This window comes from Panthera uncia (assembly GCF_023721935.1).
Source record: "Panthera uncia isolate 11264 chromosome B2 unlocalized genomic scaffold, Puncia_PCG_1.0 HiC_scaffold_24, whole genome shotgun sequence".
NCBI classification, from domain to species: Eukaryota; Metazoa; Chordata; class Mammalia; order Carnivora; family Felidae; genus Panthera; species Panthera uncia.
Window position 1 is genome coordinate 8,878,937 of NW_026057580.1, and position 70,906 is coordinate 8,949,842.

Sequence of the window (70,906 nt, forward strand, 5' to 3'; positions counted from 1 at the left end):
ACCTGACGCATCGAATTGGCGGGGTCTCCAGCCCCCCTTTCCTAGAGCCAGCACTCTCGTCACGTGGCGTGCGGGGCTGGCCAGCGATTGGCCTCTTCGCGTCGCTCATTGAGATACAGCCGCCTGAGGGAGACAGGCCCCCTCACGTGACAGTGGAACGACGCTGCGGCTCCCCTCAGCCTGCAATTGGCTGTTTTCCGGTTGACACGGAAACGAGAGTGCCATTTCCGCGCACGTCTGCAGATCCGGCTGTCGATTGGCCCAATTCCCTTTCGCTCCTCCTCCTTCAGGAGGAGGGGCAAACTGGGCCACGTGAGGGCCAGGATTGGCTGGCTCTGGATGTTCGGTCCGGCTTCCGCTGTGGTCGCGTGGTGTGCTTTTTCTTATCACGTGACTGCTGCCCAGGTAAGAAGAGGCCGCTCTTCCTGGGTTTGGGGTCGTTTCTGGGAGTTACGTGTGATTTTTGACATTCAACCCTCCTCTACCAGCAATAGGCTGCATGAGTTGGGGGCGGGCTTCCGCAATCCTGTTCGGCGCAGGGGTGAGTGACCGGCCCCGCCCCTTCCGGTCCTCGCAGCCTCGACCACCACCCGCTCCCCAAATCCTAGAGGTTGGCTTCTGAGGAGGGAGTGGAAACCGAGTGTGCCTTAATTGCTCAAGTTTCTCTCCCAGCTTCAGGGACCTTTTCCTTCGGGGTGCAGAAGAGGGGAAGGGCAGAGCTTGTCTATCCAAGCGAAGGGTTCCCGAGATGCAGTTTCCTCGGGTAGTTGTGGAGTGACACCGAATTCATTTCGTGCTCTCAGGCCACTCTGCTCCTGTCGCTTCTTTGGATGCCGGCGCTGCTGCCTGTGGCCTCTCGCCTTCTCTTGCTACCCCGAGCTCTGCTGACCATGGCTTCCGGAAGCCCCCCGTCCCAGCCCTCGCCGGCCTCGAGCTCAGGCTATGTTCCCGGCACAGTCTCTGCAGCCTTTGTCACCTGCCCCAACGAGAGGGTCGCCAAGGAGATCGCCAGGTGGGAACCTTAGCGTGGAGCCAGGAAGGAGGATCGTGAGGAGAGAGAGTTGGAGGTGGCAGAGAAGTGCACTCCTGCAGCTTCCTGCCTGATCTCCCGCTTTGGAACCTTGTCCTTTGGCTGCCAGTGCAAAAATCCGGGTCATGGGGCATTCTGAATGGGGCTTTCTCTTCACCTTCAGGGCTGTGGTGGAGAAGCGCTTGGCAGCCTGCGTTAACCTCATCCCTCAGATTACATCCATGTGAGTCATAGGCTTTAGTGGGGGGGGGGGGGGGTTAACCTGACTCTAGGGGCTGACTGGGCCTTTCCTTGAGGGCAGTCTTTGCTCCCTTAACACTCTCTCCCTGACCTTTTCAGCTATGAATGGAAAGGAGAGCTTGAAGAGGACAATGAAGTGCTGATGGTGAGAAACGTTTCCCCATCCAGCGAAACCCTTTTGAAACCCTTTTGACTCCTATCCGTCATGAGATCCTGAAATCAACCCCACCCCTGATTCAATCATGCTTGTCTTTGCTTCTTAGATGATTAAAACCCGAAGTTCCTTGGTTCCAGCTTTGACAGATTATGTTCGGTGAGAACTCTGACGTGGGTAGGGGTGAGGGCGTGGGGTGGGACTTGCTGGGCAGTCCGAGGGAGTGGGCTCCTTTAGGTAAATCTTTGAGTGATTCCTCCCCCCCCGCCCCCACCATTTTTTCAGTTCTGTGCACCCTTACGAAGTGGCCGAGGTGATCGCATTGCCTGTAGAGCAGGGGAACTCCCCGTATTTGCATTGGGTGCGCCAGGTTACAGAGTCAGTTGCGGACTCCAGCACAGTCCTACCATGATGAGCCCGGTTCCTGCCATGTTCCCCTTGTATATTTCAATGCCCTTTGACTTGCAGTGATAACTGGGCCCCTAATAAATCCTGTCTGTGGTTCTTTCTGCCTTTTGCCTCTTTTCTTGTCACATATGTGAATTTGGGAAGATTAGAAGTGCTTCTGTTTCCTGTGTTCTCATCTTCCAGAATGACCCAGGGCTGCTAGATTTGTTTATTTACCTTTATTTCAATCATACAGAGTCTGGGATCCTTTATCATCCCCCACCCCCCTGCCCTCAGTCTCAGTCCCCAGGGGTTAAATAATTTTAAAAAATATTTAAAAAGCTGTAACAAAATAACATCAAAGGAAATGGGAAGAGGGATGGGGGAAGGGTCAGGAATCACGAAGGGAGCAGAGAAGAGACAGCCTCTCCCCCAATCCCCCCACCTGGATTCCAGCCTGGGCAGTAGAGAGAACTACCCCCTACCTCCCCAGGTACATCCCAGCTGTAGGTGAGGTCAGAGGTCAGGGTATGAAAGTGCCGGTGTGTGTGAATGGGGAGGTGGGCAGAGGCAGGCTGTTCAGAAGATGCCCCCACCTCCCCACTCAACCAGGTACTGCACAGAACCATCAGGCCGTACTCTCCGAGCAAGGACCCGGACAGGGTCCCCTCGGGACAGGTAGCCAACCCCACCTCGGACTCCTCCCCCAGTCCCAGGAGACAAACTACGGCACAGGGGAGAAGCGGGTGCTGAGCGTCTAGGAAGACCTGGGGAGGGGGCTGGGACTGAGGAAGATGAGGCAGTCATCGAGTGGGGGGGCACTTTTAGGGATGTCTGTGGGGAAACCAATGTGAAGTTCCAGGGGTGACCTAGGGAGAGAAGGCAATTGTGAGTCCAGATGCAGATAAGGACTGAGTGAAAATGGAGCTCACATGTGGATCAGAGGAACGAAGCAATCAAGTTAGAGACTGAGGAACTTAGGAACATAGAGGTGAAGAGGGGTGGCACAGGCAAAGGGGTAGAATCTCACCTGTCTGGGGGTTCACCATCCCCAGAGGTCCCTGCGGTGCTGGCAGAGGGGTGGAAGGAAGCGAACATCCGGATGGGACTGCTGGGGTTGGGGAGGGGGAAAGTCAGGACCTGAAGCAGGGGAATAGGACCCTCTCCCACTGAGAAGGGCAGAGCGCAAACATTAGCCCCAAGGAATCCCCATCCCCAGAATACTAGGGATCAGACATTGGTTCTAGGAGTCTCTCTAAGACAAGAAGGGGGGAGCCAAGGGGGAGAAATAATTCTGGGTAAGAAAGTTCAGAGGATGTAGATAACTGGAGAAGAGACTCCAAGAGTGCATATCTGGTTGGAGGGTGAAGGAGCACTGACCTGGGCAGGCAGCGGGCGTCTGTGGGCCGGAAGTTGTAGCCGCTGCTGCCCTGGTAACTCTGGTTAGGGCTGGGGGTTGGTGGAGACACTGAGGCCTAGAAGAAGGAGCAAAGGACTGAGAGATAATCCTTGATTCCTTCCCACACCACCGTTTGCTCCGTGGGGTTCCCCCTGCCCCTGTACCTGCAGTGCCCTCTGCAGACGAGCCCGCTCCCTTTGCTCCTGGGGCTCGGGCTGATTGCGCACTGCTGAGGGTGGCCCCAGCTCCTCCATTTTCCCCTTCTGCCTCCTCCTCAGGGGCTCTGGCTCCGGCCTCCGGCGCTTCCCCAGGGGACGTGAGACCCCTCCCCCAGGGCCCTGCCCTGAAGGGAAGCTGTAAGAGGCCTCCTTATCCCCCCAGCCCCCTCCCGGACACCCCAAAGACCTCCCCATCTCCATACATATACCACCCCCTACAGATACCCTGAGAATTTCCCCATCCTCCCTGGACCAGTGACCTGGTGGGGGCTCCATCTCCAGTAAGGGGCTCTACAGGGGGAGGGATCCGAGCATGAAGACCAAACAAACATTTCCTCTTCTTAATCTCCCTCCCTGAAATGAAACTGGGGTGAGGAGACAAATGATATAGGGTCAGTGCAGTAAAAAAAGAGCCCTTCTTATGCTGTCACTTTTCAGAGATGATCTTCCAGGGGGGTGGCAACCCCTTCCCTCCCAGGATTACCATATCCATATCTGCATCTCATTCTGAGCCTGTCTCCATCCAACTCACCGGTCCTTGTGGCTGTTGAGAGCAGAGAGGAGTTTGGAAGAACGTTCTCCCTTGGGGGTATCTGAGAGCTGGGGGAGGGGAGGGAAAATGGGGTCAGGGGAGCAGTGGTGCTTCCCTTCCCCCTTTCTTTATACTTCCTTGTTCCACCCTCACCGCCGAAGCCTCACTACCCCTTACCTCCCCGAGGAGCAAACTGTCCCAATTCTCAGAGGTGAACGGGAGGATCTCACGGTCAAAATCAAAGTATTTTTTCTTACAGCAAACACTGAGGTGATAGAGGACAAGATGGGCCACATCCACCCTGAAGAAATATTGGGTTGTCAAGGTTGTGGAAGCATTAAAAGAGCCTAGAGAATCCCGAGCTGGGAGGTTGGGGTGTGCAGGATGAAATCCTGGGGGTGCTGAGAGAAGTTACACTGGTCCCCAAACCAGCTCACCAGCGAAGCTGTAGCCTCCTGACCTTCTCAGGGCCTCCCCGACACACACAGCATTCAAACTCATAGAACCTGGAAGTGGGCGAGAAGGAGAGAACACACCTTATACAAGAAAACAATACCTACCACGCTATAGAGGACTCACGAGCAAGGATGGGGCACGCAGGGAAGGGAAGCTTCAGAGCTTGGGAAGAGGACAGATCTGAGACAGCATGGCAGGGCGCCAAGAGGGTGGAGCAGAGTGAGAGGGCTCCCCGTGGCTCCCGGATGCCCCAGTCTCACCTGTCCCCATAGAGGAGGGGCTTGCTCAGACACTGGGTGCAGGCTTCATGGAACCACTGCAGGCAGCTCCGGCACTGCAGCATTTTCAGGTTCCACCTGCGGGGGAGCACAGGCCTAGTGACCTCCAGACACTACCCCCACCTCCACTGCCCCGGACCCTACTCACCACCTCCCCCTGCCCTCTTCGGCACTCGCGTCACTCTGTTCTTTCTCCTTCATTCCCTGAAGTCTGCCTCCCCACTACTCTATCACTCATTCCTTACCTCCCCCCCCCCATTACTCACTCCCCCGGACCCCCCCCGTAACCATTAGCCTGCTGCCGGTTGCTCAGGTGTCCAGCGTCCCAGTCGAGCCCCTTCAGTCCATATGGCAGTGACAGCTTCATGCCCAGCATGGCCCGGGCATAAGGGCCCTTCTTCAGTGCACCCCCCCTCTGCAGAGAGGGAGTGGACAGGCCACCTCAGAGGGGTGGTGGGGAGAAGCTGTGGGTAGGGGGTTCCCACAGGAAAGCGCCTTTACCTTGGTGGCAATGGCGAAGACACACTGGCGGCAGACCCAGGATGGGCCCTCTCCCTCTCCAGGAGCTGGAGCTCTGGGAACGTGGCAGTCCTGGTGATAAGCTGAATAATGATAATATTGAGGGTAGACCAAACACTTATGGCATTGCATACCTGGGTGGGCTAGATACTGGGATACAAAGAGTCTCAGCCACCTCATTTCATTTTTTGCCACGATCCTGCTGCGGTGAGTGAATTACTCTTATTTTACAGATGAGGGAACCAGGCTCCTAGAGGTTTGGGGATTTGCCCCAAATCTTATGATTAGACAAGGGTGTATTTGAAGCACCCACTGTCTACAAAGCTCACGCCTCCCCCCTCCATGGCTGTTTCTCCCTGTGCTGGAAGGGAATGAGGTTACAGGGTTGAGGACACTGCCCAGAGCAGTGGCTTGGGGACTCAGCCAGGACAATGGCATAAGGACCATGGTGGAGGGAAGGTTCAGAGGCAAGCTAGACCATTCAGGTGTCCCGCCCTCTCACCGTGGCGACACTTCTCACAGCTGACCAGCCGGTTCCCAGGGACCACAGTCTCAGAGCGACAGACACAGCAGAGGAGTTCCTCCCCAGGGAGGGCAGCTGTGAGGAAACACAGTGTTGCAGGGCCTGTCCTCAAGCCCCTTTCCATCCCCCAAGCCAAGTTTCTATTTTCCATGGCATGCACACACTTAGGTCCCCAGGGTCTCACCGGGGCTAATGTCTTTCCATAGAACCAGAAACTGGGAATCGTCCTCAAACTGGACCAGACACACCTCCCGAGCACTGTCCACCTGGAATGGATGAGCACAGGAGATGAAACAGGAATCAGAACTACATAAGGGGAATGGGGGAAAGGTGCTAGGTCAGAAATCAAAGGTCTTACCTTCTTGATGGTCCCCAAGTATAGCAGCCCATCCGTCCATCTGGCCAGAACATCTTGACCCTCCCAAAGTCGAGGCCTGGGGCCTGAAGTGGGCGCAGGGGAGGCTGGGTCCCAAAGTGGGGGGGCACCAGAGCGGCTCAGCCGGGGGGGCTGTGCCATTGCATCCTGGGGGGGGCCTAGCCAGAAGTGGGATAGGAGAAGGTTATGAATGTTGAGAAACTGTCCCCAGTTTTCTTTGCCTCAAGGACTCAAGCTGCTGTGCCCCCAGACTCCAAATCTGAAGCACCTGGATAGGAAACCACACAGCCCCCCTCCCAAGCTTCTTGACTCCAGCTCCTCCAACTCTGGTGCCTGGCTCTCCTCTCCCTAACTACCCCCACCTCCCAACCTAGTTCTCTAGCTTCCCAGCTTCCAGAGCTCCCCTGGGATACTATATCCTGGCCTTGAGATTTTAGGAGACACGATGATTGAAGAAGCAAAGGTTACCATTCAGTTTCTACTATCACCTTCTCCTGTTAGAGGTATCATAATTGGGGTGCTCTGCTACCCAGAGATGTGTTTTGGGACCTTTTCTGGAGATGTTTTCCAGAATAGGAACGGCTGCCTCCCTGGGCCCGCGTGTCTCATTCAGAACAATCAACCTGATGCCAGGTTATGTCAGGTCACCCTCAAATACGGGGCTCCTTGCCCCCGGGTTAGATAACTTCCCTGAGTGCCCCGGGAGGGGGGCGTGTCCCAGTCCCGGTCTCTACTCCCCATGACGGCGAGTCCGAGAGGGGACTTGAGTCGGCCCAGCCCGAACCGATGCCTAGGCGGCGAGGCTCTCCCGCCCGCGCCCTGCGCGCCGACCCCCGGCTCCCTGCCCCCCCCACGGGCGCCTCCCGCCGCCTCCTTACCAGTGACAGCTGGGGCCGCCGGGAGCCGGGCAGAGGCAGACGTGGGAGACCGAGGCGAACCCCCCCGCGCGGGGAGGACACGTCTGGGCGTCGGAGGGCGGGCAGGCAAGGGCCGGGGGGGTCCCCAGGCCCAGCCCCTCCGTCCCGGCAGCTCTGGGGCGTATGACGCAGCAGCCAAAGCAGCGGCAGCGGCAGGAGGAGGCGGCGGGGGAAAGGAGGGGAGGGGAGGGGAGGGACAAACCGGCTCGGGGGGAGGGTGGTGGGAGGGGAGGACTGGGGGGAAGGAGGAGCCGGTGGGGGGGGGCGGGCACCACCTCACCCCACCTCCCTCACCTCCAACGGGCCTGGAGGCCGCCAAGCGAGCTGTGCCCTCTCCACAGCTGGGGCGGGTGGAAAGTCAAGACCAGGAGGGAGAGGGAATCCCCACAGCCCCTTCCTCGGAGGGAGACCCGCCTTCGGGGCAGGAGGGAATCCCCCCCTCCCGGCAGCCGGCCTCCAGACTGGCCCCCGCCCCAGCCACATCCGTTAACCGCCCCCCCAACCTCCATGGTCACTCCAAGTCCCGCCTCCCGGCCCCAGTTCACGACCCCGCCCTCCATTCACCCTTCCCGTCGCCCCCGCCACGCCCTCCTCCCTCGAGTGCCCCGCCCTCCTCCCGCCTTTGCCCCCGGCCCCGCCCTCCCCGTGGCAAATTCCCCCCCCCCAACGCCGCCGCGCTTCTGCGCACGCGTGACCCCTCCCGCGCGCGGCACCTGGGAGGATTGGACCCCTCCTCTATGGGGCGGCGGCCGTTACCGGTTGGCGCGAGCTAGTCAGCGGGCGTGCGTCCCGCCCAGCGCTTCTAGGGCGGGTGCTCAGACCAGGAGAGCTAGTAGCGAGGCAGTGACGCCGCCAAGAGCCAGCCAATGGGCAGCGGGCGGGCCGGCCCTGGCGGTTCGAACGCTAAGGCAGGGAAAGGGCGGGAGGGGAGAGCCAGCAGTTTGTGGGAGGGCGCGCCTCTGGGCTCGGGTTCCCACCTTCCCTTATCCACCAGAGACTTCCCGCGTGGGGCTGGGGTGGCCGGCGGCAAACTAATGAAGGTGGTTGGCTAGTGGGCACATCTCCTAGATGCGGACAACCCGGGAGGGTATGGGAGCCTCAGGCCACCTAGACTGCAGGGGATGGCCTAACGGGGAGAAAAGCTGAAGCCCTTGCCCTGCAGAGCACAAATACTTGGCAGAGTGGACAGTTCCCATTTCTACAGATTTGGGCAATCGCTAATAAAACCTTTATTAAAAGACAAAAAAAAACAAAACAAAAAAAACTGTTCTTTATTTGATAGACCCAGGTCATACGGCACCCCTTCCCCCCACCCCCCAATAAAGCATCCCTCAGCTGCCCCATCCCCATCCCTAAACACACACACAGGATCTCGATCAGTCTTCATTTCCTGTTAGCCTGGGCCGTACCAATAACACACTGGTTCACCTGCGGACAGGGGGTTTAGACAAGATTAAAACGTTTTCAGAGTAGCCAAAAGTACAATTTTTCTCCAAGATCACCTCCCACTCCCAATATTAGGGCTGCCCTCAGAAAACACTGAAACCAAGGGCTCTGAAGGCAGGTACAGGCCTCAGTTATGGTTAGTTCTATGCCCATTGACCACACAAAATCAAAGAGTAGGTGAAAAGGCTTGAGAAGGATGGAAGCCACACACAGGAGCAGAGAGAGATGGAGTGTCCATTTCCAGCAATTTCGTGGCCCAGAGACCCCAAGCCCTAATAAGCTAGATAAAACATGAACAACACTCATTTAGGAATCAAGGCCCCTCAGAAAAATGATCCCAAGTCTAGGGCAGGATTTGTACAAAGTGAATCTAGAATAAAGACTACTTGGGTCCTGTCTAAAGGGCACAGGAGCCAACTTAAAGGAGCTCCCACTGGGCAAAGATGGAGCAATTTGAGCATCAGAAAGAATAATGACTACAAAGGATAGATATCAATACAAAAGCATCTGTAAAATGATACTCCCCCACCCCCCATAAAAACTCACTTGGTTACCTTTGGAAGTTGCCAAGATATCAACTTCTAATACTAGAAATTGATAAAGAATCTAGCATGTATCCTTCATTTCCTATATGTGCAGAATTTCAGAGTAACCAAATAATACATGGTAAAGGAAAGTACTTTCTAGAAGAAATGTGACTACTACGTGTAGAATGGGAAAATTAAACTCCCTAATGAAATAGAAGATCTAGGTATGAACATTGATAAAATCACTAGGTGAAATCACTAGGTCAACAGGGTATTTTCAAATGGATAGATCAAGTTGATAACACCCAAATCCAATGATTGGTTTTTAATTCGTTAAAAGTAGAACAATTAGATATTTAGGTGCCTCCTGCCTCAACAAAAAGTGTATTGCACCATTTAAGTTTTCTTGTCAGGAAATGTGAGACTGATTCAAATTTAATCAAAGCCCCTAAATCTACTAGATAACAAAAATTATGGAAGAAGGAAGCAACCAGCCAAAATCCAGATTTGGTATATTCTACCAGACAAATGACCCTATTTCTTCAACAAATAAGTATCACAAAAGGTCGTGAGATTCTTACAGATTAAAATAAATTTAAGAGACAATCCAACAAAAAGAAATGAGTGGTCCTTGCTTTGATCCCAATTAGAATAAACTTAATATATAAAAGACATTTGAGACAATCAGGTGAAATTTAACAATGTAAATTGGGTATTAGAGGATAGTAAAGAGTTTATGCTTTGGCTGTTAATGATGTTGACAGAACTTTAATCAAACTTGCAAGACAGCAAAGGAAATCCTGATCAAAGCAGAAGACCAGGGCAAGGTGCCAAAGGACCTGACTACTCCCATGGGAGCAACCAATGTCCACTGGGGTAAGCCCGAGTAGAGCAGAAGGGCACGCCTGACCAGAGATCCTGAATAAAGCCAGAACCCTCAGGAAGGGAATAGCCAGAGAAAAAACTACCCTCCAGAGACCAACAGTATGGAGACCTTCTGACTTAACTCTAGTGCAGGGAGCATAAATCTCCTAGAGAATTCATGGCACGGCCCTCCTTCCACCTAATGTTTAAGTGTGTTTTGGGGCCTGAATTCACACTATTTGGAATGGTCTGAAAAAAATGTCTATTTTGGTCCAGAAAATCCCATTTCCAGGAATCTCTCCCTAGATAGATATAACTGGGGTGCCTAGGTGGCTCAGTCAGTTAGGTGTCTGACTCTTGATTTCAGCTCAGGTCATGATCTCACAGTTCATTGGTTCAAGCCTGGGGTCGGGCTCTGCGTAATAGTGAGGAGCTTGCTTGGGATTCTTTCTCTCCCTCTCTCTTTGCCTCTCCCCTGTTCATGCTTTCTCTCTCAAAATAAATAAATAAACATTAAAAAAAAAAAAAAGATAGTCAGGAGCACCTGGTGGCTCAGTCAGTTAAGCGTTTGACTTCGGCTCTAGTCATGATCTCACTGTTTGTGGGTTTGAACCCCGCATCAGGCTCTGTGCTGACAGCGCAGAGCCTGGAGCCTGCTTCAGATTCTATGTCTCCCTCTCTCTCTGCCCCTCCCCTGCTCATGTTCTCTCTCTCTCTCTCTCTCTCAAAAATAAACATTAAAAAAAAAAAAAAAAAAAAAGATGGTCAGGTATAACTAAATAAATACAAGATGACATATGTACAAGGTTAGTCAACATGGCCTTGTTTGTAATAGAAATAAAGTGGAAACAATCCAAGTGTCCAGTAGAGGGAACTGGTGGATAAACTTTGGTGCAGCCACACAACGGAGTCCTAGGCAGACATAAAAATAATGGAATGATCTCTGTGTGCTAGTGGGGACTAATCTTGGGGCTGTCTTGATAAGCAAAACAAAGTACAGAACTATATACATATATATATACACACACACACACATATAGATACATATATATATACACACATATGTATATGAGAGAGATCTTTTATATAAAAAAGAATAAGCACATTCATATTGCCTATATTTGCAAAAAGAAACACTGAAAGGATAAGTAAAATGATAAATGAGAAAAATGATAGGGCAGGTAGGGAGAAAGGGGTGGTGGTAAAACTTCATTTGTTGTATATAGCTTTTATATAGTTTTGACCTTTTAACTACCTATTTTTAAAAATTAAACAACCCAAAAGCCAATAGTTAAAAATGAATCTAGAGAGGTAGTGCCCTGGATGCCTGACAAATGCAAATCCTTTCCAGATGAATGTGCCCTTGGCCTAAAGGACTGAAGGGTCAGAATGGAGAAGCCTACAACCACCCAGGGGTCCTGACAGGGCCTGGGCTTGGTGGTAACTGCACCTTGGAGGCAAAGCGTAGGGAGTTGAGGGACTCGGACACATTCTCTTCCAGGGGGGAAATGTTCACAAACATGAGCCTGTGGAGAGAAGAGAGGGGGCCAAACCCCAGCATCAGTGGCTGAGTACAGCCTGGACCAGGTTTCCATTTTCCTACCCCTGACCCCAGCATCACAGTCTCTACCCAATGCCCCCTCCTTTCTAAATCTTATTTATTTAGGTAATCTCTACACCCAACATGGGGCTCAAACTCACGACCCCAAGATCAAGAGTCACATGCTCCTCTGACTGATCCAGCCAGGCACCCCTCCACCCAACCTCTTCTATCCGTCTGTCCCTTTCACTCACATCTTAGCGCTGCCACCCAGAGAGTTCTGCAACAGGTAGGTGAGCTTGCTGTTCCGGTAAGGCACATGGGACTCCTTGAGGGTTGAGGGGGATAGGTGATTAGGATAGGACAGGGTTCAGCATGACCAGCCCCAAACCATCCCAGGTCCCATCTGCCAACATCCCCATGCCCACCTTGTTGCTCAAGGCCATGATGACCAGCCCCAGGGTAGACAAGCTGCTGTTAATGGCTTGGGTTTCCCGAAGGCGTTCCCGCTCCCCAGGGCCAAGGGTTAAGCCAGGGTCTAGCCGCTCACTCCCAGCCAGGTCCACAAGGCTGAGGGGGGCCCCACATTGCAGGCCTCGCCCAGCGTGCTCCCCAGAGATCTGCAGCTGGAACACACTGTGACTGCGTGATGATCGCTCATTCTGGGCTGTGCGGGCCACAGCCCGGTTCTGGTGGGCCAGATGGAGCAGGGCCTCCACCTGGGGATGGGGAACAGCAAGGGGCAAAAGCAGGCAGGGAGTCAACGCATAGCTATATCAGTAGCAATGAACAAGAGTCAGCACCTGCCCTCTTGAAGCTTCCTTTCCAGCCAGTGAAGAGACAAAATAAATAAAACGCACAGAATAGCTGAGATACTAAGGAGCAAAATAAAACAGAATAAGGAGTATGTGAAAGTAGGGTGAGAGTTGCAATTTTAGACACAACGGCCAGGAACAGCTTCAGTACTTTAAACTCCTAAGGCAGCGAGGAAGCAAACCACTCTGGGAGAGGAACATTCAGGCAAAGGCCCTGCTACAAGAACGTGACTAGCAGGCTAAAGAACAGCCAGGAGGCCAGCATGGCCAGAGTGAACTGGGCAAGAGGAGTAGTAGGAGCTGAGGCCTGAGATGCAGTGGGCCGGGGCCGGAGAACACCCTGGCACACGCGTCACTCCACTCCCTAGTTCTGTACGACGGACAGATCTACCTTCCAGCCCGCCAGCCAATGCTGATGTGGCGACCCACCCGCACAACGTACCCTCCCCTCAGCCTTCGACTTTCTCCTGCTCCCTTCTGCATCGACCTGCATCTGATGCCACCCGATCCATTCCTCCCCGTTTTCCAGTCCCAGGACCCATCAGTCCTTACCTCTTTCTCACAGGAGACAGGAACATATCGGGCATTGGTGACGGTAAGCTCCTCGCTTCCTGGCCCTGCCCGGCGAATCTCACACTCGCCGCCCTGGCCCTTCCGGGTCCCGGTGGCCAGCAGGTCTCGGACAGTCTCATTATAGATCTCTACATAGCTTGCCACAAAGCTGTAGGTCCAGCCCTGGCTGCCCAGCTCCTGGGCCACGGAGAAGAGATGCCGCAGGGCCCGAGGGATCAGCCCCTCCACCTGGGGGTCTCCCCCAGGCCCACCACCCTCCATCGTGAAGGTCTTGCCACTGCCTGTCTGGCCGTAGGCAAAGATGCATACTGGGTAGCCATCCAGGGCTGACTGGACAAGCATGGCAATCTCCTCAAACACTTCGTCCTGTCCACTCCCTGGTGGGAAGACCCGGTCAAAGGAGAAGTCATGGCGGGTGGGGGGGGCTGGCGCCCCACTCAGGGTCCCACGACGCTCGTCAGATCGGGAGAGGCTGAGGCGGGTTGGAGGATCAGAGGGCCCACCAGGGCCAGAGGGAAACAGGAGGAAACCAGGGGGTGGGGTGGGCTCCCCTGGAAGGACAGGGCGGACCCGGCAGAACACACGGATATTGCCTTTGAGTTCCTGTAGCTGGTTGTGTAATCGCCGGCGCTCCATCTCTAGCCCATGGAGACGTTCTCCTTGCTCCACTAGTAAGGCCGCCTGGGTTGTAGCCTCCTGGCGCAGAGACGCCACCTCTGCTTGGCTGCCTGACAGAGCTGCTTCTGACGCCTGTAGCCTCCTCTGTCCAGAACGGAACGGACACAGAGGGTGAGACACAACGAGGAATAAGGACAAGTCATGATGAGGTGGGGGATGGAGGTAGGGTGGTCCCTGTTCCCAAGGACTTCAGTCTGGTAAAGAAAGAGGGAAGAAAATAGGAATCATGGTAATAGAATAGGGAGTGCTGTGAGAAGAGCCAGAAGGGGCATAAGGACAATGACATCTAAGCTGACACCCAAAAATACAGGAGTAAACCCAGGAAAAGATGGAGAACAGAAAGAACATTCTGCAGCGAGGGAAGTATATATGCAAAATGGCCTGAAGAGAAGATTGAGGCATCGGAGAAACCGCAAGGAATTCAATCTAGTTGGTGCTCACCAAGGAGTCAAATGGACATGAGAAGAGGAAGAGAGAATGCCATGGAGATTTGGTTTTATTTTTTTATTAAAAAAATTTTTTTTTAATGTTTATTTATGTTTGAGAGAGAGAGACAGGCAGAGTGTGAGAGAGGGAGGGGCAGAGAGAGGGAGAAACAGAACTTGAAGCAGGCTCCAGGCTCTGAGCTGTCAGCACAGAACCCAATGCGGGGCTTGAACTCACGAACCGTGAGATTATGACCTGAGCCAAAGTCGGACGCTTAACTGACTGAGCCACCCAGGTGCCCTGGAGATTTGGTTTTAAATGTTTATTTATTTTGGGGACACCTGGCTGGCTCAGTCAGTTAAGCGTCCAACTTTGTCTCAAGTCGTGATCTCGCGGTCCGTGGGGTTGAGCCCCGTGTCAGGCTCTGTGCTGACCTCTCAGAGCCTGAAGCCTGCTTTGGGTTCTGTGTCTCCCTCTCTCTCTCTGCCCCTCCCCAACTCACACTGTGTGTGTGTGTGTGTGTGTGTGTGTGTGTGTGTGTGTGTGTCTCAAAAATAAACATAAAAAGAAACTTTTTTAAATGTTTATTTTTGAGAGAGAGGAAGAGAGAGAAGCAGAGAGAGAGGGACAAAGGATCTGAAGCAGGCTCTGCGCTGACAGCAGAAAGCCTGATGCAGGGCTCGAACTCACGAACTGTGAGATCATGTCCTGAGCTGAAGTTGGGCACTCAACTGACTGGGCTACCCAAGCACCCTGACTTTTTTAAAAAAAAATTTTTTTAAGTTTATTTATTTTTGAGAGAGACAGGGACAGCAGAGTTGGGGGAGGGGCAGAGAGAGAGGGAGAGAGGGAGAATCCCAAGCAGGCTTAGTGCTGTCGGGGCTTGAACTCCCAAAACTGTGAGATCATGACCTGAGCTGAAACCAAAAGTCGGACACTTAACCGACTCAGCCACCCAGGCACCCCACGATTATTATTATTATTTTAAGTAGGCTTCATGCCCAGCACAGCCCAACGCAGGGCTTGAACTCACGACCCAGAGATCAAGACCTGAGCCGAGATCAAGAGTCAGATGCCTAACCGACTGAGCCACCCAGGCACCCCTGACGTGGAGACTTTTGATCAGGAAAGAAAGAGAGAAAGACAGAGGGGGAGACAGAGGATGAAGGGAGACACAGATCCAGGTGGGAGCTATGAAAGCAAGAAGGACAGGGAGAAGCAGGGCAGAAATAAGACACAGTCAGGGGTGGGCTGGGGTGGAGGTTAGAGGACAGACGTGTACTGCCAAAGAAAGGCAGGCAGGGACCCTAAGCCCAAAGAGACTTCAGGGTAACCCAGAAAGAAGGGTTAGCATTTGGTGAGAAGGTGGTCCTTACCTCCTGCTCCTCCAGCCGGGCGGCCAGTCCCCTTCGCTCCTCCTGCAACCCCAACTGTTCTTTCTGGAGCTCTTGCACCAAGCCCTGCTGTGTGCCCAGCTGCTCTTCTAGCTCCAGGACACGGGCCCTTAGGTTCCCCAATTCCTGTTGGCCCTGCTCGGCCTGGGCCTGCACCCTGGCCAACTCCCCTTCCAGTGTCCTGCATTCTGCCCCCAGGGACTTGGCCTGTTGTTGGGCCTCCCGGAGCTGGTCCTGTAGCTGTTGGTTCTCCTGGTCCAATGTCTGAGTCCTCTCACGACAGCATTTCAGCTCTGCATTTAGGTCACATAACTGACCCTTTAAGTCCCAGGCCGGACGTTTGGTGGGTTTCCTCCCTCCCGGCACGGGAGCAGCCGCTAACATGGCACAGAAAGGGCAGGGTCAGGGAGGCCTTGGCTTTCTGCCTCTCCTCCCTCCTAGGCTTTAAGGCCTCCACACATCCTGCTATATCTCTTTTCCCTCCAGACAGGGAGGAGACCAGATGGATGTTTTGGGGTACTCATCATCTCCTCTCTTCCCTGTCCCAGCCCCTCACCTAGTGGTTATGTTTGTCACCTACCTCCAGGCTTCTGGGCAGGAGCAGCAGGGCCTGGTTTCTGATTCTTCAGCACTAGAGAATTGGGGAGTTAACATACAGAATCAGCACGGGGGTCCTTTACACACCCTCCCTTTACACACACCCCAAATCTCTTCTCAGCCCCAGCTCTGAAGCACTACTACCTGTGGCAACAGCTGTGGAACATCGGGGTCCCGTCTTCTTGGGAACTTTTGGAGCTGTCAGGAGATGGGGGAGAGGAAAAAGAACAACCAGTCTCAGGATGGTGTGAACTCTGGCTGGGCCAGGGGCAGAGGAGTTGCGTTTTCTGAGGATTAGAAATAAGACAGCTTCCCTCTTCTCTGAAGTGTGGCCAGCTTCTAAAGGTATCCTTCCCAGGACCAGGAATTACACAATACCCCAAGAAAAAGTTGGACCAAGATAAGCAAAAAAAGAACACGGGGCAGAACCACATGTCAAGTATGCTACCATTTATGTAAAAAATATTGGAGACATGTCCATGATAGAACACCCCTGGAAGGACATACAGTTGCTCCTGGGGAAGGGACCTGGTGGCTGGGGGACAGAGGTAGGAGGGAGACTTTTCACTGTATAATGACTTCTGTGCCTTTGGAATTTTGAAACAAGTGAAACATATTACCTATTCAAAATATGCTAAAATTGAAAGAAATCTGAAGAGCACTGGACTTCCATTCCCTTGGTTTCTGTTCACCCCTAGAGCCCACCTGTGGTCTGGCCTTGTGTCTGTGCCACTGTGGTGAGGGCTGGTGCTCTGGGGCGGGATGTGGCAATTTTGGTCACTGTGTCCAGGCCTCGTGTCCTTTTCTGGAGAAAGACAAGAATGGGGTCCATTTACTCTCCCTGATTGAGTTAGACACGCACACTCTCTGTCCCTCTCTCTCACACACACATACACGTACATGTACATGTAAAGCTTTCCAAACCCAGCTTACCTTCTCAGGCTCCAAGGCATCCTCCATCTGGTCAGGCCCCCTCTTAAACCTGGTTCCCGGAAGAGGCAGCCGAGAAGGAGCCTTGACCGGGGGTCTTTTTAGCTGTATGTTCCCCCTCACTTCCAACAAGGGGGACCTCTGTTGGGAAAAGAGAGAAGCTTTAGACAACTCCCTGGAGCCCAAATGTCCCAAGAACTCCCCTTCTTGGCCCCCCCACCCAAACTCTTAACCACCAACAAGCACTGAGTACCTCTTGGGCACAAACTGGGGCCCACAGATTATGTGCCAGCCAAAAGGCAAAGAGAGAAGTGGGACATAATGCAAAAGTGGGAGAAATCTCTAAGGGAAAAGCTGGACAGACGACGCTAAACTTCAGCTAACTTTAAGGGTAGTTACTTAAATAAGCAGAAAGAAATGGACATTGTTTTCAGAAGGCAAAACCTCAAACACGCACATGATACGGCTGGGAGACCACCGGGCTCTTTGAGCTAGAATGGAGAATCATAAGGGAGAGAGTGGAAGAAAGATAAGGCTGAAGACTAGATGGGAGGAGCAGGTAACATTTTAGAAATTGTTTTAAATACTTCATCTGTATCAGCTTCTTAATCCTTACAGCAGCCCACTGAGAAGTGCTATTATTAGCCTCATTTTGCAGATGAGAGAAGGAAGGCACTGAGAGGGAAAATAGCTTGTCTAAGGTCATCAGCCAGTGAAGGGCAGAGCCAGGGTTAGAATCTACACAGTCTGGTTCCGGAGGCCATGTTTTTAACTGCTAGGGCTGTGATGCCAGGCCTAGGGAAGAGTTTTGTCTTTAGCCTTGCATATGTGGAGAACCAGATACAGCTTCTGATTGGGCATGTGAAAAATATACAAAAGAGTCTATTTATAAAAAATAATGAGGTTGACTTGCATGGAGAAGACTCAGAAGTCGCATGACCCAGTTTGGAGACCACCAGAGTCAGGTAAAAGGTGGGGACGGTGGGAAAGAAAGAGAGTGCCTCTCCAAAGCATCTCAATTCAGTGTCTGGGGATTATGTCCACTCCATGGCTACTCCTGTCTAGGGTGACCAACCATTCTGGTTTGCCCAGGACTAAAGGGTTTCTGAGGACACAGAACATTTCTGTGCTAAACACAGGTCCTTCCTATGCAAACCCTACTCCTACCCCACGATCAGGAGAACGCCACGTATACAGAACAACTTCTGATCTTCATGAGAGTTAACTTTTATTTACTATTATTTTATTTTATTATTTCATTTCATTTCATCTCATCTCATTTCATTTCATTTTTGAGAGTAAGAGACTGAGCGTGAGTGGGGGAAGGAGCAGAGAGAGAGGGAGATACAGAATCTGAATCAGGCTCCAGGCTCTGAGCTGTCAGCACAGGGTCCACACGGGGCTTGAACCCACAAACCGTGAGATCATGACCTGAGCCAAAGTCGGACACCTAACCGACAGAGCCACCCAGCCACCCCAGAAGAGTTAACTTTTACTTCCAAGGCGTCTTCTCTGTCTTTCAGCTTACTTCATTCACTTGATATTTACCTAGTGCCTGTTATGTGCCAGGAAATGATCTGGGTTTGGGAGTAACCAAACCACCAGATGTGGTCCCTGCCCTCAAAATGCTCATAGAAAATGGTGAAGAGAAACATTTAAAGAGAGCATTAAAACTTTACTGAGTGCTATCATAAAAAGTGCCCAGGGGAGGGGATGGGCATATAGTTCAGATGGGGAGAGTGTCAGAGAACACTTCTAAAAACTCTTTTTAGGCAAAAACCTTGAGGATGAGTTGGCCTGATGGCTTGGGCCAAGGACGAGCATCCTAGGCAGAAAGCAAGGAAGGGGGTGCACACAAGGAATGTCAGGTTATTGTGTTCAGCTGACACATGGAGTGTGCACAGAAAGTGGGGAGGTGAAGGCAAGGATTATGGCAGTTGGCATGCCATGATAAGGACGACAAGTGTTTACTGAAGGCAAGAGGGACCCTGATGATTTTTAATCGGGAAACTAATATGACTAGATTTGTACCAGAAAAGCAAGTGAAGCAATGTGAAGAATGAATGGAAGCAGAAGATGAGGGCTATGACAGGCAGAGAGAATGCATCACTCCTTTCGTCCTTCATTCAACAAGGATTTGTGGCACTCAGATTTTTTGCAAGACTGCTCTGTACCAGACGTTGTTTTAGAAGCTGGGGTAAGAGTAATGGACAAAATCCCTGCCCTCCCAGAGCTTACTTTCTAGGGCAGCCTTTCCAAACTGGAGTACAAGATAATTAAGCTCTAAAAAAACAATCCACTTTCTTAACTCTCCCAAGGAAATACACATCTCTCAGTATTCCGGATGCAACAGAGAGAAGTTAATCATTAGATGTAAAGAATGCACTGGGGCAAGAGCTTAATTTTCATAGAAGTCAGTCGAGAAGCGCTGTTTTAGGAGATTAAGGGCTAAAAAGAAATGCATCTGAGAGAGGCCACCCTCTCTTGGGTTCCCCCTCTCTCATGGAAGGTTCTCCTCATTTCTCCAAACTTGAATGGTGGTCTTTCTGTTCTCAGTGGGAATGAAAAGGAGGGGCTGGCTTACTGGAAACCAAGTATTGACCTAACTAGGAGCTGGCTTGGCAGTGAGGGAGATGGGGGAAACCGGGACACCAAGATGCCTGTCATGGTTCCAACAACCAAGAGAACAAGAGGAAGGGCTGGTTTTCTTTTGTCTTTTAATTAAGCTTTTCATTTAAAAATCATTGCAGATTCAGGGGTGCATGGGTGGCTCAGGTGGTTGAACATCCAACTCTTGATTTCTACTCAGGTCCTGATCTCGGCGTTCATGAGACTGAGCCCCACATAGGGCTCTGCGCTGACAGCATGAAGCCTGCTTGGGATTCTCTCTCTCCCTCTCTCTCTGCCCTCCCCACTTGCACTCTGTCCCTCTCTCAAAACAAATAAACATTAAAAAAAAAATCACTGCAGATTCACATAAAGTTGTAAGAAACATCACGGAGAATGTGATATATTCAAGGATGTTCACAGAGCCAGCCAGGTGCACCTCAATACATTTTTAAAGGAATGAAATTTGATGTCTACCAGCAGGGGAATACTTAAATAAACTGATATATCCACACCATTGGCTTCTATACAAATAAAAAGCCCCCACCCCAAAAAAAGGAGGTGTCATTTTTTGTTCTGTTGCCTACAGAAATGTACGTATACAAAGAATGTTTTTTAATCAATTTAGATTAATCAAATATATTTTTTTTATCTTTTTTTTTAAGTTTATTTTTCTCAGAGAGTGTGCACAAGAACAGGGAGGGGCAGAGAGAGAGAGAGGGAGAGAGAGAATTCCAAGCAGGCTCTGCACAGTCAGCGCAGAGCCTGATGCAGGGCTCAATCCCACCCATTGTGAGATCATGACCTGAGCCAAAATCAAGAGTCGGATGCCCAACCAACGGAGCCACCCAGATGCCCCCAAATGTAGTGTTAAAACCAAAGTTTTCTTTAAGTATTCCAAGGCTACACACTGAATTTTGTTATAACCAATGCCCTTTGTTCTCTCTACACTGCCACAATGGATCTACTAAAGACCTAACTCCCCGGAATTTGTGTGGGCTCTGAAAAATGTATTCAAAGGTTTATTTATTAAGGAAAACTCTAAAGAGTTTAGTGTTTATTTTTCTTCCGTCTATAATATAAAGCCAGGCACAATGACTCCCAACTTTCCACAATGAGAAGCATAAGAGAAATGTTTCCCCTCAACGTGCACATCAGATCCTACTCTCCTCATCTACTAAGTAAGAGCCCTACCAATCCTTCCTTTTCTCCTCTACACCATCGGCTTTTCACTCCACTGGATCATTCCTACCTGCTACAACACATGCTATTGTTGTAAAGAGTTTCTTGACTCTACTTTCCCTGCTAGTATTTTCTTTGTTGCCCTTTGCAGCAAAACTCAAAAGTGCTATCTACGTAGCATTCACTATGTCCAGATTCTCTCCTAAACCCATCCCAATCAGGCCTTCACTCTCCCCATTTCACCAGAACCACTCTCCTCAAGGTCACAAGGTCACTCTCCTCATGTTGCTAAGTCAACTCTGCATCTTCCCTTTCCTTGACCCATCAGCAGCATTTGATACAACTACTCACTCCCTCTTCCTTAATACACTTCCTTCATTTAGCTTCCAGGAGACCATCCTCTCTTGGGTTCCCCATCTCTCATGGAAGGTTCTCCTCATCTCTACAAACTTTAATGGTGGTCTTTCTATTCTCTATCCACATTCCAGTCTACTCTCACGGCTTTAAATACCATCCATATACTGACCACTCCTAGATTTATATCTCCAGCCCAGACCTTGCTCCTGAACTTCTATGCAACTGTCTCCTCAATGTGTCCACTTGAAGTCTAATAAATATGCCAAACTTACATCCAAACTCACCCCCTAACATCCAAACCCCCTTCAAACTCACTCCTCTTACAGCTTTGTCCATCTTAGTCAATATAATTACATCTTCCAGTTGTTCAAGCCAAAAAACCCCAAGGCCTCCCATTTTATTACATTCCATATCTAATGCCAGCAAAGGATGACAGAATCTGACCATGTGTTACTCTTTCCACTGCTACTACCCTGATCCATGTCACCATTATCTCTCAGGTTATCACTTGCCACTGGTTATCAACTGGGGGTGATTTTACTCCCGACAGGACATTTGGCAACGTCTGGAGACAATTTGTCATTGATTAGGTGGGAGCTGCTACCAACATCTAGTAGGTAGAGGCCAGGAACACTGAGAACATCAGACGATGTACAGGACAGCCCCCTACAGTAAAAATGTCAGTAGTACAGAAGTTGAGAAAAGCTGCTGTATTCCTCACAGTTCTCCTTGTTTCTATCCTGACCCCCTACCTCTACGCTCAATGTGGCAGCCAGTGACCCGCTTAAAATGTAACACAGATCTTATCTCTGCTTAAAATCATCCAATGATTTCCCATCTCTCTCAGAGTAAAAGTCAAAGCCCTCACAATGATTCCTACAAGAAGCAGTGGGGTCAACAATCCCACTCTCCATTATCTGACTTCCCTTCCAACAACTTGCCCCCTCGCTCACTCCATTTTAGCTTTGTTTTACAATTCTTTAGGACTTGGCTCTAGTAGATTTCCTCGGCCTGGATTGCTCTTCCTTCAATATCCACTAGCCTTTGTCCCTCACTTCCTTCAAAGCCTTTATTCAAGGCTCACCTTCTTAATAATGGAGCTTACCAAGACCATTCTATTTAATACTCCATCCTGACAGTTGGCCTCCCCTCCTCCCTCTTAATCTGCTCAGATTTTTCCTTTTCTCCACTGAATTTAACACTTTTTAAAAAGTTTATCTTTGAGAGAGAGCGTGCACGTGCAAAAGTCGGGGAGAGGGGCAGAAAGAGAGAGAGAAAACCCCAAGCCCCACATGGGGCTTGATCCCACAAACCATGAGATCATGACCTGAGCCAAAATCAAGAGTCTGGATGCTTAACTGACTGAGTCATCCAGGTGCCCCCAGCACTTATCACTTTCTAAGAGAGTTATATAACTTATGACATATTTCCTGTCTCCCCATAAAATAACAGCTTTCCATAGAACAACATCTATAGAGATGACAGGGATTTGTCTTGTTTATTGCTGCATCCCAAGTATCTACAACTGGGCATGGTACATAATAGGTGCTCAGTAAATATTCTACGCATACATATGAGAAGGCTTCTATTTTTCGCTGTCACATCATACTGCTCTGCTCTTTAGTTGTCAGGACACAAAGAGTATCTCTTCAGGTTGAAACTTGACTCTGGAAAAATCTGAATGTGAAATACTAACAAACAGAGCATCCAGGGAGGAGCTTTTTTCTGGCACCAAAAATCAGTACACTCTGGCTGTCACACATCTTTCTCCACTGGACAGGGGAGGCTGCAGATGGTTGTGGGGTGCAGTGGCACTGATAAGAGAAGAAACTAAGTCAACCAGCCTCAGGGGGCAGAGATCGCTGTAAAATCTGGGGAAGGAAAGAGAATGAGTCCTTCAGTTCAGATTACCCCATTCCCTCTATCCCCTTTCTACACTCCGAAGCGAAGGCAACCAGGAGAGGACAGGAAAGAACACCAGCAGGGATTTGGCCTCAGGCACCATTCCCCCAGAGGTAAACGGAATCTCAGGACTCTGCCTTCTCAATCACGGACTGCAATCGTCGGTACGAATGGAGAAGTGGGTACCAGTCAGACAATCCTGAGAATTCGAAACGGGAAATCCTGGAGACACGAAAGCGAGGAAAGGTGTTTTGAGACTCCCTGAAATTGGAGGAGGGCAGGCAGACGTACACTCAGACTTTCTGGGTCTGCTCCCTGCCTTCTCCCTCCCTCACCCCTTTCCAATGCGTGGGGACGCGCGGACCTTCGCCTTCCAAGCCGGCAGGACCAAGGCCGGCCGGGAGCCAAGGGCTCGTCAGCATCGGGGGCAGGAGATCCAAGGCGGCTCTTACTCACCTGCGGCTCCATGTCCAGCACCGTGCCGCACGTGCCAGGGGACCACAATAGAAGAGGACAGGGCGCCGGGACTCCTGGGACCCACGTTCTCTCGCCAGCTCGCGACACAAGGGACGCGCGCTCCGGAATCCAGCGATTACCAGCCTAGCGCCACACCCGCCACTTTTGAATTCCAACCGCCGCTACCCTTCTCACCTCCCTCCGCACTCAGGGGCCAATCGTCGCCGTCGCCACAGCCGAGGGCCAATCGCAGCGCCCTCCGCCTCCCGAGGCCACACCCCGCCAAGCCGGCACCTTGTCCTTCCTGCTTCGCAGGCCTGGGGAGGCCGCCTGGTTAGTCACGCTTCCGGCTCCACTTCCACCTCTCTTACCCACCCCTCCTCTAGCAGTAGTTCCTCTGGGCTTCCGGTCGGCCCGTAGCCGCAGGGCTTTAAGTCGGAAAATGCCTGGAACGCGCCGCTCGAACGTAGCTGGTGTGGGGGCAAACCGCTGGAGGGAAGGAATCACGCGTGCGCAAACGAGGACCCGTTTAGGGCGAGGGACGAGACGAGCTCCCCCTAGCGACTGCAGCAGGGAGCGCACTAGTTAACCCCTACTGGATAGTTGTGATTGCGGTTGGTTGCGCGGCGTTTTCGAGTGGGAGCTGGATCCCTCCCGCGAATGTGAGGGTGGCTGCATCTGCCCCTTCCCCAGTCATTTTTGTCATTTTTCACCAAGCTTAGGGACCGTGGGTGCAACTTGGCGCTCCATGGGAGCCCGACGGTGGGGATTCGAGGTTCAGAGTAGTTTTCTCTGCAGTCCCCCTCTTCACCCTACCTCCTCGGTACCTGGGCGCTAATACTGGAGCTGGCTTAGGAGCCTCGAACCCACAGAGGGCATACTGCTTACATTATGGAGTATTTTATGCTTTTCAGGCTGTCTGCACGTGCATTGTCTCTTAATCGCTAAATTCATTGAGCTCTTACTATGTGTCAACCGTTTTTGCATCTCTTATCTGCAAGCTGGACGAAGGAGACGAGGCTTAGGAAGGTTAAGTAACAAGTTCAAGGTCATACTGCTGATTAGGAGTGGATCTGGATTCCTTTAGCTTCAAAGTCCAAGCTATCCGTTACCTCACACTACCTCTAACAACCTTTGTGTCGAGAACAACCAAACCTTACCTGTGAGTAATTTGCAGAGTGATTCTACAGCGTGTATTCATCTGAGTTCCCAACGAACCTGGAGATAGGCAGGACGGGAAATTTGATGAGACTGAAAGGCACAGGGAAATCTGTCTTGGTGCATTTTGGGGAATCAAGAGAACTGGAACATAAGCCACCTATCTTCTAAGGCACTGTTTTAACTTGAATTCAACCTGCTTGTGGAGAGAGCAGACTGTGAGGAGACAAAATGTCTGAAAACCCTGTTGTCATCCCCCAATCTTTAACAGCCTAGGAAACCTACAAAAAGCAGGAGCTTGAAAAGAGAGAGGAGTGATGGAGGAAACAAGGAGACCAAGACTTTTTATTTTTTTAATGTTTATTTTTGAGAGAGAGTGCACAAGTGGGGGAGGGCCAGAGAGAGAAGGGGACAGAGGATCATGACCTGAGCCAAAGTCAGCCACTCAACTGACTGAGCCACCCAGGGGCCCCAAGGACACCAACATGTAATGGATGGGTAAAGAGGGAGAATTGAGAAGAAACATACAGCAAAAGGCATTTCTCAAAAATTAATGTTAGACTAGGAGAAATATGGACGCATACTTTAAAGGGGAAGCAGTTTATTCGTGTCAATTGATGCATAAAAACTACTCAAATCATTCAGCATCTATTGATACAAAAGAACACCCCATAACCTGATGAAGGATATCTTCAAAAACCCTACAGCACACATCACAGTAATGATGCAATGTTGAAAGCATTTCTGCTAAGGTGAGAAACACCAGGGTGGCTCAGTTAGTTAAGCATCAGCCTCCTTTTTCATCCAGCTCAAGTCATGATCTCACTGTTCCTGAGATTGAGCCCACACGTCAAATCTCCGCCTAGGATTCTCTCTCTCCCTCTCTCTCTGCACCCCCTTCAAAATAAATGAATAAACTTAAAAAAAATTACATTCAAAACACTTTACTCAATGCCCATTTCTCTAGTGACTTTCAGAAATTACTTAGATATTGCACAGAAAAATATTTTTTCAATAAAAATATGCCATTTGGTTACATGAACACATACATATATAAGTCAAGCTGTACACTTTATTTATTCACTTTATGTTTGTTTCTTAAAAAAACTTTTTTTAACGTTTATTTTTGAGACAGAGAGAGACAGAGCATGAACAGGGGAGGGGCAGAGAGAGAGGGAGACACAGAATCTGAAACGGGCTCCAGGCTCTGAGCTGTCAACACAGAGCCCGACACGGGGCTTGAACTCACGGACCGTGAGACCTGAGCCAAAGTCGGACGCTTAACCAACCAAGCCACCCAGGCGCCCCTATTCACTTTATGTTTGGTTGCAATAAAAATTTTATTTTTTTGTCTCAAAAGTTTTTATGGGTAATTGTTGTTGTTGTTGTTTTTTAATTTACATGCAAGTTAGTTAGCATCTAGTGCAACAATGATTTCAGGAGTAGATTCCTTAATGTCCCTTACCCATTTAGCCCATCCCCCCTCCCACAACCCCTCCAGAAACCCTCTGTTTGTTCTCCATATTTAAGAGTCTCTTATATTTTGTCCCCCTCCCTGTTTTTACATTATTTTTGCTTCCCTTCCCTTGTGTTAATCTGTGTCTTAAAATCCTCATATGAGTGAAATCATATATTTGTCTTTCTCTGACTGACTACTTTCACTTAGCATAATACCTTCTAGTTCCATCCATATAGCTGCAAATGGCAAGATTCCATTCTTTTTGATTGCCAAGTAATACTCCATTGTATAGATATACCACATCTTCTTTATCCATTCATCCCTCGATGGACATTTGGGCTCTCTCCATACATGGGCTATTGTTGATAGTGCTGAGATAAACATTGGGAAGCGTGTGCCCCTTCGAAACAGCATACCTATATCCCTTGGAGAAATGCCTAGTAGTGCAATTGCTGGGTCATAGGGTAGTTCTATTTTTAGTTTTTTGAGGAACCTCCATACTGTTTTCCAGAGTAGCTGCACCAGTTTGCATTCCCACCAACAATGCAAAAGAGATCCTCTTTCTCTGCATCCTTGCCAACATCTGTTGTTGCCTGAGTTATTAATGTTCGCCATTCTGACAGGTGTGAGGTGGTATCTCATTGTGGTTTTGATTTGTATTTCCTTGATGATGAGCGATGTTGAGCATTTTTTCATGTGTCAGTTGGCCATCTGGATGTCTTCTTTGGAGAAGTGTCTATTCATGTCTTTTGCCCATTTCTTCACAGAATTATTTGTTTTTTGGGTGTTGATAAGTTCTTTATAGATTTGGGATACTAACCCTTTATCTGATATTTCTTTGCAAGTATCTTCTCCCATTCCGTCGGTTGCCTTTTAGTTTTGCTGATTGTTTCCTTCGCTGTGCAGAAGCTTTTTATGTTGATGAGGTCCCAATAGTTCATTTTTGCTATTGTTTCCCTTGCCTCTGGAGACATGTTGAGTAAGAAGTTGCTGTGGCCCAAGTCAAAGAGGTTTTTGCCTGCTTTCTCCTCAAGGATTTTGATGCCTTCCTATCTTACATTTAGGTCTTTCATCCATTTTGAGTTTATTTTTGTGTATGGTGTAAGAAAGTGGTCCAGGTTCGGGGCGCCTGGGTGGCTCAGTCTGTTGAGTGTCTGACTTCAGCTCAGGTCATGATCTCGCTATCTGTGAGTTCAAGCCCCCGTCAAGCTCTGTGCGGACAGCTCAGAGCCTGGAACCTACTTCAGATTCTGTGTCTCCCTCTCTCTCTGCCCCTCCTTGACTCATGCTCTGTTTGTCTCTCTCTGTCAAAAATAAATAAACATTGGGGCGCCTGGGTGGCTCAGTCAGTTGAGTGTCCGACTTCAGCTCAGGTCATGATCTCGCTGTCTGTGAGTTCAAGCCCCACATCGGGTTCTGTTCTGACAGCTGAGAGCCTGGAGCCTGCTTCCAATTCTGTGTCTCCCTCTCTCGCTGTCCCTCTCCCCCTCACGTTCTGTCTCTTTCTCTCAAAAATAAATAAACATTTAAAAAAATTAAAAAAAGAAAGTGGTCCAGGTTCATTTTTCTGCATGTCGCTGTCTAGTTTTCCCAGCACCACTTGCTGAAGAGACTGTCTTTATTCCATTGGATATTCTTTCCTGCTTTGTCAAAGATTAGTTGGCCATATATTTGCGGGTCCATTTTCTGGGTTCTCTATTCTGTTCCATTGATCTGAGTGTCTGTTCTTGTGTCAGTACCATACTGCCTTGATGATTACAGGTTTGTAATACAGCTTGAAGTCCGGGATTGTGATGCCTCCTGCTTTGGTCTTCTTTTTCAAGATTGCTTTGGCTATTCAGGGTCTTTCCTGATTCCATACAAATTTTAGTATTGTTTGTTCTAGCTCTGTGAAGAATGCTGGTGTTATTTTAGTAGGGATTGCATTGAACATGTAGATTGCTTTGGGGAGTATTGACATTTTAACAATATTTGTTCTATCCGAGGATCATGGAATCTTTTTCCATTTTTTTGTGTCTTCTTCAATTTTTTTCATAAGCTTTCTATAGTTTATAGATTCAGTGTATAGGTTGCAATAAAAATTTTAATAAAAATATATGATTTGCAATAGCAACCAAAATGTAAAGTACTTGAGAATAAATTTAACAATAGGTGTACAGGCCCTTTGTAGATAAAATGATAAGGCTTTACTGAAAGATATTAAAGAAAATCGAAATTAATGGAGAGAGATACTGTGCACTTAGAGAACGACCTGATATTGTAAAGATGTCCGTTCTCTCCATGACCTCAGTGTGGGGCCAAGGGGGATGATAAGAGTCCTCTATGCCCAGTCCTGGTACAGTCTCACCCATCTGCCCATCTCAGGAGCAGACTGAGTGGGACAGCCCTTGGTGGGCCTTTACTCCTCCCCAGAGATTTCCTCCTGCAAGCTGAGGAGTTTTTCTTACCTTGCAAATCACATTCCTGAATCCCTCATCCCTTTCTCCCCCTGCTTCCCTTTCTGGCTTGTCTCGCCCTTTGCAGATCTCTCCACAGATGGCAAGGTGGGCTGTAAAGTTAACCTTGGTTATGTCTAAAAGATGTCAACCCTTCACACACCCCCCATCCTACCCCAGCAAATTCTTGTGTTCGCCTTCCTGGAAGGTGTGTTACTTAGCCCCTCACCCTTGCACGTATTCTGCCTCTGTTACCCTCTCCCACAAAATTTGTTGTCACTGCTTTGGTCCTCAGCCCCCTTGGTCTCAGAGTAGGGTGACAATCCAGCAGTTCTGTGACTATACTAAAAACCACTGGTTTGTACGTTTTAATTTTGTTAATGTTTATTCATTTTTTTAGAGAGAGACAGACAGACAAACATAGTGCAAGTGGAGGAGGGGCAGAGAGAGAGGGAGACACAGAATCTGAAGCAGGTTCCAGGCTCCGAGCTGTCAGCACAGAGCCTGACGCGGGGCTGGAACTCACAAACTGTGAGATCATGAACTGAGCCTAAGTCGGACGCTTAATTGGCTGAGCCACCTAGGCACCCCTGATTTGTACATTTTAAAAGGTGAATTTTATTTCTCCGAACTATTATGAAAAGCTTTAATAGGCCATTCGGCTTTCAAGTACAATTCATTCAACATTTTTGAAGTGCCCACTCATACCATGTATACTCTGCTAGGCTTTGAAGAAGGAGACACACACAGTCTCTTTCCTATCAGAGCTACAAGTTGGGGAGTAAAGGGGAGACAGACAACAAAATATTAGCATATGGTAGAAGGAAGACAAGTGCTGTTGGATCACCTTTCTCAGAAGTGAGGAGTTGGAGAAAGATTTCCAGGGGAAGCTCTCATCTCAGCTGTGTGAGCAGCGAGATAAAGTAAGCACGCAGAAAAGGTAGCTTCCATCTCGAAGGAGTGGAGTTGTGGTTACAGGCCAGGAGCTGAGGTCCCAAAGGATGGGTCGAGCTTTGTGGGTCTGAGAGGACCCAGCCAGAGGTGATTGATTTCCCCTAAAGTTATTCTCCCTTTATCCCAGGGTTTTATTTGGTAACACAACCAAGGCATAGAAAGATACCGGTCCTGTGAGGTAGAGACCCACTCATCACCACAGAGTAAGTCATGGCAAGGAGTAGGCCTGTGGTCTATTCTGGAGAAGGAGGGCTCCAGTTTTTCCCACAGTGTCCCGGCACTGCGGTGACTCCCAGATCCTTGTCTACAGTCTCTAGGGGAAAGCGTGCAGAGAAGCTCTCCAGGGGCCTCCACAAGCTCACCTTCCGGGAACACAGCAGAAGAGGAGCCCTATTCCAGGCCACTTGCCCCAAATCCACAAGTGACAATCATGGGTGTTTCTTCAGGCACCAAGATTTGAGTAGCCCACGGGAGAAGAACATAACTACCATTAGGTCTGAGGTGCACTATCAGCCTTTTGTCTCCCAGGGAAAGAAGTATTTGGAGCAGGAGAAAAACCACTAATATTGTCGAGGCTGTGTAGGAAGTGAAGCCCAAGATGGCATGAAGACCGGGCAATTCAAGGTGTGCCAGGGCACGGGGCGTACTTTCACATTTTGTACCGCACAAATGCATTACACAATAAGATGAAAAGAAAATGAGAAAAACGAAATATGCCTCCCTGTCAGATTGGTACTCCCATACATTATTGGTACTTCTTTTCTAGAAGTTTAGGAAACTTGAAAGTGCCAACATCTCTTTTTGTTTTTCTTAATGTTCATTTATTTTTGAGGGGTGGGGGAGACACAGAATCCGAAGCAGGCTCCAGGCTCCGAGCTGTAAACACAGAGTCCGATGCGGGGCTCGAACCCACAAACCGTGAGATCATGACCTGAGCCGAAGTTGGACGCTTAACCGACCGAGCCACCAGGTGCCCCAGTACTGACATCTCTTAAAGTAATATTCCAATTTAAGAATTTGGTTTAAGGAAATAATAAAAAATGCGCACAAAAATTTACAAAAGTAAAGTTCTGTAAACAACCAAAGTTTTCACTAGTGGATAATTATTAAACAGAAGATGACAAAACTATGATGCAAATTTAATTTACAAATATTGATAATAACACATATATACATATATATATGTGTGTGTGTGTGTATGTATACACACACACACACACACACACACACACACACATATAGTATACTTATCAGGGACAGTGTGCCTTCTATGTGTGCTGCTGCTGGTGATTCAATCCTGAGCCCTAACTCACCTAGCCCTGCCCTCAGGGAACTTAGAGTCAATTGAAGAGACTCACCCTAAACACACAGCCATACCATTCAGTGTACAACTGTAAAATGAGATGAACTCTAAGGAAGAAAAGCATTTGAGAACATGTGGAACATCATGCAGCCACTGCGAGTAGTGATTCTGGAGACTCTACAGTAACAAGTGTGGCATAAAAATAAATGATACATTTGTGGGAATGCAAGCTGGTGCAGCCACTCTGGAAAACAGTATGGAGGTTCCTCAAAAAAACTAAAAATAGAACTACCCTACAACCCTGCAATTTTACTAGTAGGCATTTATCCACAGGATACAGGTGGGCTGTTTTGAAGGGACACATACACCCCCATGTTTATAGCAGCGCTTTCAACAATAGGCAAAGTATGGAAAGAGCCCAAATATCCATCGATGGATGAATGGATAAATAAAATGTGGTGTATACACACACACACACACACACACACACATACACACACACACACACACACACACACACAATGGAGTTTGACTCAGCAATGAAAAAGAATGAAATCTTGCCATTTGCAACTGCGTGAATGGAACTGGAGGGTATTATGCTAAGTGAAATTAGTCAAAGAAAGACAAAAATCATATGACTTCACTCATATGAGGACTTTAAGAGACAAAACAGATGAACATAAGGGAAGGGAAACAAAATAATATAAAAAACAGGGAGGGGGACAAAACAGAAGAGACTCATAAATATGGAGAACAAACTGAGGGTTACGGGAGGGGTTGTGGGAGGGGGGATGGGCTAAATGGGTCAGGGGCACTAAGGAATCTACTCCTGAAATCATTGTTGCACTATATGCTAACTAATTTGGACGTAAATTTTAGAAAATAAAAAATAAAATTAAAAAAATAAATGATACATTTTAAAAGACCATAATTCAGCCTTGGTTCAAATCACTTGTCACTGTTACAAGTGACAGTGATATCTTACGGGAAGTGTTGCAAGAAAAGAATTTCATTGACATGAAGTCTTTCAGTGCAGCTTAGGTACAGGTTATAGGTACAGGTACAGGTACAAGTATGGGTACAAGTACAGATATAGGTACAGACAGTATGTATCAAGTACAATGGGCCAACATTTGGCCAAGGGGAAGAAGCTTTTCCAAAATTATTTTTGGCATGCTCTGTTTCTAGTTAAAGAGTAACTACCATTTTATTTTATGTTTTTAATTTATTTTTTAAAGTTTATGTATTTTTGAGAGAGGGGAGGGGCAGAGAGAGAGAGAGAGAGAAAGAGAGAGAATCCCAAGCAGGCTCCGCACTGTCAGCCAGAGCCCGATGTGGGGCTTGATTCATGAACCGTGAGATCATGACCTGAGCCGAAATCAAGAGTCTGACACTCAACCAACTAAGCCACCCAGGCACCCCTCATTTTATTATTTATTTATTCACTTTTCCATTTCATTTTAAAAAGTGGGATAAAATCAGGCAGCCTCTGGGATAGGCTATTTCTAACTCCAGAAATTATAACCTACAATTGAAGGCTTTGATGATAGGCTTTTTATGAAAGGAAATTGCATTTGTCAAGACTATTTGTTATAGCAAATTGTGTTTGTTTACTTCATGTTGAAACTATATTTGTTATGTGAAATTACATTTGTACATTCACCTTATATTGATAGCCTCCTGTTTGAGAACTTGCTGATTTTGTTACAATTAATCAAATCTGCATATTATCTTGCCAAGTTAGATTCCAAATCTAGAGTATCCCTCCTTGTTAGTTATTCAAGTAAAAAAAAAAAAAAAGGTATTATAGCACATTTGCTTTCAGAAACACATCACTGCATCTGGATCCTCCACAAAGGAGAGCATTTATGATTTAAGGTGAGTGAAGAAGTCTGCCCCCCCCCCCCCCCCGGGGACTTGTATATACACTACATTCAAAATTGCATTTTGGAAAAAAGAGGATGCATAAGAAAAAGAGTGGGGAAAAATAATCAAAATGCAAAACTTTTCACTACATTTTCAAATGTCATGTAACATGGCTATAATACCTAGGTATGAAAAATTCTTTTAAAAAGATTTCCCTGAGACTGAGAATTAAATCTGCCCCCCAGGTCCCCCAAGGATCCACTGAAATGTTGAGATGTTTCTGTGGACACAAAGATTGGATGGGGAACATTGGAAAATTCCTGTTTGCATTTTTCTACCCAAAAACTAATAGAGATTTTTAGTCCCCGTGGTAATTATTTCTCCGGTGACTTTCCAGTTCTCAAAAAGATAAAAGAGCTCCTGACATTAACTACAAACAGATGGCTGGATTCTCTCTGGCCATCTCATCTTTCTCCCTACTCTCCCAGACTATCCAAACACAGCTAACAGCACAGATTTGGAAGAGGAGGGGAAATGAGATTGGGGATGAGAATGCCCACGGGACATTGGGCATGAGGGAATCTTCAGAGGCCAGGCATCATCCAGGTTTCACCTCACGCTGCTACGGGAATGTTCTTTTTAACCATGTGTCCGGATCACAGAATTCCACTACTATAAACCGTATTCAATGAACGTTCTAGAGAGTTTCTCATAAAGGAAATTTTCATATCCAGACTGGGAAATAACTGGTCACTTAAGTAGGCCAGAGGTTGGGTTAGATGAAAGAAATGTGGCTTTCTATATTTTACTGTCATTTCTTTGATGGGAAATGCAAGTTGGTCAATAAAAAGGGAGTGAATGCATACAATCCCTCCCTGGAGATACGAAGACCTCCCTCTCCAGTCTCCAGTCCCCATTGCCAAGGAGGCATCACTCACCCTCCATCTGCAGGGGTAAGCCTCCCAAGAGACAGCCACTCCCTGAGTAAGGTCCATTATCACACTGAAAAGCAATGTCAACGATCCAGGGAAGATACACCCTTTAGATCTAAGGAATCATCTTCTTTTCTTTGGTCAGTGCTCCTCAGAAAAAATTAGTCATAAAAGAAAAAAAAAAAAAAGGTGCTACTACCCTTAATAACATTTTGCTTCATTTTTTATCCAGAATACAAATTCAGTGTAAGAAGCGCTCCCATCGGTAACTGCTTCTTTGGAAAGGCAACAGTTAGTGGTCTCCCTCCCCCTGGATTTTGAAATGTGTTAACTGATTAGCTTGGGCCTGGGAGATGCCAAGAATCATCAACACCCAAGGGCCTGGAAGTTGTAAGACGCTGCAGCTGAGTGTATCTGGAAGCCTATGCCTGAGTCCTGACAGTAGGGAAGAAAGGCCCTGGAAGAGTTTTATGGAAGAAAATTGATTCTTGCTTATAGAGAAGAAGTGGAACAAGAAGCAGATAATATTTTGAAGGATGCTGAGATCAGCGATTCCCTGTGGTTGATGATCCACTTGGGGCTGCAACACACAGTGATCTCATTCTGAGAGCAACAAAACTGGGAATCTCTCATCGAGTTATTCAAAATGCTCTCGTAATAGATGCTTAGGCTGCTGTTTTGTAGTTAGGTTTACAGTTGTATAAATTGGGAGAGCCAGGTTCTATCGTTTCCCGGACAGGCACTTGGACACTGGAAAGCTTTTTTGACAAAGTGAAGAACAGACAAAATGGCACACATGCGTCGTGCTTACTAGATATTGAAATAAAGGAGTAGTCTTTGGAACATCTAATCGAAGGAAGACTTACAAACCTCCTTGGTGTATGAATGAAAATCAAGCAGCCCAGCAACTTCTGGAGATTGTTCAGAATCAAAGAATATGAGAAGAATCAGCAGCCACCAAGGAGACACTGTGTTAGCTTAGCCAGGGTTGGAGCTAAGGACCAGAAAATTGCAGCCAGCACTTGCAGCAAACATGCGCTATGAACTTGGAAGGACCATTTCACTCCTTACTTATCACAGGAGACAACACGCGTCTGTTGGAGATGGAGATGCTAAGCCTGTTTTCCATACGGGAAAACGGCCCAGAATCCCCAAGCATTGATGGGCTCCGAACATTGACATTTTCTATTGTTAGATGGTTGATTTCAGTCATACATGCCTGTACACGTGTTTGTATAACACACTGAACAGTTCTTTTGGTTTATTTAATAAGTTTAAAACAAATGACCAAGAAGAAAGATGCTGACTCAACAACTAAAACAAAACAAAACAAAAAGAGAATACTTTTTTAAAAAAATTTTTTAACGTTTATTTATTTGAGACAGAGAGAGACAGAGCATGAATGGGGGAGGGTCAGAGAGGGAGACACAGAATGTGAAACAGGCTCCAGGCTCTGAGCTGTCAGCACAGAGCCCGATGCGGGGCTCGAACTCACGGACTGTGAGATCATGACCTGAGCCGAAGTCTGCCGCTTAACCGACTGAGCCACCCAGGCGCCCCAAGAGAATACTTTTTTACAGCATGGAGCCAGGGGCCCTGTGTGGGACGCTGGGCACACAGCAGTGAACAGGACAGACATGGTCCCTGCCTTTTTTGAAGTACTCACCCCAGTGAGGAGTACAGATAGACCAGCAGATAGAGAGGCAATGACAAAAAATAAGAGATCACAGATGTGGTATACTCAGCACAGCATGTACAATGGTACGCATTTTCTTCCCTTTGGATGCCGGAATCTTGAGAGCAGTAAGTGCAATGTAAAATGCATTCACCTTGAGAATTGTATTTAGCTTTTTGATGTTTTCCAAATCTAGTGAGCCCTTGGCTAATTAAAAAGAGGCTTCCCTTCTTCAAAGAAAAATTCATATCTGATCTTATATTTGCTTTATAAAGAAGCCCTTCCCTATGTTTTTCTGCCACCACGGCTTAAATGGTCCAGTGTGCTGCCCATGCCCGCGTGGCCAGACGTCTCCAGGGCAAATCCGGCTACAAAGCGTTTTTTTTTTTTTTTTCAACGTTTTTTTTTATTTATTTTTGGGACAGAGAGAGACAGAGCATGAACGGGGGAGGGGCAGAGAGAGAGGGAGACACAGAATCGGAAACAGGCTCCAGGCTCCGAGCCATCAGCCCAGAGCCTGACGCGGGGCTCGAACTCACAGACCGCGAGATCGTGACCTGGCTGAAGTCGGACGCTTAACCGACTGCGCCACCCAGGCGCCCCTACAAAGCGTTTTTTAATTTCTCAGAAGTGCAATGTGCTCCCTCACATCCAGGCCTTCCCATTTAAAGCTTAAAATGATTTTTTCTCCCTTCCCTTCCTTTCTCTTTCAAAATGAGGAGCTCTCCGTCTGACAGCCGCCGCGCCGCCACCCCGGAGGCCAGCCCCGCTCAGCCTATCGAGCTGGCCAGGCTCGGCAACGTGCTGGGTGGCACCGGCTCCCGGGGACAGTGCACGCAGGTGCGCGTGGAGGTCACGGATCGCAGGAGCAGTTCCACCCTCCACAAGGTGAGAGGCCTTGGGCGCGAGGGCCAAGTGCTCACCCTGTCAGAGCGAGAGGCTGCGCTGAACTTGTGGCTGGGTCCTGGATGTCTGGGAGGACCACTTGGCCCGTAGGGGTGGTTTGCGATTAATAAAGCGTTTATAGTGTTTAAAAAGGCGGGGGGAGGGGACGCCTGGGTGGCTTAGTCGGTTGAGCGTCTGACTTTAGCTCAGGTCATGATCTCACAGTTTGTGAGTTCGAGCCCTGCGTCAGGCTTTGTGCTGATAGCTCAGAACCTGGAACCTGCTTCGGATTCCGTGTGTCCCTCTCTCTCTGCCCCTCCCCTGCTCACACTCTGTCTCTCTTTCTCTCTCTCTCTCTCTCAAAAAATAAATGAACATTGAAAAAAAATTAAAAAAAAAAAACAAGAAATAAGTAGAAAACCACATAGCACAGCCATAGTGAACCTGACGGAATCACCACCCTCTTATTCAACACTAACTATTTGTCCTGTTTTTTTTTTTTTTAAATAAGTAAAATACTACAGACTCAGTTGATGCCCGTGTGTACTCCTTCCAGACAGCCCTCCTCTCTCCTCAGAGGTAACCTCTAGCCTGAATGTGATGATTGCCAGGCCCGCAAATTATTTTGTACCATTACTGTATTTTTATGGGTCTGTGAGAACATACAGCATTTTAACGTGTTCAAACTGGATTTACTTAGTTGCTAACACATTACAGTTTAGTTTCATCTTCACATCACATTTTATGTACAAGTGATTTCAAAACTTTTTTGATCACAGGTTTTCATTTTCACGTGAAACATAACAGAGGATTGAGCAAGGTCTTGCTGGAGACGTTTCAGTGCAAATATTTTTTTTGCATTCTGTGGCAATTGTAAAATATCACAGAAAGGAAACACAAGTTTCTTTTTTAAGATAATCTGGTGGATAGGTTTCAACAAGAAACCCATAAATATGGTTTTGCCAAAGTCCAAACAGGCTGTACGTGCCTTGAGCATTTTTCTTGAACTGGTTGGGGCCAGAATTTATTTTGCTATATTTGAATAGATGATATAATTGCATGATTCAAAATTTAAGAGAGGCAAAGGATGTATGTTAAAAGTCTACCAACCACTTCATCCCTCACCGCACACTTCCCATCTCTGAAGGCAATGAATGTTTTTAATTTCCAAACTATTTAGGTGGGAGTGTGTATTAAATGGGAGGGCATTTAAATGGGACACTCTAGGTGTCCCTGTGCAGCTTGCCTGCTTTTTCCTATCAACCTTATATTTTTGAGATTTATATATTTTGAAACATGTCGACCCAGATGACTCATTTTATCTGTTCCATAACAGTGCTGTCCAGTAGAACTTTCTGCAATGATGGAAATGTTCTATATCTGCACTGTCCAATATGGTACCACTACTGAGCACTTGAAGCATCTGAATGCAGCTAATGTGATTGAGGAACTGAATTCAAACTTTGAAATTTAAAACATAGAATTCATTTGAATCAATTTAAATTTATAATTTTTAAATTTAAAACTTTATTATTTTTTTAATTTTTTTTAATGTTTATTCATTTTAGAGACAGAGAGAGACAGAGCATGAATGGGGGAAGGTCAGAGAGAGAGGGAGACACAGAATCTGAAACAGGCTCCAGGCTCTGAGCTGTCAGCACAGAGCCCGACACGGGGCTCGAACTCACAGACCGTGAGATCACGACCTGAGCCGAAGTCGGTTGCCCAACCGACTGAGCCACCCAGGCGCCCCTATAATTTTTAAATTTAAATGTAAAGAGTCCCATGTGGCTTGTGGCTACCATATTGAACAGCACAGCAGTATAATATTCAATTTTACAAATATATCACAGATCATGTATCATTGTTTCGCTTATGGATATTAAAGTTATTTCCACCTTATTGGGGCGCCTGAGTGGCTCAGTCAGTTGAGCGTTCGACTTTGGCTCAGGTCACGATCTCACGATCCGTGAGTTTGAGCCCTGCATTGGGCTCTGTGCTGACAGCTCAGAGCCTGGAGCCTGCTCCGGATTCTGTGTCTCCCTCTCTCTGCCCCTCCCCTACTCATGCTCTGTCTCTCTCTCTCTCTCTCTCTCTCTCTCTGTCAAAAAGAAATAAACTTTAAAAAAATGGCATAAACCACGTAGACCTACCAGACATTTATTAAAAAAAATAATTTCCACCTTATTGCTATATAAAATAATGCTGCAATAAACATACTTCTGTATACCTTCTTGTGCAAATGTGGGAGAATTTGGGTGTAAGTCTATAAGTGGAGGGGCACCTGGGTGGCTCAGTCTACTAAGTGTCCAACTGCAGCTCAGTTCATGATCTCATGGTTTGTGAGTTCGAGCTCTGTGCTGATGGCTCAGAGCCTGGAGCCTGCTTTGGATTCTGTGTGTCTCTCTCTCTGCCCCTCCTCTGCTCGAGCTCTGTCTCTCTCTCTCTCAAAAGTAAATAAACATTTTTTTAAAAGTGTATAAATGATATTGTGTTATCACCTCCACTAGAAATTGCCAAATGGTCTCCACATTGGTTTTTCCAGTTTACTCTCTGACCCAATGTAAGAGGGTCCTTATTGCCCCATAGTCTCACATTTGATATTACCAGACTTATCTTTGCCAATCTGATGGATGTGAAGTGTTATCTCGTTATTTTCATTGGCAGTTTTTGTTTCTTCTTCTTTGAGGAATTGTCTTTTGTCCTGTCTTCACTTTTTCTGTGGGGTTTATTGTCTTTTTCATATTGATTTGTGGAAGCTCTCTATAAATTCTAGATAGTAATTCTTCTTGGTTATATGCCTATATATGACGTCTACATTAATGCACCTTTTATTATTAATTTTTGGAATAGAAATATATTCACATGTATTTCAAAAGGCACACAAAGATAACCAGGGTTCTTCAAAAAGTTAAATATAGAATTACCATATGACTAAAAAAGATTCTCTCCTTGACCAAACTCTAGCCAGGTGTCTCTAAACCCTTTCAATCTAGACCTATAAAGACTTAAACAAATGCTAACATCGTTTCTAACAGCTCAAGACCACATCCTTGCAATGACCCTTGACCCCCTTAAAGCACCTGCCTGAGAAAACTTAAGGCTGCCAGAAGAATTTACTGTTTGTTCCAGCCGATGCCTGAAGGTAGGGCCCCTGTCTCTCAGCCTCTTTGGGAGGGTAGAAGCCTAACCTGGATAAGCACCAGTTAATAAACCCAAATGGATTTCACACGGACCAACTCCCCCGCTTCCTGCTTTTTGTAATTTTTCACTTCCCTGACTCTACAAAGTTGCCCCTCACCCCCCTCCCTATTCCCTCATTCTCCCTTTAAAATGCCCAGTTACCTCTGTACGAATCAAAGTTGAGTTTCATGCATGTGGGACTCTTTTCTCTACTGCAGTAGTATCTTACTGACTAAAATCTATCCTTACCACTTTAAGTAGCGCCCAGCTTTGTTTATTCTTGATATGAGCCAGTAATTTTACCCAAGAAATAAAAGCATATGTACACACAGAAAGCTGTACAAGAATGTTTATAGCAGCGATTTTTCTAATAGCCAAAAAGGTGGAAACAGCCCAAGTGTCCATCAACTGATGAATGGATAAGCACGTTATGATACATACATAGAATGGAATAGTAAGTATTCAGCCATAAAAAAAGGAATGTAGTACAGATACATGCTACTGTGATGAACGCTGAATTATGCTAAGTCTAAGAAACCAGATACAAAAGGTCAAATTGTGTGATTCCTTTTTATACGATATATATATAGGCAAATCCATAGAGACAGAATGCAAAATAAACTTACAAAAGGTGGTGGAGGGGTGCCCTCTGGCTGTCTCAGTCAGTCGAATGTCTGGCTCTTGATTTTGGCTCAGGTCACAATCTCAGGGTTTGCAAGATCCAAAAGCACTGTGTAGGGCTATGTGCTGACAGCTCTCTCTGCCTCTCCCTTACTTGTGTGTGCATGTGCGTGCTCTCTCTCTCTTTCTCTCTCTCTCTCAAAATAAATAAACTTAAAACAAAAAACAGAGTAGAGGTTACAGGGTGATGAAGTCAAGGGGAATGTGATTACTTAATGGACAGGAAGCGTGTTTATGGGGTGATGAAAAATCTTTGAAATTAGAGAAAGGTAGTGGTTACATTGACATTGTGAATATACTAAATACCACTAAACTGTACACTTGAAAATGATTAACTGTATGCTATTTGAATTTCACCTTTTGAAAAAAAGTAACCAATAAAAAGTCTCCCTCATTATCCTATTGCTTGGCTACTCTGTAAACCCTTCTCAGAGGTAACCAATGTTTTGTTGTTAATTTGTTTTTCAAAACTCCACGTATAATGACTTTTATTTCTTTTTTTTTAAAGATTTATTTTTAAGTGATCTCTACACCCAACGTGGGGCTTGAACTAACAACCCCAAGATCAGGAGTCACATGCTCTTTCAACTGAGCCAGCCAGGCGCCCCAGAAGTTTTAAATTTTAACATAGACAAATTTATCAATTTTTTCCCTTTGGACTTGTGCTTTTCAAGTATCTTATGCAGAAATTCTATCTTATCCCAATATTCTACTGCCCTACATTTTTCTCTGAAAGTTTAAAATTTTTGCTTTATGCATTTAGGACTTTAATCCAGTTGGGCCTCCTTTCTCTGTATGAAATGAGATAGAAATCTAGTTTTATTTTATTTTATTTTATTTTATTTTATTTTATTTTAAGAAAGAGTGCATAAGTGAGTGAGGGGCAGAGAGAGAGAGAGAGAGAGAGAGAGAGAGAGAGAGAGAGAAGCAGGGCTCACTCAAAGTGGGGTTCATGCTCACCCGATGCGGGACTCGAACTCATGAACCGTGAGATCATGACCTGAGCTGAAGTCAGATGCTTAACTGACTGAACCACCTAGGTGCCCCTTTATTTTATTTTTTCATATGGAAAACCAATTGTCTCAGTGCATTTTATCGAATACTCAATCCCATCCACAGAACAAGGACAACTTACCTATGTCAGTATTAGATGTCCATACATATGCATAATTATTGTTAAGCTTTCTTTTCTGCTCCATTGCCCTATGAGTTTATCCCTGTATCAGTACCCAACTATTTTAATTACTAAATAATTGCCACAATTCTTTTTTAGTGTTTATTTATTATTTATTTATTTTAAAAAATTTATTAATTTAGTTTGAGAGAGAGAGAGCTGAAGAGGTACAGAGAAAGGGAGGGAGAGAGAATCCCAACCAGGCTCTGTGCCATCAGCACAGAGCCTGATGCGGGACTTGATCTCACAACCAGAGATCGTGACCTGACCTGAAATCAAGAATCCCATGCTTAAGGAACTACGCCACCCAGGCGCCCCGCCATAATTCTTGATATATGGTAAGGCACATATCTTGTGATATCTAGTTGTTCTTGGCTCTTTGTTCACCCATATAAATTTTGGAATCAGCTTGTGACATCCAGAAAAACTATTACTAGGGATTTTTATTAGAATTGCATTAGATTTACAGATTACTTTGGGGAAAGTTGACACTATTGTAATATTAAGTCTTCTCATCCAAAAACATGGTATGACTTTCTGTTTATTTAGGTCTGCTTTAGCACATTTCAATAAAATGATATAATTTTTCTCAGAAATTTCTTGAACATTTTTGTTTGATTTATCCCTAGTTACTTTCAAATCTTTATTGTATTGTAAAGGGCTTTTATAAAATTATATTTTCTTACTAATCTGCCACTTGTATAAAGAAAACCAGTTTTTTTGCTTATTAATCTCATATCCAGTAACATTTCTAAGGTTTCCTATCAATTCTAATAGTGTGTTGGGTTTTCTATGTAGACAATAAAATCCCTATAAATAATACAATAATTATTTATGGGGTTTCCCCCCTTTTTAATTGTCAGGTTAGCAGTACACACACAGCTGGGTTAGATTTACACACACACACACACACACACACACACACACAGCTGGGCTAGATTTACAAAAATCTTGTTTAGGATTTTCCCAACTATGTTAGTGAGATTAGCCTATAGTTTTCCTATCTTATACTGTCTTTGTCTAATGTTAACAAAGTTATATTGAGCATTATAAAATAATTTGAAAATGTACTCTCTTTTTTCTCTTCCCTGGGAAAGTGTATGCTGTTTTTGTTTTAATGTCGGTTATAACCCTGTATCCAAGTAATAATCTCATGGAGTGTTTTTTCTACCTTCAAATAATTTGTACAAAACAGTGAGCCCCTTGGCCCCACACTCTTTAATTTTTTTTCTTTTTTAATAATCTCTATGCCCAAGGTGGGGCTTGAACTCGTTAGTCAGAGATCAAGAGTCACATCCTCTACCCGCTGAGCTAGCTAGGCGCCCTAATTAAAAAAAAATATTTTTAAGGCCCAGGGCGCCTGGTTGGCTCAGTTAATTAACTGTCAGACTCTTGATTTCACTTCAGGTCATGAGCTCACAGTCGTGGGATCAAGCCCCAAGTCAGGCTCCACGCTGAGTGTGGAGCCTGCTTGAGATTCATTCTCTCTCTCTCTCTCTCTCTCTCTCTCTCTCTCAATCCTTCTTTCTCTCTGCCCCTCCCCCACTCTCACACACACACTCTCTCTCTCAAAATAAATAAACATTAAAAAAAATTTTAAGTCTCCTCACTCTTTTACTGGGCTAATTTCTATTCATCCTTCAGTTTTCACCGTGAACTTCATATCCTCAGGAAGCTCTTTACTGCGTCACATGAGATTAGCTGTCCCTGTTCCATATCCCTCATAGCACATTTTATTTGTTCTATCATAACTCACTTCACATTTCATTGTAATGTTTCATTAAATGTTAATATTTTCAGCTGGGCCACAAGCTGCTTGAAGGCAGGGACCCTGTGCTTCGCACACTGATGGCACAAAGTTGACCATCAATATTTGTTGACTGATTAAGTGAATGAGTAAAAGAAATAGCCTCAAAATGGGACTTGAATCAAGTTATTCTTGGATATGGGCAAATTTGAGCTCCCTGCGAAGGCCTTCTGCTTCAGAACAAGTAAAAGAACTAAGAAAGACCACGGCACCAGCTATGGAAGCAGAGGCCTATGGAAGGAGGTGGATGCCCCACCCTGGTCCCTCAGTGCAGAAGCCCAGTATAAAAAAAGTGATGGGGACAGAGATGTGTCAGCACCAGGGACCGCATCATCACTGGAGTTCTGTTAGAATCCTGGGCATTCATTGTGCCACCTGAGAGCCAAGTGCTATGTAGGGTTATGGGGAAGACCCTGGAGGTACTCTCACAGACAAGAAGCTGGGGCTTGGACAGAGCTAGACTTCTCTTAATAGGAGGAGGAGTCCCTCAAAATATCAGTTTAAATTATATATATAATATATATAAAACGTATATATAATTTAAACTGATATATATATATAATTTAAACTGATATATATAGATATAGATAGATCAGATATCTGATATATATATATATACACATATATATTCACACACACACATATATATACGTATATATATATATCTGATAACTGATCTATCTTGTACTGTGTGACAAAATTGTATCCAGGCCTGAGAAATTAAATTATACTTTCAGAATTACCAAATCCTGTCAAGACAGGCATGTTTCAATGGCTTCTGTGGGGCCCTAGGGAAACTTGCCTAACATGTCCTCACCCCTCTGACTCATGCTCAGTGACTATCATGTTTATTCTGCATCTGTACCTCAGTAGTAAGAAGTTCCTTGGACAGAGGTATGAGAAATCTACTCACTGGAAAGACATGATATCCTGGGTATTCTAGCTGATCTGTCTGTCTCACATGACTTTGACTAATATCAGGTAGACCTTTGAGCTTCAATAACTCTAAATACACTGGCCAACAGATCTTTAGGCTTGCAGGGAGGTTCATCAGGCCCTGATCCTATATTGTGGCTGATCCTATATTGTGGTTTGTTCATTCATTCAGTAAACCTTCATGAACACCTACTGTGTGGGATACAATTGTTGGGTCAGTTCCTGGTATCTACCTAGAGAGGTATTTCCATGTGGCCCAGAAATTTTGATCTATAGAATAGATTTGAAGACTGATGGCTTAGACTTGCTATTTGCCAAATTTCCTTTTTATCGTTTCAAAGCAGAAGAGGGGGATGAAGGGAGCAGGTGCTTGAGGGGGCTTATTTTAAGTGTGTACGTTGATTAAATTGTTGAGTGAGGTCACCATCACCTAACATCTCTTCCTGCATAAAACTCAGAGAAACCTCAGGACTAGCCCTACATCTGAGTATCCTCTGGTGCCTGGCCCTGACTCTTTTCTGAGTTGTATGGCTACAGGGCCAGATCAAAGCCATGTTGGTATTTTTAACTGCTATGCCCAGACTTTCTGCTTTTTCACCATGGAGGCATTTAACTCCATTACCCGTTGAATCAGCTGACATGTATCTAAGAGACTTCAGCCTCACACAAGACTTGGAGGGCAAGATATCATAGTAAAGTAAAAGCATGTGCTCTGTAGACAAAGCTTGGGTTCAAATCCAACCTCCAGCATTTACTTCTCTAGGCCTCAAGGAAAAATAGAGTTAATAAGAGTCTAACCAGTTTTGGTTAGGATACACTCAGCTGCAACTGACAGAAAACTCAACTAACAGTGTAGATATTAACTCATTTCATATTACAAAAAGGTCTGGAGGTAGGTGGCTGGTAAACACCTTAAACTATGTCATCCAAGACCTAGGCTTTCCTCATCCTGCTCCATCATGCTTGGTATGCCGGCTCCTTGGGCCCTCTGTGATTCTCCACTGATACTCTTTGCACACGGGAAACTTTGCTCGTAGAATTCACACATCATTTTGGAAATATTATTGCTTGGGAGTGAGGGGTGGGCAGGGAACAGTGGTCCTCTGGCAGTTTCGATTGTTATTCCCAATTCTCTGCCTCCCCTTTATTTAAGTATACTTCCATGCCTTTTGCTATGTGACTTTCCTTGGGCCAATAGAATGCCATAGAACATGATACAAACATATACTTTAAATGTGCTTTTGTGATTTGACTTTGCTTCTTACACTCCTGTGATGTGTTAAGAGAAGAGAAAATTCCAGACATGCACTGCCCCTCCAGCTTGGGTCCCAGATTAAATAACTGAACATAACCAGAAGTCTGAAGCCCTACTACTCCCTGTCAAGACCAACTTGGATAAGTCAAACCATAGCCAACTTCTACCACCAAAAGCATGAAAATAGGTGGTTTTTGTTATAAGCCATTGAGATCTTGGAGTTGTTTGTTACACAACAAAAACTGACTATTGCAGTCCATTTTGAGGGTCCCACCAATGTCTAAGCTCCTTAATAGGATCAATTATCTTATACTACAACTCAGAATGTGAGGAGAAATAGTTTATCTGTAAGCAATGTGGTCTTTCTTACAAACTGCATCCACTGGGTGGCATTAAAAGCTGTAGTTGTTCCAGTGCAATACCACAGAATAAACAGGCTGTTCAGATATTTTTAAATCTATCTAGGTAAAAATGCTCAGAGTCTCAGATTTCTCAGAGGTCTTGCCTCTTCCCAGGCTTTTCTCCAAGTAGCTGTGAGAGTGCATGGAGAGAGAGAAGAGGCTTAAGTGATCTCGTCGGGAATGGGTGTATGAGGAGAATTGGGGTCCTTGTGCTCTCAATGTGTCCTTTGGCTCCTCTGGTTTGTTGGCCAATATGCACTTGGTCATTCTCCCCCTGCTGGCCTTTGGCTAAAGTCAGCACTTACAGTATCTCACATGTCTTTCTTTCTTTTTTTTTTTAAGTTTATTTATTTTTGAAAGAGAGAGAGCATGAGTGGAGGAGGAGCAAAGAGAGAGGAGACAGAGAATCCCAAGCAGGCTCTGTGCTGTCAGCACAGAGCCCAATGTGGGGCTCAAACTCATGAACTGCCAGATCATGACCTGAGCCGAAATCAGGGGTCAGACACTTAATGGGCTGAGCCACCCAGGTGCCCCCTCACATGTCTTTCTTGACTAGGTCTGACTTCAACCTCCCCCTAGCTCTGCAAAGCCCAGTGGACCCCTTGAATTTTGACATGTCCTCCATCCAGGCTCTGACCCAAACTACATGCCTCTGTTTCCTGTTTGGATCTTCCTGCCATACCATTCTCCATGGCATGCCCATGGCTCTCAACTGAATACTCATCACTGGAGGACTAGAAGTACAAACTAGACCCTATCTCTCTGACAGTTTACCCTGATTTGTCCATTTATCTACATTGGGCACAAGTTTGTGCCAACTTCAATGATTTCTTCTCTTTTCTGGATATTTCTGAAGCCATTCCCACAAAAGCAAGTTAAGCCTCTTTGATTCTTATCTCACTCTCACCTTCTAGCTATGTTCTTCAATGTCCAAGAAAGGAAAGGGCAGGCTTCTCTTTTATTCCTTCGATATCATACCCTTGGCTTCCTGGCCCACTTCCTAAGTCCCACTTCAGAAGACAGAAGTTCATTCTGGAAACAATCCTTTGATATAGGTGTTATCATCATCATCATGAGTAGATGGGGAAATCAGAGACAATAGACTAAATTACCCCTACTTTGGTGGAGATTTGAATCTAGTTTTGGATCTTGATCTTGTTAAATGGGAGCTAAGTGAATATAGAAAATTATTTCTCTCACAGAGTCCAGTTTTCAAGCCTATTGTTTTGCTGGAAAAAAAACTATTTTGAATTTCAATAATGCATATTAGCTCTTTTCTTCTTAGTATTCCTCCTGAAACAATCTTAATCTCCTCACAAACAGATTGATGCCATAACCAAATAAGAAGGAGGTCATTTCCTTGCTAAGTGCAAAGGGAAAAACACATTAATAGTTTCTAAGGATCTAAGTCAATGGCAAAACTAGAGCTAGAATTCTCCCTACTCTGAAGTCCAGGGAATTTTTGGCTAGTCCTTTGTGGTCATGCACACGTGTCAGTGTGTGTATGCATGTGTGTGAGTATGTGTGCATATGCGTGACAATGTTGAGAAAAATCAGGTCTTCAATTATTCTTTTAAAGAGGTTTTCTTATGTCATGAGTCGTTGGCTTTTAAAGCCCCAAAGAAAAAATTTGACTCATTTGTAATCGGTGTTGTATTATCGTTCTTTCTTGAGATAAAACCAGAACCCTTGTTTTCTGTGATGAGCATAGGGATGGGGATTACAGAAAATATAGGGTAATAGGTTACTATTTTAAAAGTCTAGTATCTCTAGGATCTAAGTCAATGGCAATGGAGAGAAGAGAGGGCAGTGATGGTCCTGACCAACTACCACTGAGCTGTCTAGCCCTTTTGCTTTTCTTCGACCTCCTTGAGTCATAACTCTGGCTCCAATAACTTACGAATGCAGCAAAATGAAGCCAAGATATTTTTGAGCCTTAACCATATGCCCAGCAGTATGTTATGTACTTTCATATACATTACCTCTTTTATTCTCAAGGCAATCCTTCAGGATAGGTATTAACATTCTCGCTTTTCAATGATGAGGGAGCACAGACTGAAAGAGGTTGAATAACTTCTCCAAAGCCCCACAGCTAAACCATGAAAGAGGTGGGATTCAAGCCCTGTCTGCTATGGTTACTAATCTCACCTCCTTTCCTTATATTAAGGTACTTCTTGAGAGAATGTACCAGCACCACATGAGGAGGATTCTGTAAAGATGAGTATTTTCCTTCTTGCAGGAGTTTATTTTTAAAATGTTTTTCTTTCTTGCAGGAGTTTATTTTTAAAATGTAACCTGGCTTTATGGTGGTAGAACAGTCTCAGAACTGTTTGTATCAATTTGCCATTTAAGTTTAAAGTAAAAGACTGGTTAATGATAACAATGAATCATAAAACCTTCAGAAGGAAAGGAGGTTTTATGGACCATTTGTGTGTGTGTGTGTGTGTGTGTGTGTGTGTGTGTGGCAGTTTTAAGTTACTCATTTTTAAAGTCAGTACTTTTTAATGGAAACAACTTGACCAAAAATCTGTCACAGAATTTTGAGACCCATTAAAACAAAATTTTAATGAGAAAAAAAAAACCAAAAAACTTATGTTGGCTTCATTTATTTATTAAAATTTTTTTTGATATTTATTTATTTTTGAGACAGAGCCCAAGCAGGCGAGGGACAGAGGGAGAGGGAGACACAGAATCGAAGCAAGCTCCAGGTTCTGAGTTGTCAGCACAGAACCCAACGTGGGGCTCAAACCCACGAACTGGGAGATCATGACCTGAGCTGAAGTCAGACGCTTAACCGACTGAGCCACCCAGGCACCCCAACCTGGCTTTAAAGTCATCAGGGGTGCCTGGATGGCTCACTTGGTTGAGCGTCCAACTTCAGCTCAGGTCATGGTCTCACTACTCATGAGTTCGAGCCCCAGTCAGGTTCTGTGCTGACAGCTCAGAGCCTGGAGACTGCTTTGGATTCTGTGTCTCCCTCTCTCTGCCCCTCCCCCACTCATGCTCTGTCTCTCTCTCTCTCTCTCTCTCTCTCAAAAATAAATAAACATTAAGAAAAAATAAACCAAAGGCATCAGATCGGGGCGCCTGAGTGGCTTAGTCAGTTGAGCACCTGACTCTTGATTTTGGCTCAGGTCATGATCCTGGGGTCATGGGATCGAGGGCCAAGTTGGCTCCACACTGAATGTAGAGACTGCTTAAGATTCTCTCTCTCGGGGCGCCTGGGTGGCGCAGTCGGTTAAGCGTCCGACTTCAGCCAGGTCACGATCTCGCGGTCCGTGAGTTCGAGCCCCGCGTCAGGCTCTGGGCTGATGGCTCGGAGCCTGGAGCCTGTTTCCGATTCTGTGTCTCCCTCTCTCTCTGCCCCTCCCCCGTTCATGCTCTGTCTCTCTCTGTCCCAAAAATAAATAAAAAACGTTGAAAAAAAAATTAAAAAAAAAAAAAGATTCTCTCTCTCTTCCTCTGCCCTTCTTCCCTGCTTGAGTTCTCTCTCTCTAAAATAAAAATAAATAAGGGCACCTGGGTGGCTCAGTCAATTAAGCATCTGCCTTTGTCTCAAGTCATGATCTCATGGTTTGTGAGATCTGGCTCTGCGCTGACCCCCCGTGAGCCTGCTTGGGATTCTCTCTCTGCCCGCCTCTCTCTGCCCTTCCCCCAATCACAATATGCAAGCTCTCTCTCTCTCTCTCTCTCTCTCTCAGAATAAATAAACTTAAAAAATAAAATATAAGTAAGTAAGTAAATAAATAAACTACAGGCATCAGATTTAAGCCACTGCCAAAAAATATCACAAGTGGAAGAGGCCCCAGCTCCCTTGCCATGGGTTAAAGGGAGCTCATACTGGGATCCGTAAAAAGCCACCCAATCTGAAGGTAGTGTTTGGGGGCATTTCCCACTCTTGTCTTTAAGTTTAGGTTTTTGAAACCAACAGTGAGTAAAGGAGAAAATGCCTAAGCTCAAATCTTTTTTAGAGATTTTATAAAAATTCCAAGGACACCTGGGTGGCTCAGTCAATTGAGCATCCGACTCTTGATTTCGGCTCAAGTCATGATCTCAAGCCTCATGTCGGGCAATGTGCTGACAGTGCAGAACCTGCTTGGGATTCTCTCTCGCCTTCTCTCTCTGCTCCTCCCTCCCTCCCCCCCTACTCTAAAAATAAAGAAACTTAAAAAAATTCTAAAATGCATATTTTTCTTCCAGACCAGTATATGCTTTTTCTTTAACTCTTTTTGCCATTTTCTTTAGCTCTTTTTGAGCACAGTCTCCATGTCATGACATCTTGATGGGTAGAGGCAGTCCCTCAAACATCAAGAACCCGAAGTTCTTCTGGTTCAGTCTGGTGACCTATCGACGCATAACAAACTGCACCAAAACTCGATGTCTTAAAACAGTCGCCGCTTTATTGTTTCTCACAACACATGGGTCAGGAATTCTGGCAGGTCGTAGCTGGCTTCTGATTCATGTGATGCCCGCTGGCGCTGGAATGCCCCCGAGGGCTTCTTCACTCACAGGTCTTGAGCCTCAGCTGGCAAGGCTCAAGTGGCCAGGGGATGACTGCAATTGCTCAACTGGTGTCATACATCTGAAGCCTCAGTTCTCATTGTTGCTGGCTTCCTCAGTTCTTTGTTGTGAAATCTCAGGGCCCCTCCCTCTCTGTGTGTGGACTTTCCACACAGTCACTCCAGCAGGGTAGACAGACTTCTTACCTGGAGACTCAAAGTTCCCAGGAGAGCAAAAATGAAAACTACCAGGGTTTCTTTAGGCTTAGGCTCAGAACTGGCTCATAGTCCCATCCACTGTAGCCTATTGGCTACACAAGGTTGTGAATACTGCGAGGCATCCATTAGGGGTCACCGATACAGCAGACCACCATAGGTCTCAACCTATATCAGCCAGTCCTGCAGAAAGTTCTCTTCCCTATTTGTTTTATTTTTTTTTTAAGTTTATTTATTTTTATTATTAATTTTTGAGAAAGAGAGAGAGAGAGAGTGCAAGCCAGGAGGGCAGAGATAGAGGGAGAGAGAATCCCAAGCAGTCTCCGAGCTCTCAGGGTGGAGCCCAAGGAGGGGCTTGAAATCACAAACTGTGAGATCATGACCTGAGCCGAAACCAAGAGTTAGATGCTTAACTGAGCCACCCAGGCGCCCCTCTTCCCTGTTTGTTTTTTTTTTTTTTTTTTTTTTAGATGAGCCCACAAGAGGCCTTACATGTGTTTGTAAATATCAGCTGTAGCCTCCATGAAGTATCTGCCGTGTTCCTCCTCTCCTATTCTGATTCAACACTCATAGTTCTCAAAGCTGCTTAAGGAAGCTTTGCTGTTACCGGAACTGATATCCTACAGAAGAAGCCATCAGCCAGTCCTCAGATTACCACATTAACGTGTGACAAACTGGGACAATAGGCCCCACAGCAGTAGGACTTGTGTCTGGAGTCCCCGATATCTCTCAGGAAACAGCTCCTTCTACTGATGAGCCTGGATCTATTAACCACTGGCACTCACACTTGTACTAGGGCCCGGGGTGGTGGTGAGCAGACATCACATCCTCCTTTTCTCTTTCTCGTAGATACAAAGCAAAAAGCCAATCAATGCTCTCGAGCTTCTAAAGCAATAAAGGCAGAAAGTTGAAGGGGAAGACTGTCTTCACCAGCCAGGCAAGATGCCCTGTCACTCAAATAACTTTGTGACAATCTCTTTCTGAGAAGTTACCAATGTGGAGTTTTCCCAGTTGATTAGAAGTAAAATGTCACATTGTCTGTGATAAAATAGCAGGTTATAAAAGGACACAGAAGGAATTCTGGTAAGGCATTCTTTTTAATGACCGAAATCACACAGTGAGGAGAATAGAAAAGGAGACAGAAGCAACAAAATGTTGGAAATTGGAAAGCTGCAAGGCAAATGGTAACTAATTTAGTAGATTAGAGAAAGCTGGGGAAAACCGAGCAGCAACCACATTTACATCAAAGAAGCTGCAAAAGGAATTAGTGACACAAATCACCTCTGGAGGTGAGTATGGGGCTGAAAACAGAACGTTTAGCTGGAAGTCTACTTAAGAAGCAGCTGAACCCCAAATACCCCTCCTCTGACAGCAGGTATATGACTTCTCCTCCCAAACTAGCAGAAGTCTGAGCATTTATATCCCAGAAGGTACCAATTAAAGAGTTTCTAGACTGGAGGACACCAGATGGCGAGGGTGTCATTCTAAAATGGGAGGATTGGGGTGCCTGGGCGGCTCAGTCGGTTAAGCGTCCAACTTTGGCTCGACTCAGGTCATGATCTCACAGTTTGTGAGTTCGAGCCCATGTTGGGCTCTGTGCTGACAGCTCAGAGCCTGGAGCCTGTTTCTGATTCTGTCTCCCTCTCTCTCTTCCCCTCCCCCACTTGTGCTCTGTCTCTGTGTCTCAAAAAATAAATAAGTAAATGTTTAAAATTTTTTTAAAAGGAATTTCATTCAGAAGAAGGATAGACTACTTAACGTATTTGAAGAAATTGAGAAGAAATATGCACTGGGGGATATTTGAACATTGAATTCATGGTAAGAAGGTAGAAATAATTCACAAAAAGGCAATTATTAGGTCAAGGGGAAATGAGAGGTTATGCAGCAAGTAATGTTTGTGCAGTGGTAATAGGTTAACAGTGAATATCCATTTAACCAAAATGAACTATGTTGGACTGACCCGGGGATGAGAAATGGGCAGATAAGGCCCAGTAGGGGGTGGGTGTCATTTTCGATAACAAGCCCTGTTGAAGTATTTAAACTGTGTGCATGAATGACTTTGATAAAATATAATAATATTATGAAATTAATACCAAAATAAACATAAATAAAGACAGGAACTCTAAACAGGAAAGGAGATGAAAGCAGGGATCAGTGGCCTGTTCTTTGTAAAAAGTCTCATAAAATTATTCGACTTTTTGTTTTTCAGCGTCTTCATTGAAAACCTTTTATGGAAGCATGTAACTTGCGTACCCAAAGGGTACATATCATAAACATACAACTTGATATTTTTCACAAAAATGAACACAGCCTTGTAACTACCTTCCAGAGAAAGACATGGAAGATTCCAGAATATTCCCTCATGGGATGGCTTCATCTACCCCCTTCCGATCGCTACCCCCAAGGGTAATCCTTTTCCGTTTCTAACGTGTAGATTCATGTTGACCGTTTTGTATTTTATATAAATGGAGTCATACAGTATGTCACCTTTTGTGTTTGATTTCTCTCATTCAACATTACGTCGATGAGATTCATCTGCGTTGTTGCGTGGCCCTGTAGTTCACTCCCCTGTCCCTTTGTGACAATATAACACAATTTATCCATTCTACTGTTAATGGCATCTGTCTAATTTCGAATATGGAGCTACTACGAGGAGTGCTACTATGAACATTTTAGTAAATGTTTTTGGTAGACATTGTATACACACTCTTGTGGGCGGTATTTTTGGATACCGCCTGACAATTTTCCAAAGTAGTTGTACCGATTTTACCTTTACATCAATAGTGTGTGAGTGTCCCAGTTGCTCCACATCCTTGCCAACACTTGCTGTCATTAATCTTTTTCATTTGAGTCCTTCTGGGGATATGTCGTGGCATCATGTTGTGGTTTTAATTAGAATTTCTCTGACAACTAATGAAGTTGAGTACTTTTTCATAAGTTTATTGGCCATTGAATATCAGCTTTCATGAAATGTCTCTCCAAGTTGTTTGCTCAGTTTTGTATTGTGTATTTCTGTCTTTTTCCAACTGATTTGTAGAAATTCTTCATCTATTTTCATATTGGTCTTCTGTTGCCTGTATGTATTATGAATATTTTCTCTCACTCTATTGGTTACCTATTTTCTTTTTGAACTATGTTGCACAAATAAAAGCAAGATCCGAATTATATGCCCCTACAAGAAACACATCAAATATAAATCCATATCTGAGTTAAAAATAAAAGTATGCAAAAAGATATACATGCAAACACTAATCAAAAGAAAGAAGAGGGACTATATTAATACCAGACAAATTAGACTTCACAGTAAGGAATATTACCACGGATAAAGAGGGACTTAACAATAAAGGAATCAATTCATAACAGTCCTAAAATTTCATGCATTGAACACAGCCTCAAAACACATATAGCAAAGCTTCTAGAAGTGAAAAACAAAATAGATAAATCCACAGTTACAGTTGGAGACTTCAACATTCCTGTCTCAGTAATTGATAAGACAACCAGACAGAAAATTAGCAAAGATGTAAATACCTGAACCCACCATCAACAAATTTGACCTAATTGACGTTTATGGAACATTCCACCCAACGACAGAAAAACAACGTTCTTTTCAAGGATGCATGGGGCCTTTACCAAGATGGATCACATTCTGGGCCATAAAACAAGACTTACCAAATTTAATCTAATTGAAATTATAAAAAGTATGTTCTTTCACCGCAACTGAACTAAATTAGAAACCAATAACAGAACGATATTTGGAAAATCTCCCAAATATTTGTAAATTAAACAGTGTACTTCTAAATAACCCATGGGTCAAAGAGGAAGTCACAGGGGAAACCAGAAAATATTTTGAATTGAATAGAAATAAAAACACAATATTATCAAAATTTGCGGATACCACCAAAGCAGTGCTTACATGGAAATTTAAACATCAAACTAGAAAACAAGAAAAATTTCAAATCGGTACTCTAATCCTCCACCTTAAAAATCCAGGAAAAAAAAAAAAGCAAATCCAAAGCGAACAAGGAAGGAAATGAGAAAGAGCAGAAATCAATAAAAATTGAGAACAAAAAGTAATGAAACCCAAAGCAGGTTTTTAGAAAAGATCGTTAAAATCAATAAACATCTAGACACACATCAAGAAAAACAATTTAACAAAATCTGTATTGGCAGAAATCAGATCAGTGCTTGCCAGTAGCTCCACGTTGGGGGGAGGGGTTGATCACAAAGCATCAGTAGGGAATTTTGAGGGAGATGGAAACGTTCTACAACTTGACTGTGGTGATGTAAGCGATTGTATACATTTATCAAAACACATAGAATCTAAACAGAGTGAATTTCACTGTATGTAAATGACATCTCAATGAACCTGATTAAATATCAGAATCCATTTTAGCACTTTAGGGAAAAGGAGAGTTTCACGATACTTTTGTTTTAGATGTGACTGTGCTCTGGATTGCAGATAAAATGTGTTTGTTTGTTTGTTTGTTTGTTTTGCCCATATATTGTGGTTTTTTAAAAAAAAAGAAGGAAAGAAACTATCACCCTAGAATATGCCAAAGTCTTTCCTGCCTTGGAATTTTATACACTAGCCACTTCCTCTGCCTGGAAGGCTAAGACTCGTTCATTCTCCTGTTCGAAGTCACCTTAGGAAGACCTTTCCTGGTCACTCTGTCAAGTAACTAAATATCTTCCCACTCTCTATATCTCTAACCCTCCCTCACGCTGTTTATTTCCCTCATATGACTTACTACAATCTGTAACTTTACTTTTGAACAATACACTGAGTCTGTGGACTTGCAGATTGTAATCAGGTAATAGCTTTACCCTCTTCTCCTACTGCCCTTTGGAATCTGCCTTACTGGGCTAGTTCTTCCACCCCCCTGCCCCCTGGAACAATACTCAGGAAGGCCACAGACCATATCTGCTCAGCCTCTGGTATAAAAAGTCCTCCAAACTTCATTTTAAACTTTCTTCTCTGGGCCAGCTAAGACTGGCTTGACGTGGAAACCTGTGGTGGGAAACAGACACGGTGTGGCTGGCCTCTTCATGCATTCCTTTCTAGGCTCCCTCAGTGTCCACCCTTCCCACCGAAGCCAGATGCAGGGAGGTAAGGCGAGAAAATGCTTTCCTTAACCAGCACAGACCAGAAGTGGTTTTGGTTTCCTCCGGCCGAGGCAGATGTTCATATCGACTCTTGCTCTTGGGGGATGTTTGTGGCTCTGTATATCCCCCAGTCGCTGGCTGTCTCTCACCTACAGTCTCTATCCCAAAACTTGAATTTTATTTTCACACCCCTTGACTCTGGATCAGCCTTATGACTTGCTTTGGTCAATAGAACAAGGTGGAAACAATCTTGTGTCAGCTGTGAGCGTAGGCCTCAGGAAGCCTTGTATACTTTTCTCCAATCTTGGAACCCTGGTAACAAACAAGCTCAAGCTAGGCTTCTAGATGACAAGACATGGGACCCAGGCACCTCTTGTCACTCTAGAAACACACAGCCAACCTCCAGAAGTAATGCTGTCTGACCAACATCTGATTACAAACACATGAATGAACCTCACTGATATTAAAAGAATTGCATGCAGGAGACCAACACATACTGCCGACCCACAGAACTGTGAGCTAATTAAGTGGGTGGGCTTTTTTTTTTTTTTAATCTTTATTTATTTTTGAGAGAGGGAGAGACAGAGTATGAGTGGGGAAGGAACAGAGAGAGAGGGAGACACAGAATCCGAAGCAGGCTCCAGGCTCTGAGCTGTCAGCACAGCACGTGGGGCTCGAACTCACCAACTGCAAGGTCACCACTGGAGCCGAAGTTGGACGCTTGACCAACTGAGCCACCCAGCTGCCCCAAGTGGGTGTTGTTTTAAAACAAAAACTTTGGGGGTACTTTGATACACAGCAATTAACTAACTGATACAGTCTGTTAAGAAGTTGTAGGGGTGCCCGGGTGGCTCAGTTAAGCGTCCAGCTTCGGCTCAGGTCATGATCTCGCAGCTCACAAGTTCGAGCCCCGCATCAGGCTCTGTGCGGACAGCTCAGAGCCTGGAGCCTGTTTCTGATTCTGTGTCTCCCTAGCTCTCTGCCCCTCCCCCACCCATGCTCTGTCTCTAGCTCTCAAAAAAATAAATAAAACGTTAAAAAAATTTTTTTTTTAAAAAGAAGTTGTCTGTGCTGGGTTGAGAGGCAGACAGCAAGAGTAACAGCACGGGGCAGCGGTTCCAGTTTAAGGAGACTGGTCCAGACCCTTATTTGCTTCTCCACCCTCCTCAGCCTCCCCCACTCCTACCTTGTTGTGCACCATGAGCCTCTGTTCCTACACTCCACCCTCCACCTTTTATTTTCCCTACTATTGCAGCCGCCTCCAGGCCTGTTGCTATAGAGCCTACCAGTGTGTCAATAAACAACAACTGAAGCAACAACAACAACAACAAACAAGGAGTTTTATCTGTGCCAGCTGGATTCTGGTTCATAATTTGCATGACTTTTCTTTATTTTTTAAAGACTTTATTTTTAAGTAATCTCTACCCCCAACGGGGGCTTGAACTCACAACCCCCAAATCAAGAGTCACATGTTCTACCAACTGAGCCAGCCAGGCACCCCATGTGACTTTTCTTTAGCCTTGTTTGGGTCCTTAGGATTGTTATTAAAAAGCCAAATAATAGGACAAGTATTATTATTTGTTTTGGTCTTCTAAACTATCTTTCCTTGGCATAGGCTCTTTCACTCCACCTTATGAGGAAGAGATTATTATTATCCTAGTTTTATAGATAGCTAATTGAGTCAAAGAGCTTTAAAAGATTTGTGCAAAGTCATTCAGCTAGCAAGAGGCAGAGCCGGGATGTGAACCCAGGTAGCCTGGCTCCGGAATTGATGCTATTAAACACGATCTATCTGTTTCCTGCCACAGTGACAAGTATTTCCTGGGATGTATGTAAACCAGTTTGAGGAACATGGGTTTAAAATAAGGCATCTCTATATTGTTACCTCCAGCTTTTCTATTATTTCTAAAGAATAGGCACCATTTCCCAATATATAAAAAGCTCTTTCAAATCAATAAGAAAAATACTGACAACAATCGAAAATGGGCAGAGCGTATAAACTATTTTTGGAAAGGAAATTCAACTGGTTTTTCAACCATTTGATTGAAATTGAAGCGTGCTCAATTTCAGTCATACTGATGAAATGTAAATTAAAATAACAAATGGCATACTATATTTTGCCCACCAGATAGACAAAGATAAAAAAAGTTTGATAGCAAAAGAGAGAGAGAGAGATTTGATAGCATTCTCAGGTGGCAGGAGTGGGAGAAGGGAATTGGCATTGTCACAGTGTTGATGGGAGGGTACACTGGTGCAACCTTCCAGACAGCAATTTTACAATATCTATCTGAATTAAATATTTATACATTTTTTGAGTTAGCAATTCTGCTTCAACACCATATAACTCCACTGGACATTTTTGAGAATCATAGGGAGCACTCTTACAAAACAAGGACTCACCTGGACATCTGCATGGAGAGGCACCCTGACCATGAATTATGTGCAAGGATATTCACTGCAGCATTGTGCGTATTGGTAAAATATTGGAAATAACTCAATTATTTATCAGTAAATTAATGGTTAAATAAAAGTACCATTTAACCCTACAATAGAATGCAACACAATAGTTAAAAAGGAGGAAGCTCTGTAAATATTGATATCAAGATATTAAGTATAAAAAGCAAGGCAGAGAATGGGTGTGGTATACTACCATTTATGTGTGTTTTTTTGTTTGTTTATTTTTTTAAGTTGGTGGAGCCCAAAACCAGGCTTGAACTCATGACCCTGAGCTGAGGTACATACAGAGTTGGACGCTTAGCCAACTGAGCCATCCAGGTGGCCCCCATTTACATGTTTTAAAGGGTATGTATGACTACATGTTTGTATATGAAGACACTATCTCTGGCAGATCCAGGGTTGGGAAGTCCTGAAACTTGTACAATTCTGGTGGCCCTTTTTAGCAAATGAATATAGGGGCGCCTGGGTGGCTCCCTCGGTTCAGTGTCTGACTCTTGGTTTCAGCTCGGATCGTGATCTAATGGTTTGTGGCTTCGAGCCCCATAACGGGCTCCATGCTAACAGCATGGGGCCTGCTTGGGATTCTCTCCCTCCCTCTCTCTCTCTGCCCCTCACCTTCTTGTACTCTCTCTCCATTTCTCTCGCTCTCAAAATAAATAAACTTAAAAAAGAAAATGAATACAAAAAGTACAAATCAAAATTGGGTTCAGGACCTGGGAAGGGTCCTGAGCAATAAGGATCTCTGATGCCAAAGCATCATTGACTTCACAGTAAATTGACTGCCTTATCTGGAAAGAGGTAGGAGAAACCAGTATAACAGTTTGGTTCCCGGGAGGTGACCTGGGTGGTTGTGGGACTGGGGAAAACAGGAGATGCACCTTTCTTCCTTTGGGATTTTGCACACGTGGTATCTATCCAACAGGAAAGATTCTTTTGTTAATTAACTGCAATGTCAAATCAGTATAATACCTAAAAATAGCCAGGACAAACAGGACAGTCATTTTTCAAGAGAAATATGCATTCTTTTCTTTAGAGACTCTCATTTTCAAGAGGAAAAAAAAGAGGATAAATACCGTTTGTTTGTTGTTTGAGCTAAATACAATGAAGACAACTGTTATTTTATATATCAAAAAATGTTTTTTAAATGTTTTTATTTATTTTTGAGAGCAAGGCACAGAGTATGAGTGGGAGAGGGGCAGAGAGAGAGGAAGACATAGAATCTGAAGCGGGCTCCAGGCTCTGAGCTGTCAGCACAGAGCCTGATGCGGGGCTTGAACTCACAAACGGTGAGATCATGACCTGAGCCAAAATCAGACACTTAACCAACTGAGCCAACCAGGCGCCCCTTATTTTTTTTTAATATTTATTTATTTATTTATTTTGAGAAAGAGAGAGTGTGCTCATGCAGGGAAGAGGCAGAGAGAGGAGAGAGAAGGAGCGAGAGAACCCCAAGCAGGCTTCACACTGTCAGCACAGAGCCCAACATGGGGCAACATTTTTAAATTAGTTAATTTTTTAGAAGATTTTATTTTATTTAAGTTAATTTATTTGTTTTGAGGGAGAGAGCATGCGCAGGGGAGGGGCAGAAAGAGAGAGGGAGAGAGAGAATCCCAAGCAGGCTCTGTGCTATCTGCATGGAGCCTGATGTGGGGCTTGAACCCACAAACCATGGAGATCATGAGCTGAGCCAAAACCAAGAGTTGGATTCTTAACCGGCTGAGCCACCCAGGTTTGATGTGGGGTTTGAATCCATGAGCTGTGAGATCATGACCTCAGCCAAATTCAAAAGTGGCTTAACCTACTGAGTCACCCAGGTACCCCTAAAGATTTTATTTTTAAAGTAATCTCTACACCCCACATGGGGCTCAAACTCACAACTCTGAGATCAAGAATTGAACACTCTACCAACTGATCCAGACAGGTGCCCCACAACTGTTACTTTTTAAATGCTAGTAGCTTCTTCCTGCCATAAAAAGTAAAATCCAGGGGTGCCTGGGTGGCTCAGTTGGTTAAGCATCAGACTCTTGATCTCAGCTCAGGTCTTAATCTCAAGGTCATGAGTTCAAGCCTCACAGTGGGCTCTATGCTGGGTGTGAAGCCTAGTTAAAAACAAAATAAAATTTGGATCTTAAAATTGGCCTTAAATTTTTCTCACATACTGTTATTTCTTACATACTATTGATCTTCTTATGGCAATTTGCTGGGGTTTTTTTTTTTATAGCATCCTGTTCTTTTTTTCATATATATGCAGTCTTATCTATGAGTAAGTTTATTATAGTTTATGTGACGTTTTCCTCTTCTGTCTGTTTCCCTTATGTTATTTTTACTTTTTATTTTGGTTTGTTGTTTTTGTTCAGAGTCTTCCTCGAATATCCTGTGTTCCTTAACTGAACACTCACTTAAGATAGAGCCACCAACAAGTCACTAGGCCACCCTGCTACCTCGGTGGGAACTAGTAGCCTTCACTATAGGGCAGTTGAGAGAGAACCCAGATTTGTAAAAAATTTGAATAACCCCTAAATGTTAATATCTGTAGGTATTTTTTTCTTGAAGGCGTCAGTTTCCTTAGAGATTCAGACTCCTGTGGGGTAAAAGTTGCCAACCTTCTGGGAAGCATCTGGGAAGAGGGAGCTGAAGGGTTTACTGCTTAGGATACAGACTTCAGAAGTGTGGAGCCTCATCTCTGCTCTCAGCAGAGCCTGGTGTCCCCAAGACCAGAATCTGTCCAGTTTGACTTTCCCCAATCTTTTCCCAGCATGATGTGCTGGCCTGGGGGGTTGTCTGATTCCGAACTGTGGGGAGAACTAACTCTGCTTCATCAAAAACTTTTAATCCATCTTCCCATTGTATGTCTGCTTTCAAAGGGAACTGGGGCCTCAATTCCTGTGTCTTCCTGAAGTTCTGTGTCAGGAATCAGCTTGTTTCATGTTATCCAGATCTACTGCTCTTACCTCAGGGTTTTGCTTTCCCAGGTTGGCAAAATCAATTATCACCCCTCTTTCAGCTCTTATCAGCTTTCTGATTTCTTTTTCTTTTTCTTTTTTTAATTTTTTTTTCAACGTTTTTTATTTATTTTTGGGACAGAGAGAGACAGAGCATGAACGGGGGAGGGGCAGAGAGAGAGGGAGACACAGAATCGGAAACAGTCTCCAGGCTCCGAGCCATCAGCCCAGAGCCTGACGCGGGGCTCGAACTCACGGACCGCGAGATCGTGACCTGGCTGAAGTCGGACGCTTAACCGACGGCGCCACCCAGGCGCCCCTCAGCTTTCTGATTTCTAAAACGTTGGCTTCTCCTATCTTCTTTGTCCCTATAAGCCTTTGTCTTTTTCATTCCTTTCCTTCAGGGAAGTTTGGGGCATGAGGAGAGAGAAACTTGAACATCCGATTCTCAAGATTTAACCAAATGAGTTTAAAATTGCCTTTGTAGTCAAAGAAATGAAGCTAGAATTTGTCCTTGGATCAAGATATGCCTTTGTTTGGGAAAGGATTACATTTTTAAACCTTTTATTTGCCATTGGTTCATTCATTAATCCATTAAAAGATATTTCCAAGCATCCTGTATACTGCCCAGACTGGACATGACAGGGTTGGTTCCTGCCCTCACAAAGCTTAGATTCCAGTTTTGAGAAAGGACACAGATAAAGGAGAGAAAAACCAACAAATAAATATTATAATAGAAACAAATAAAAGACAAAGAGAAAGAAAACCCCATTGTCCTCTTTTTCACATCCCAGCAAGAGTTGTTAGTATTGACTGCTTCCATCCCCCATCTCCCACTCGTTTCCCACAACCTACTCCAGCTGGGCTTCTGCCTCTTACTCTAAATTCCCCAATGCCTTCCATATAACCAAACCCAGTGGACTTTCCAGACCTCCTTGTACTCGGTTTCCAACAGCAGATGGCAAATGGACTTCTACTTTATTGGGACACTTGTCCCTTGTCCTACATGACCCAACATATTTTTAATCCCCCTCTCACCTCTCTGATTGTCTTTGGTCACCATTGCCTTCTTTATCTTGACATTGAATACTGGAGCTGTCCAAAACTTGGTCTTGGATTCTCTTCTCACTTTACAATCCTAGGACAGCCCATCCTTAAGAACTGAAAATTTTAGGAGCATCTGGCTGGCTCCATCCATAGAGCATGCAATTATTGATCTTGGGATCATGAGCTCCAGCCCCACGTTGAAGGTATAGAGTTTGGTTTAAAAAAAAAAAACAACATAGAAATTTTAGCACTCACTTTCCCGTCTGGCCTCCACCAATAATACTGATGTTCCCTTTGGATATGGCCTCAATTCCTTTTCTACTTTATTTTTTCCCAGCATTTTTGGCAAAGCCCTAACTCTACCAACGCTGCCATTGTACTCATGTGGCTGAACATTTCCAAAGGGAATGAAAACCACACAACTTTGCTGGCTGATCTCACTTTGAATTTATCACAAGCCTCCAATAGACCTCAGTGCTGGTTGATAATCATATTGTGCTTCCCCAGTCCAGTGGTCTTCACCCTAGAGTATTTGGACTCCAAGGAGTACACAAAGACCTTACAATGGGTATGAAGGCAAGGCCACTTAAGAAGGCATCCATTTTTGCATTCCCTATTGCTATATGTTCTCTTACCTAAAACTGGCTTGCCTGAGAACTGTTCTGCAGATTCTCTTTTCCCTCTTCTTCCTCTTTTATCATTGCCTCTATACCATTCTCTCAAGGTAGGGAAGTGTGAAAACATCTGGGTTGTCAAACAAAAGTACAATTTGGAGTATTTGAAATCTTGTTTTTGAACATAAATGACTTTAATGATTGAGTAATGAACCCTTTAACAATTCAGGTGGTTTCCAATTCTTTGCTTTCAACAGAATTAAAATAGAATGTAATTGAGTTGTCAGCTGGAATATCATTAAAAATACTTTTAATGATAACTCATTATGTGATTTTTGGCATATAATTCAGAAGGAGTTCAAAGAAGTGAGTGTTATTGCTATAATAAAAGGATTTCCATTCCCTTTTACTTATTTATGTAAATAAGGACTCTCAGCCCTTACTCTAATAACAAAAGAAAAAAATAGAAAAAGAATTGATAATTAGTGCTGCCTCATTCCAGCAATGTGATTCAGTGATACATGAACTCATTGAAAACTCATTAATAGATGCATTTTGGATAACATTTTAGATTAATATTTAATAATTATCAAGTTTTATAATATACTTATGTGTTTTTCATCAGTTTGTGCTACTGCTAATAGTTCAATCCAGAAGAAAAATTGAAACATTAACAGTATTATGGTTAAAAGAAATTAAAAGGAACTAATCTTTTTTTTTTAATTTTTTTTTAACATTTATTTATTTTTGAGACAGAGAGAGACAGAGCATGAATGGGGGAGGGTCAGAGAGAGGGAGACACAGAATCTGAAACAGGCTCCAGGTTCTGAGCTTTCAGCACAGAGCCTGACGCGGGGCTCGAACCCACAGACCGTGAGATCATGACCTGAGCCGAAGTCGGCCGCTTAACCGACTGAGCCACCCAGGCGCCCCTAAAAGGAACTAATCTTAAAAAACAATTTTTTGTTGCAGAGAAATATAGAGAGACTCTCAGATATAAAATCCATTAAATTAAGATAAAATTCTGTGGTGAAAGGGAATGAAATATGAATTCAAGGAGAAAAAATTATGTAAAATATCCAACTGTGGAAAGAGAGTTTATTCCTTTCATTTTTAAAAACATTTTTTAAAAAGTAGGCTCCTGGGGCTCTCGGGTGGCTCAGTCGGTTAAGTGTCTGACTCTTGATTTCGACTCAAGTCATGATCTCACGGTTCGTGAGTTCAAGCCCTGTGTTGGGCTCATCGATGGCAGTGCGGGACCTGCTTGGGATTCTCTCTCTATCCCTCTCTCTCTCTGCCCCTCCCCTGCTCATGCTCTCATGTGCTCTCTCTCAAAATAAATAAACTTAAAAAATTTTTAAATAAAAAATAAAAATAGGTTCCATACCCAACATGGGGCTTGCACTCATGACCCCAAGATCAAGAGCCGCATCTCTACCTGCTAAGCCAGCCAGGTGTTCCATTCATATCTTTTTAAATTTAATTTAATTTTAATTTTTTTGAAATGGGGGGAGGGTTAGGGAGGGAGACAGAGAGAGAGAGAGAGAGAGAGAGAGAGAGAAAGAGACAGAGAGAGAATCCCAAGTAGGCTCCACACCCAGCAGGGAGCCTGACATGGGGCTCCATTTCACATTAGTGAGATCATGACCTGAGCTGAGATCATGGACCAAATCAAGAGTGGGATGCTTAATGGGGTGCCTGGGTGGCTCAGTCAGTTAAGCATCCGACTTTGGCTCAGGTCACGATCTCACAGTCCCTGAGTTCAACCGCTGCGTTGGGCTCTGTGCTGACAGCTCAGAGCCTCGAATCTGCTTCAGGTTCTGTGTCTCCCTTTCTTTCCGCCCTTTCCCTGCTTGTGCTCTGTCTCTCCCTCTCAGGAATGAATAAACATAAAAAAAAAAAAAAAGAGTGTGACCCTTAACCGCCTGAGCCAACCAGGTGCCCCCCTATTTGTACTTTTTCTAAAAGGCTGACGTTGAATATCAAATAATGATAGGATTTAAATTCTATTATACATTTAAAAGAGTAATATAAACAACTTTGTTTTACAATGTCAACATTTATAAGACATCAGAATTTTTATACTCTTTGTAGTTATTTAAATTCACAGGGAAGGGCGCTTGGGTGGCTCATTCAGTTAAGCATTCAACTTTGGCTCTGGTCATGATCTCACGGCTTGTGAGTTCAAGCCCTGCATCGGGCTCTGTGCTGACAGCTCAGAGCCTGGAGCCTGCTTCAGATTCTGTGTCTCCTGTCTCTTCCCTTTCCTGCTCGTGCTCTGTCTGTCTCTCTCAAATATAAATAAACATTAAAAACAATTTTTTTAATAAATTCACAGGGAAAACAATTAGATATAAGGTAAAAAATATGGAAGAGGTTACATAGTTTTCCAAAATGTTTTTAGGAAACAGGCAAGCAAAAAAATTTGAAGACTGATAGACTAATCCTACTACTGTTTTTTACCCATGCAAGAAGGGACTCTGGCTTGAGATCCACATTCAAGAGGTCCCCACGAGTCATAACACAAAAGGAATAAGTTTGGAAAAAATATATGGGTTTCTCTGTTATTAAGGATCTGACACTTAGTTCTGGCACAGCATATTAGTTATCTATTACTGTATGAGAAATTACCCCAGGACACCTGGGTGGCTCAGTCGGTTAAGCACAGGACTCTTGTTATCGGCTCAAGTCATGATCTCACTGTTGCAGGATCGAGCTCTGCATCAGGCTCTACACTGACAGTGTCGAGACTACTTGGGATTCTTTCTCTCTCTCTCTCTCTCTCTCTCTCTCTCTCTCTCTTTCTCCCCCCTACCCTGCTCTTTCTCTCTCAAAATAAGTAAATAAACTTAAAAAAGAAATTACCCTAAAACTTAGTGATCCAAAACAGCACACATATTTACTCATGGCTTCTGGAGGTCAGAAATCTGGGAGAAGCTTAGCTTCAGCTCTGTTTCAGGGTCTCTCACAAAGCTGCAATCAAGGTGTTGCCAATGATCTCGTCTAAAGGTTCATCTAGGGAAGGATCTCTTTCTAAGCTCACCCCGACAGTTGTTGGCAGGATTTAGTTCCTTAAAGGTTATTGGACTTGAGATATCAGTTTCGTGTTGGCTGTTGCCCAGAGGAGGGCAGTTTCTTGCCATGTGAGCCCCCCCAACATGGCAGCTTGCTTCATCAAAGCCAGCAACAGGGAGAGTGTCAGCAAGATGAAAGTCATGGTTTTTTTTAAGAAATTAATCTTAGAAGTGACACCTCAGGCCCAGTCCCAGGCTGCTTCAGCCAGCCTCCTTTAAGGCCTGCGGCCTGGATGTCCTTCCCCACGTGTGCCCCTTATGGGATCTACTCCCAGCGAGGCTCCTGTCTGGCCACTGGGCAGCGGACTGCTCTGCCCTTCATGCCCGCATTGAACCCCTTCCTGGGGCTCTGGGGCACCTATCTGCTGTTGTCTGGGCCTCCTCCCCTGCCTCATGAGGCTCCACGGCCCAGACCACATCCTTGTTGGTGGCAGTCAGCGTGAAACCTGAGGGTCCCAGCACGCAGATGGCACAGATGGTGATGTCGGGCTGAGCTAAACCCCCCTTTGGACAAGAATGATATAAAGAAAGTCTTATACAAGTTTTACAAGAGGGACGAAATTCAGAAACTGGGTGCTGATTATGGACTTGATGCTCATCTCTTCCACCAAGCTTTCCTAAGTTTTAGAAATTATAAACCATGGCAAACCATGAGAGACTCTTAAGTACAGAGAGCAAACTGAAGGTTGCTGGAGGGGTGTTGGGTGGGAGGACAGGCTAAATGGGTGATGGGCATTAAGGAAGACACTTGTTGGGATGAGCACTGGGTGTTATATACAGGGGATGAATCACTGGGTTCTACTCTGGAAACCAATACTATACTGTGTGTTAACTAATTTGAATTAAAATAAATAAATAAATTTCAAATAAAAAAAAAAGAAATTTGATCATGCAGTCTCATTCCCTGGATGTGGCCATTCGGATTATGTTGAAAGATATTTGCTTCAGTGCAGCTCATGTGGATGATTTATTTCCATTTTTCTTGAGATGTGAGAAGCAGATATTTCCTGTGTTGGATCCTGGGGTGATCTAGATAAGATCGGTGACTTTAGAATCCACATGATCCTAAGAAGCCAGAGCCATACGGTGGAAGATAATATTCCATTCAGGCCCCACAAATGGTGGAAAGGCTTATCGTGCAATCCAGAAATACTTGTCAACAAAATCTGGAGTATATTGTGGCCCTTTGAAACTATTGGCACATGATCTCTTCGAAAAGAGAAATACTGCTGCTGTAGGTACACTACTGAATATTTGCTCTTTTTCTTGTTAATTTGGGAGGGTTGGGCAGGGTGAAGGTGGGAGGTGGGAAAGGGCATATGTAGTAATTTACCATTAATAAAAGTGGCCATAGTTAGTTCATTGTAAAAAGAAGAAGAAGAAAAAGAAAAAGAAGAAAAGGAAGTAACATCCCATCACTTTTGCCATATTCAATCCCTTACAAGCAAGTCATTAGATGTAGTCCACACTCAAGGGGAGGAGATTGCACAAAGACATGAATATCAGGAGGTGGAAATCACCTGGAGCCATTGTAGAAGGCTGCCTACTATACACAGCGTGACCAGAAGTCTAAACATCTTCCTTTATAATTTACACTATTCAGGTCCTGGGGCACTTGGATGGCTCAGTCAGTTGAGCAGTCCTGGCTCTTGATTTCAGCTCACATCTTTAAGAAAATTTTTTCAATGTTTTTTTTATTTTTGAGAGAGTGAGAGAGAGACAGACAGCGAGCTGCAGAGGGGCAGAGAGGGAGACACAGAATCCAGAGCAGGGTCCAGGTTCCGAGCTGTCAGCACTGAGCCTGACGCAGGGCTCGAACTCACAAACTGTGAGATCATGACCTGAGCTGAAGTCTGATGCTTAACTGACTGAGTCACCCAGGGTCCCCTCAGCTCAGATCTTGATTCCAGGGTCATGGGATTGAGCTGTATGTGGGGCTTTGTGCAGAGTGTGGAGCCTGGTTGAGATTCTCTCTCTCTCTCTGTCTCTCTCTCTCTCTGTCTCTCTCTCTCTCTCCTTCTGCCCCTCTACCCTGCTCGTGCTCTCTCTCTCCAAAAAAACAAAACCAAAACCAAACACTAATCAGGTCCCAAGGAAATGTGTTTCCATACCTCTTATCTTCTATCATTGAAACAAAAGGTGATGGTAACCAAATGCTGTGAAGATTTATGGGCTGTGCCATTGCCGACTCTAGAAATGGACCCTTGTTTAGAATGCAGGGACAATTTAGCAGTGATAGTGATTAGGTAATAGAAAAGACAAATTAATCAATTTGTTAAATATTCTCTCCCAGTCAGTTATGAAAGCAATGCTTTCTTACATAATGATGTCTCATTTCCCGGTAGGTAGGGCCACAGTTGTACCATGGTGGCTGAGGAACATTTTCCTGTCCTAAACAATTTATATTACTCTTAGATTTGTGAATATATTTATGTATAACAAGCATGACATATGAAGTTATACTGGCAACTAAATCAATAGCCAACACCTGAATTACATATAGCTTTATTTTTATAAAAATATTTAAGAAGGTTTAACTATAATCTCAAAAAGTTAAAATTTAAAATACCATCTTTCTGGGGTGCCTGGTTGGCTCAGTTGGCTGAGCATCCGACCCTTAATTTCAGCTCAGGCCATGATGCCAGGCTTGTGGGATCGAGCCCTGCATCGGGTTCTGTGCTGAGTGTGGAGCCTGCTTAACATTCTCTCTCTCTCTCTCTCTCTCTCTCTCTCTCTCTCTTCCTCTGCCCCTCTCCCCAGCTTGTGCACTCTCTCTCTCTCAAATAAATAAATAAAGCACCACCTTTTTATAATAATTTAAAATATTTATTTAGAGGGTGTCTGGGTGGCTCAGTTGGTTAAGCATCCGACTTTGGCTCAGGTCATGATCTCAAGGTTGGTGGGTTGGAGCACCACATTGGGCTCTATGCTGACAGCTCAGAGCTTGGAGCCTGCTTTGGATTCTGTGTCTCCCTCTCTCTGCCCCTCCCCTGCTCATGCTCAGTCTCTCTCTCTCTCAAAAATAAACATTAAAAAAATAATAAAACAAAATATTTAGTATAACTTGCATTTTAAACTTTAGTTTTAATAGATGATTTAAACTTAGACAAATAATATTTGAAAGCATGAGTATAATTTTAATTTTAGGTTAACTTCATTTTACATCTGTATGCAAATACTGTATGCAAATATATTCAAATTATGTGAAGTTTGAGTACAGTTGCATTTGACTTTTTTTAAAAGTTTATTTGTGTATTTTTGAGAGGGAGACAGAGAGAGAGAAGAGAAAACAAGTCGGGTAGGGGAAATGAGAGAGAGAGAGAGAGAGAGAGTGGGAGAGAGAGAATCCCAAGCAGCTTCTGCACTGTCAGTGCAGAGCCTGATGCAGGGCTCAAACCCACAAACTGTGAGATCATGACCTAAGCCGAAGTTAGATGCTTAACCAACTGAGCCACCCAGGTGCCCTGAGTTGCATTGACTTTTGAATTCTTTAGCCCATTACCATCAATAGAACACAGATTATTTGAAAATCTTTATTATAACAACATAGCAACTTTGCTAAAATAAAGATAAATAAAATTCATTTATAAAATTAATATTTTATTAATTTTTAAATAATGCATATCTTTATTACTCATCCAACCATATCTTATCCACCAATAGAATACTTAGATACATGTGATAATGATTAAATGATTAAATATAGTCATTTTGATGTTCTTCCAGTTGTGTTGCTTTGCACATATTTTTTTATTTTGTTATGAAGGTAGATTTCTCAAGGTATGAATAAAGAACATACTTAACAGTTCATTAGCTTGGTTAGTGAGTTCAAAAAAATTAGACCTATGATATGTAAGCATCCATTTTTACTCTTGCACTGGGATCCTGCAAATGTCTACACCTTTCCTCAAATTAACCTCCTGGTGCCCTTCTGATTGTGTTACTTCCTAGTTCACTGAAAGGTGGAGAACTTTCTCCACCTCCCATTACACCTCCCCACCTATCTACACTTTTGCCCTTAGACTTTGTCTTCCCTCCAGACACCATAAATGTAATAGTCTATCTAAGGCCACCTCTTTTACTTGTGGCCATTGAATCCCAGACCCACTCACTCAAGGATACCATTCCTACAGTTGCCACTTTACTCCCTAGTCTCCTCTCTCCCTACTTAGTCATTCCTATAAGCATATCAAAATATCAGAATATACTATTAAAAATATTCTTCCTCTTAGGGTGCCAGGCTGGCTAAGTCAGAGGAGCATGCAACTCTTGATCTTGGGGTCATGAGTTTGAGCTCCTTGTTGGGTGTAGAGTTTACTTAAAAAATAAATAAAATCTTTAAAAAAATCCTTCCTCTTGATCCCATGTTTCCTTCTACATTATGCTGCATCTTTCTCTTTCCTTTCAGGGCAACATTCTTGGAAAGGGCTGGCTGTGTTCTTGCTCTCCTCTTATTCACCTACCACACTCTCTTGAATTCTCTCCATTTCTTCCATCAAGAGGTGGATTTATGAGGTCCATATCTCTTCCTTATAAATCTGAACAGGCTTGTGGCTCTCTTGTAGCCAATAAAAAGCAATGAAGTCGTGCTGCATGATTTCTGAGGTTAGATCTGAAAGGTGATGTACCTTCTGCCCTTTTCACTGCAACATTCGCCTTTGAGCCATGAACACCAAGTAAGAATTTTAACTACCCAGAGGTTACCATGCTGTGAAGCAGCCCACGCTACATGGAGAGGACATGTGTAGGTGCTCTGGCCACCGGCTCCAGAGATCTAGCTGACAGCTAACATCAACTGCTAGAAGATGCCTCCAGATGATTCCACCTTAGCAGTTAAGTCATCTCCAGCCTTCAAATCTTCCCAACTGAGGATCCAGACATTGTTGAGCAAAGACAAGCTGTCTTTTTACTGTGTCCTTCCTGAATTATTGACATCATTCCATAAGCATAATAAAATGGTTGTTTTACACCACTAAGTTTTAGTTATGTTAGGCAGCAACAGTAACTGGAACAGTGTGTGTGTGTGTGTGTGTACATATATATATGTTCATATATTTCCTAGCTTGGTTTGCTGTCAGGGGCTAGAAACAATGGCATCCCTGTAGTCATGAGTATATCTAGTACCCAGATCTTGGTTTCCAAATACCATCCTGTTAGAAGAAGCCAGAAGAAACAGTTGATTCCTGGGCGGAGGTAGGAAAAGTACAAATTCAGCCTGGATCACCTCTTGTACCAGAAAGTAAGGAAGTGCTCAGGGTGCCTGGGTGTCTCAGTTGGTTAAGTGTCGGACTTGGGCTCAGGTCATGATCTCATGGTTTGTGGGTTTGAGCCCCACATTAGGATTTGTGCTGACAGCTTGGAGACTGGAGCCTGCTTCAGATTCTCCCTCTCTCTCTTCCCTCTCTCTCTGCTCCTCCCCCACTCACGCTCTGTCTCTCTCTCTCTGTCTCTCAAAAATAAATAAACATTAAAAAATTGTTTAAAAAGCAAAAAAAGAAAAGAAGGAAATTCTCAAATAATGTTGAGA

General features: G+C 44.8%; 3 protein-coding genes and 1 pseudogene across 6 annotated transcripts; 2 read left to right on the top strand and 2 right to left on the bottom strand.

The window, feature by feature from the left end:
- Nucleotides 1-308: 308 nt before the first annotated feature.
- CUTA (cutA divalent cation tolerance homolog) lies at nt 309-1,928 on the top strand. Of its 4 annotated transcripts, none has more exons than XM_049653461.1 (6): nt 310-405; nt 804-1,012; nt 1,194-1,253; nt 1,370-1,415; nt 1,534-1,583; nt 1,710-1,928. In XM_049653461.1, exons 1-6 carry the CDS (start codon nt 340-342, stop codon nt 1,834-1,836), a joined length of 558 nt encoding a protein of 185 aa, XP_049509418.1. In that variant the 5' UTR covers nt 310-339; the 3' UTR covers nt 1,837-1,928. The 4 variants fall into 4 exon arrangements, with proteins under 4 accessions (XP_049509420.1, XP_049509418.1, XP_049509419.1 ...); XM_049653462.1 differs by lacking the exon at nt 310-405 and adding an exon at nt 421-541; XM_049653464.1 differs by lacking the exon at nt 310-405 and adding an exon at nt 556-610.
- Nucleotides 1,929-2,003: 75 nt separating this feature from the next.
- On the bottom strand, nt 2,004-6,279 carry PHF1 (PHD finger protein 1). Its single transcript, XM_049653460.1, is given in 15 exon segments — nt 2,004-2,627; nt 2,629-2,680; nt 2,842-2,922; nt 3,192-3,286; nt 3,375-3,564; nt 3,689-3,793; nt 3,961-4,028; nt 4,138-4,261; nt 4,398-4,466; nt 4,677-4,772; nt 4,961-5,109; nt 5,196-5,296; nt 5,716-5,811; nt 5,921-6,002; nt 6,095-6,279. Coding segments are annotated over 15 exon segments (1,704 nt in total). The 5' UTR covers nt 6,254-6,279; the 3' UTR covers nt 2,004-2,390.
- A 1,981-nt stretch (nt 6,280-8,260) lies between these two features.
- Nucleotides 8,261-23,487, bottom strand: KIFC1 (kinesin family member C1). Its single transcript, XM_049653453.1, has 11 exons — nt 23,324-23,487; nt 16,823-16,960; nt 16,595-16,694; nt 16,034-16,087; nt 15,873-15,923; nt 15,275-15,669; nt 12,774-13,556; nt 11,835-12,125; nt 11,661-11,734; nt 11,317-11,392; nt 8,261-8,457 (listed from the first exon to the last, which is right to left on the bottom strand). Exons 1-11 carry the CDS (start codon nt 23,333-23,335, stop codon nt 8,413-8,415), a joined length of 2,019 nt encoding a protein of 672 aa, XP_049509410.1. The 5' UTR covers nt 23,336-23,487; the 3' UTR covers nt 8,261-8,412.
- A 10,261-nt stretch (nt 23,488-33,748) lies between these two features.
- Nucleotides 33,749-34,683, top strand: LOC125938374 (diphthine methyl ester synthase-like; annotated as a pseudogene).
- Nucleotides 34,684-70,906: the final 36,223 nt, after the last annotated feature.

What these genes read in the sequence shown, in the direction of transcription:
- KIFC1 (XM_049653453.1), bottom strand. An exon ending in TCATGGCCTTGAGCAACAAG is followed by an intron (nt 11,735 to 11,834) that starts GTGGGCATGGGG and finishes TCAACCCTCAAG; the next exon opens with GAGTCCCATGTGCCTTACCG. An exon ending in CTGGGTGGCAGCGCTAAGAT is followed by an intron (nt 11,393 to 11,660) that starts GTGAGTGAAAGG and finishes TTCTCTCCACAG; the next exon opens with GCTCATGTTTGTGAACATTT.
- CUTA (XM_049653461.1), top strand. Translation starts at nt 340, where the DNA reads ATGTTCGGTCCGGCTTCCGCTGTGGTCGCGTGGTGTGCTTTTTCTTAT. An exon ending in ATCACGTGACTGCTGCCCAG is followed by an intron (nt 406 to 803) that starts GTAAGAAGAGGC and finishes TCGTGCTCTCAG; the next exon opens with GCCACTCTGCTCCTGTCGCT. An exon ending in GCTTTGACAGATTATGTTCG is followed by an intron (nt 1,584 to 1,709) that starts GTGAGAACTCTG and finishes CCATTTTTTCAG; the next exon opens with TTCTGTGCACCCTTACGAAG.